Here is a 72,089-nt window from a genome sequence, read left to right on the forward strand (position 1 = left end):
CAAAAAACCAATTACCCTCATAGCATCATTTGTCGGGAGCGTTGTAGCCTCTACCCATTTCGACTCGTAATCTACAGCTACGGGTATGTATTTGTTGCTATATGAGCTGACAAAAGGCCCCATGAAATCGATTTCCCACATGTCAAACACTTCTACCTCTTGAATTGGGTTCATAGGCATCTCATGTCGGCAGGAAATATTCCCAGTTCGTTGGCATTCGTCATAACCTTTCACCCATAAGTGTGCATCTTTGAACACTGTCGGCCAGTAGAAGCCCGATTCCAGCACTTTCGCGGCGGTCCTTACTCTTCCGAAGTGGCCACCATATGGTGATGTATGACAAGCCTGCAAAACAGAAGATTGGTCTATCTCGGGGATACATCTCCGGATCATGTTATCAACACAAATCCTGAACAGGTAAGGCTCATCCCAATAATACATGTGACATTCACGAAAGAACTTTTTCTTTTGAACAGAGGAAAGATCACAGGGGACAATACCGCTTGCCAGGTAGTTTGCAATGTCTGCATACCATGGCGCTTCCTCCAATGTCACTGCTAGCAATTGTTCATCTGGGAATGTCTTAATTATATCTTCTACCTCGACTTTCTTTTCAGCTCCCTCCAACCTTGAAAGGTGGACTGCCACTTGGTTCTCTGCCCTTTTTCTATGGCGGATCTCCAAATCAAATTCTTGTAGCAAAAGAACCTAACGGATAAAGCGTGGCTTTGACTCATTCTTTGCTATCAGGTACCTTAGTGTTGCATGGTCAGTATAAACAATCACTTTTGAACCAATCAAGTAAGACCTGAATTTGTCGAATGCAAACACGACAACCAACATATCTTTCTCAGTCACGGTATAATTGAGTTATGCACCGCTTAGCGTTCTGCTTGCATAGTAAATTGGGTGCACCAGTTTGTCCTTCCGTTGCCCCAGGACTGCTCCTATAGCATAGTCACTCGCATCACACATGAGCTCAAATGGTTGCTCCCATTGGGTGCGACGATGATTGGTGCAGTCACCAGTCTCCTTTTCAGCTCCTTAAATGCTAACCTACAGTCATCAGAGAACACAAAAGAATGATCCTTTTCAAGGAGTTTACATAAGGAGTTAGCAATTTTAGAGAAATCCTTTATAAATCGCCTGTAGAACCCGGCGTGCCCAAGGAAACTTCTTACTGCCTTAACTGAAGTGGGTGGTGGCAACTTCTCAATCACCTCAACCTTAGCATGGTCAACTTCAATACCCTTACTGGACACTCGATGCCCCAGCACTATGCCTTCTTGTACCAACGAATGTCACTTCTCCCAGTTCAGCACTAAATTTGTCTCCACACACTTTTTCAACACTCTTCTTAAATTGTGCAGACAGTCTTCAAACGAATACCCTACCACAGAGAAATCATCCATAAAGACTTTCATAATATCTTCAACCATGTCAGTGAAAATGGCTAACATACACCTCTGAAAGGTGGGCGGTGCATTGCATAGGCCAAGCGGCATTCTCCGAAAGGCAAAGATGCCATACAGGCAAGTGAATGATGTCTTTTCTCTATCCTCAGGGGCTATGAAAATTTGATTGTACCTCGAATACCCATCCAAAAAGTAGAAGTGAGACCTTCCTGCCAGTCTATCCAATATTTGGTCAATGAATGGTAAAGAAAAATGGTCTTTTCGGGTTGCTGTGTTCAGTTTTCTATAATTCATACAAATTCGCCAACCCGTAACTGTACGAGTTGAGATCAACTCATTATTCTCATTGGGCAATACAGTCATTCCACCCTTCTTTGGCACACACTGAACTGGGCTAACCCAGTTACTGTCAGAGATTGGGAAGATGATTCTCGCATCTAACCACTTGATCACTTCTTTCTTCACCACTTCTTTCATGTTGGGGTTTAGCCTTTTTCCAGATCATGAATGTTTGGAATCCATATTATGCAAGGAGACATTGCTTTTGCTAATTCGAATCCAGCCAATTGCAGTCTTGCATTCCATTAACACCTGCAAAAGTTGTTTTGCCTGCACATCTAACAAACTGGATGAGATAATAACATGTAAAGTGGATTTAGGTCCCAAGAAAGCGTAACTGAGGTGAGAAGGTAACGGTTTTAGTTCCAACTATGGTGGTTCTTCAATTGACGGCTTAGTTGGAGGTGTTTTTCTTTTTTCTAAGTGTAAGGGCTCGAACTCGAGCTCTCTTTTCCAGTACCCTCGCCCTTCAAGGGCCAAAACCCACTCTGCCAAGTTTTCACCATTCATCTCTTCTAAGTTCATGAGGCATGCTGCTAGAGGGTCTTATGCATTCAGCGTCTTATCTTCCTCCTCCAAGATCACATCCACAGCTTCTATCATAGAGCAGTTAACAAACTCACTGGGTCACCGCATAGATTTCTGCACATTAAATGTTATCTCTTCATCGTTAAATCTCATTTTTAGCTCTCCAATTTCACAATCAATTAGGGCTCTCCCAGTGGCCAAGAATGGCCTTCCCAAAATTATGGGAATCTCCTCGTCAACCCGGCAATCTAAAATGACAAAATCTACTGGGAAAACAAACTTCCCTACCTGTACTAATACATCATCAAGGATACCAAAGGGCCTCTTCACTGTCCGGTCAGCCAGCTGTAACAGCATAGACGTGGGTCTAACTCTTCCAATGCCTAACCTTTTGTAGATAGTCAAGGGCATCAAGTTTATTCTTGCCCCCAAATCACAGAGTGCCTTAGCAAACGCATAGTTGCCTATTGTGCATGGGATTGTGAAACTCCCTGGATCAAATAACTTCTCAGCTATGGGTTTTGTCACAACAACACTACATGTCTGAGTTAGTGTAACTGTGGCCAAGTCTTGAAAATCGAACTTACGAGACATCAAGTCCTTCATCATTTTTGCATAACCAGGCATTTCCTTTAAGGCATCAATCAATGTAATGTTTACCTGAATTTGCTTCAACATCTCTAAGAATTTCTTATATTGCTCATCTTTTTTATATTTGGCCAATCTTTGGGGGAAAGGTGCTGGAGGCTGCTTCTTTAAAGTGGTTTGATTTTGAACCTGCTCTGGCACTGTTTCTGCTACCTTCTCTTGCTCTGACTCAGTTTCCTTCGCGACTTCTTTTTCTTTGTTTGTTTTGGTTGGCGCATATTGTACCGTCACCTCTCTCAACCCTGTTGAGTCATCTATCTCGACGGGGACAGGCACAAGTGTTTTAGTAGGCCGGCTTTCGCGAGCCATCTCTTGCTCCAGATCTCTACCATTTCGTAGACTCAATGCCATGCGCTGTTTTGGGCCCTGTTCTTTTGGATTGACTTGTGTATCTGTAGGTAACGTCCCTTGGGGACGATTGTTTAGGGCCATAGAAATCTGTCCTAATTGAATCTCAATACCCTTTATCGTTGATTCATGCGAGTCTACCCTCTGTTGCATTTTTCCTGTGGATCCAATCAATTGTTGCAGCATTCTGTTGTTGCTGTCCAACATTCCCTCAAGTTTAGTAAACCCATCATCTAGTCTTATAATCTGTTGTTGTTGAGGTTGTTGATAAGTCAGCTTCTGATTTTGCTGGATGTAGCCCTGTTGCCTTGGGTAAGGCGCAACTTGACCCATTGGTCGCATAGCTCCAGGATTGTTGTTGTTATTGTATTGCTGCTGCGCTGGTCTATATTGTTGATTATGTTGACCCCAATTCAGACCACCTTGCCTCTGTCCCTCATAGTTGGCTACATAATTCATATCTTCATAATATTGCTGGTTGTCACCTTCCGCACTCCACGAGCAAACATATGGTTGGTTAATGCATGGTGTACATAAGCCTCTATTAGTTGTGTCAACTATGTGAACCTGTTGCTTCTGGCTTGATTCATCAATCTTCTTGGTGAGGATACTCATTTGTGTCATTAGAGTGGCCACATTCTCAGCTATGGAGTTGTTTGGGTCCAACGCCACCGAGTGAACTACCAGAGTGATCGTGGAGGCTCTGGTCATCCATCCTGAGTTTTGTGCCATCTTATCAAGTAGGATCTTGCATTCTGCGAATGTTTTACTCAGAAATGCTCCACCTGCTGAAGCATCAACATTGACCTTTAAGATGTCAGCCAGTCCCATATAGATTCTTTGCCCCAACATCTGATCTGGAATACCATGATGTGGACACTTAACCAGCATGCTCTTGAACCTCTCCCATGTTTCTTGTAGTGATTTTGCTGGTTTCTGCCTGTAGCTCAATATATCATCAATCTGTTGGGCAGTTTTATTTAGTGGGTAGAATTTGTTCAAAAATTGCTTGACTAATTCCTCCTAAGTAGTGATGGAATTTATGGGGAGTGAATTACGCCAAGTCTGAGCTTCTCCTGTCAGCGAGAATGGGAACAACAAAAGATTTATTGCGTCCGGTATTACGTTAAGTTGCCTTTGCGTTAAACATATTGACAGAAAATTCTTCAGGTGCTGCTGAGGATCTTCAATGTGTGACCCTGAGAACTGTCCTTTGTTCTGCAAAAAATGTAGCATGTTATTTGTGATTTGGAATTATTCTGCTTGTATCTGAGGGACTGCAATTATGATTGTCAGATTGTCGGTGGTGGGTTGTGCCCAATCATATAATGTTATTTCTGGTACAAGAGGGACCACACCCCGAATGTTTGGTTCATTCTCATTGTTTCTGTTGTTTATTGGATTTTCTATTCCGTCAGCCATGTTTGGTTCAATTTGTTCTCTCTAGTTTCGTTGTTGTTTGCTTCTCTTGTTTGCATGATTTAGTGCCTTGAAAATTTTCTCAGGATCTGATATCGCTTCAAGCAATTCACCAGTTCTTGAGTAATTCCTAGGCATGCACCTATAACACCCAAGATTACAAACGTTAAAATTTCAATGTATTTGGTTTAGAATGGAGAAAATTGACTACACTAAGAATTCTAGCACTTCTTTTAGTTGTAATTAATACCGTTAATTTTCCGGCAACCGCGCCAAAATTTGATCACGCCCAACTATGCCTTATAAAAAGGACTAAGCGGTCGTTGCAAATATAATCCGGTTTACAAGTCCGGAGTCGAATCCCACAAGGAATTAACCTATCAAACACAGCTACTAGACTCGCACAAATTCACACAATCAATCTTCAGAAATATTTAAGTAGCAGATTGGGTTTTATTAACTAAATATTACGTAATGAAAATGTAATAACTAACAGCTAACTATGAACAAGTTGTAAACAAGAATTGGAATGATCTAAGATTGTGATTTCCCCTATTGTTGGAATCTTTTTCGCTACGTTTTCTATAAATTTGCTTAAGTCTTCTCTATCGACCATGAGCTCTCTAACTGTCGTAACTCTCTCCCGAGTAATTACCATAATTTACTAGGTATATTCTCCCGAATTACGCTAGCTGGTATTAAGTATAGCTCACTCAGATCACATCAAGGTTTCGTTATCCCTAAACCCACTTTTAAACCTCTGTATTGATCCCTCATATACACTTAGGAGTGATGTTGTTCAACAACTACCTAAATATGCACTCTCTCCCGAGTAATACATACTAAATAGGCATAGCTAATTGAGGGCCCTTCAATCAACCACAAGAATAATATAGTTGAACAAATAGAGAAAATACTACGGCAAATCTATATTAACGTAACAAGAAAATCATCCTTCAATAGGTTCCATCAACACCCTAGATTAGGAAGTTAGCTACTCATACTCATAGTAACAATATCCCAAATATTTTGCATAATTAAAATATAGAGTAAAGATGAAAAGATGTAGAAATGATAATTCTAACTCCCAAGAGTTGATTCCACCAGCTCTGCTTGCCTCTGGCTGCCCAAGTCCCTTCTTGGCTGCTGAAAAAACGTTCTTCCAAGTGGTGTTTTAAGTCTATTTATATGTGTAGAAGAAACCCTAAACGGGTGGGTCGAGTCCTAGTCAATCCCGGAACGAATTAAGTCTTCAAAATTCGGATTGGACCTGGCGTCGCCAGCCTAACACCTGAAATTAGGCTGGCCTCGCCAGGCTAAAGCCTGGTCCAGCATGGCCTTTGACTAGCCTCGCCAGGTCTCTCCATTTCACTGTTCTCGAGCACACTTTCAACGTTTAAGTATCCCTTTTTGCTCTACTTTTATCTCCAATTCACCTACACATAAAATAGACTTCATTATGCGCAAATAAAGCGCAATTTATCATTAAAGCATGTAAATGCAAGGCACATAATGTATGAAACTATGGAATTATAGCCACACATCAGTTACATAACAAGTTGTAAAGGCAATAAAATTATGGGTCAATTTTTGCACTTGTCATCAGTAACAAAAGAAAACATAATACCGATGTAGGAATTTGTTTTATTTAATTTGAACACACAACTATAAAAAGTATATTTACAAAAAAAAAATGAACTATAAAAAGTGCCGATTTTTTCTTTCAAGAGCTAAAGGTGCCAAGTACAAAGTCTATGATATTAAATGATTGCTATCTTACAATCTTAATCAAAGATGTTAATTAAAGAGAGAATTAAATTATATTTTAAGTTAACTAAAAAATTAAGGATCTCAACCATTAATCATACTAAACTTCCATTATAAGCCGTAAGCAGGTTAGATTTAAGTCCCATCCATCTGGTGGCCAGCCAATAACCAGGTTGGATTTAAGTCATTTGTTTTGGCAAAAGAATTATTTTAATTATAGAGGAACTATTAGTTAAATAACTCTATTCATTTTATTTTTTTTGAGTTAAACATTATATTCTATTTATACTCAAAAATATGTACAGTTGAGTCCAAGGATTAGCTTTGACAGGCTACTCCAGATATACATCACAATTTGCTTCTATTAATTTCTGTGTCTAGCTATCCTACATTATACTTTTCATATAGACACTTGTTTCATAACATGTACATCAAGGATTCCTACTGTATTTTCTAATTGTCTATGGAACCCAATTCAGCTGCTGCAATACTTCTTTCCACTTGACTGTGTCATTTTCTCTGATATGTATGTGCATTATTTTCTCCCTACATATTTGAGAATTATCAAATTTAGCTTGTTCAAATCTGATCTTGTTTCTCTCCCTCCAAATCAATGCAATAATCATGGCAAACACACAACTAGTAATCATATTTGTTTCTTCTCTGCTCTTGGCTTTCTTGCATGCCCATTTCAATTATGTTTTCCAATCACAATGCTCCTATTATATCCCAACCATGAACATAGTCTGGACCACAGCTGTTATGTGATGATGCACTCAAAAAATAAGTGGTTAAAGGATTCCAGGCTATGCCCACAAAATGCACAGGCTGTAGGAATTTGGATGCCAATCTTCAATAGCCTTTCCACTGTAACTAGTCTTTGTTGTGCCGGAAGCCATAAAGTGAATTTGTATATGGGATGTATGTTGGTATGTAACATCAAACTTTTCCATTCAACTCTGGGATATGTTGGTATCAGTTTCAAGTACATCTGCTTTATCTGGAACTTTGTATCAGTGAGCATTGACTTTAATCTGATATGGATGTCACCTTTAAGTTGTTGGTGCTCCATAATCAAACCTCTGCCATCTAGTATCTTCCTCACCACCCAAGATGCAGTCTTAGGTGTAGCCATTTTTTCTAGGTCTATATTCTTTATATAAAAGCTATGCACCCATATTATCCATAAGCAATCCTTCTTTCTTGTTATATCCCACAAATATTTTATGATTGATGCTTTGTTCCACAGTTTAATGCACAGTATATTGAGTCCTCCAGCAGTTGTTGGCCTACATACTTTCTCCCATGCCACTAGTGCTCTCTTAGAGATAGTAGTAGTACCAGTCCATAGGAAAGTTCTGCATATTGCCTTAATTAATTTCATAACCTTCTTTGGAAGAACAAAAATCTGTGCCCACTAGGTTTGAATGCCAAAAATAATAGCCTTGATCAGTTGACATCTGCTAGCATAAGATAAAAGCTTAGCTGACCAGCATGTGACCCTTGCAGTTATCTTCTCAATAAGAGGTAGATATTGGTGATCTGATAACTTTTTAGAATCTAAGGGGATCCCCAAATATTTGAAAGGAAGCTTTCCTTCAGTAAAACCCAATGTTGCGAGAATTTTCTGTTTCACAGTTGATGAGATTCCAGCCATATATATAGCACTTTTATCCAAATTTGCCTGCAAGCCAGAAACAACTGAGAATATATGAAAGGCCGCATTAAGGATTCTGATAGACTCAATATAAGCTCTGCAATACATCAGGAGATCATCAGCAAAATAAATATGCGTATTATTTAACTTCATGCATCTAGGATGAAAGTTAAAATCTCCATTCTTATGTAATTGTCCCAGTTCTTTTCCCAGATACTCCATTGCAATGACAAATAAGAATGGAGACATTAGATCTCCTTGTCTAATCCCTTTTTTTTCCTTTTAAAGGCTTGGTTAGTCCTCCAGTTAGCACCAAGGAACATGACACTGTAGTAACACATACCATTATCCATTGCACAAACTTGAAGGGAAAACCAAGGTTAATAAGCATTTTTTGAGAAAACCCCATTCCAAGGTATCATAGGCTTTCCTCAAATCCACCTTCATCACACATATAGGAGAGATATCTTTTCTGGAGTATCCTTTAAACAACTCATGACTTAGTAGTATGTTATCAATAATACACCTTCCTTTAGTTAATGCTGACTAGGAGTGTCCAATTAAATCATCAAGAACAATTTGATTATTCTAGTAATGGCTTTAGATATAATCTTATACAATGTGATACAACATGCAATAGGCCTATAGTCCTTGACTGTTGAAGGTGCTTGAACTTTAGGTACTAAGGTGATGGCTGTAGTATTGATCATTCCACGCATGCTACTTGTAGTAAAGAAGTTCTTCACAGCTGCAAAGATGCCCTCCTTCACTATATTCAAGTTTATAGTAAAGAATTTCACAGAAAATCCATCAACACATGGTGTTTTGTCTCTAGGCATCTCCCACACTGCAACAATGATTTCCTCATTAGTAATTTTCTGGATTAATTCTCTATGTTGTGACACAGTTAAGCATGATCCTTCTTTGATTATAGCTGTATTTGCACAAGGCATTTCAGTAGCACAATCTCCCATCAATGACTTAAATACTCTGATGAATTCATGCTCAACCAGTTTTGGATCAGTTATCTTAATTCTTATGTCAGTGTATATGGAGTTTATACTATTCTGGCTGGATCTAATCTTCCATTGAGCATGAAAATATTATGTATTGGCATCACAACATTCAATCCAGCAGGCCCTGGACTTCTGCCTCATCACTTGTTCCTCAACATTGCTCCATTTTTTAATGTCAGCTAGTGTGTCTTTCTCTAAATCAAATAGGTTTTGGGCTAAATGATCCTGATGAATCTGGTCATGAATAATAACCAGTCTCTCTCTCTCTCTTTCCTGCTCAAGTTTTTATTTGTATGAAGCCATATAAGCATTAAATTCTTGCAGTTGCATCTTCATAGCCTTCAGCTTGCACCGGACCTGTTGTACATCATAATTCTGATTCCAAACATGCTGAATAATATTTTGAAATTGTGGAAGTTCCATGACATTTGTATATAATCTAAATATTTAGGATGTAATAATTCTGCCCACCACACTTGATTAGGATATGGGAGTGATCAAAGACTAAAGGATTCAAGAAATATGTCTCCACATGACCATATCGATGTATACACTGATAGTTCCCCAAATCCCAATCTATCTTGTTATATACTCTTAAACCAGTGCCTTGTTTGTTTGTCCAAGTGAAATGCCATCCTTTAGCCCTAAGAGGAGTAAGCTGTAGAAAATCAATCACACCTTTGAATCCCAGTGTTTCATCAATCATTACAAGGGACCCTATTCTATCCTCAGAAGATATAACATTGTTAAAATCCCCACTAAGCAGCCATGGCCCCTGAGCCTGCATATTTATCTGTTTAATATCCCTCCATAAAGTCTCCCTTTGATGGTCATCATTCTGGGCATAGATGATACTGAGATATGTGGTAATTTGAGTTCTGGTATCCTCTACTAGACAATGGATGAATTGATCTGTAGTGTGAATAATCTGAATTTGTATATGTGCTCTCCACATAATCTAAATTCGACCATTTACAGCATAAGAATAATTACAGTAAACATTCCACCCATGAGCAGTCTTTTTTTGTATTTTCTTAGCCTTATGTTCTTTAAATCTGGTTTTAATACACCCCATTATATCTACTTTATTTTGAGCCAGAAAGATCTTTACCTCCTTCTTCTTATGGTCCTAGTTCAGGCCCCTAATTTTCCAAGTGGCAATGATCATTTAGGGTGGTGGTTTGGATAGCATGTTAGGCCTGGATCCTCCTGTTTCCCTCCTCTCTCATCATATCTTAGCTCAGCAGTTGCCTTCCCTTTATCATTGCAAGCTAGTCTTTCACTCACATGATTGCAACATATGTTATTCTGCAGGTTGACCCCTTCCTTGGTCTGACATGGCATAAAAGTATTTTTCTTTACAAGCTCTATACTCTTCCTAACCATCTTAGTGCAATCAGGCTCATGAGCAGGGTCTGCTTGCATGGCTTCCTTCCTCTGCGGTTCTGCCTCTATTTCAGCATTCACTTCTGGATTTTTTACCATCCATGTTTGCTTTACAGCCCCAGCTGGCTTCTTTGTTCTTCTTCTTTTTCTTCTTGGCTTTCCCATTTCCTTGTTATCCTTCTCTTCATTGTAGCTTTTGTTATGCCAGCAGTCAAAAGAATCATGACCAAATTTCAGACAGTCATTACAGAAAATAGGCCTCCAATCATATTCAATAGTCTGCACCATTGGGCCAAAAGGTGATTCTATTTCTATCTGGTCTGGAAGAGGATGTGTAGCATCCACCTTCACAAGAACCCTATCATAGGATATCTTTTCATAACGAGCAGTGAATTTATCAGTGTATAGAAGCTTGCCCACCATACTGGCCATTTTGCTTAGATCCTCAGTCGACTAATATCCTATTGGTAGCCCAGGGAACCTTACCCAGACTGGCACTATGTTTTGTATGTCTTTGTTGAATGAGAAATCAATTTCGGATAGCCCTAGCACCATTGGTTTGTTCCTGTATGTATGTGGCCCTGGCTGGAGCACTTGGTCCCTATCAGCTATGTTGTGAAATTTGAAGATACAATATCCCTCATAATGAATTAGTATATGCGGTTTAGTAACAAAATTTCACACATTTATAACAAAGTTCTCCATAGTTTTTTCATAAGGATTTTCTCCTATTATGTACCCAATTAGGGAGGTTTTCCAATAATCTGCCTGAGATTGTGATCCCCCTCGTTCAATTTAACAATTCGCTTACCATCTCTATCAATTGGAGGAACAAAAGACAAGGGTTTACCCATTTGTGAGCTGTGATTCCCTCGTATAATGTAAGCTGCTGTAGGAGTTGGCTTTCCTGATCCACTCGCTTCAGAGTACTGTAATCGTCGAGCTGTTTGTATCGTTGTTCCTTCCACTTTGACAGGTTGAAGTTGCACATCACCTTCAGAACTATTAGTTTCATGAATTTCCTCTATCGAATGGTATTTCTGTGGTAGAAAGCTCCCAAATGTGAGTGGTGGTAATTCCTTTTGTATGCCATTTGCTGGAGTGATTAACTTCCCCGATTATATAGTAGTGTCATGCACAGTTTTCCGGCGACGAGCCATCGTTTTCCGGTGACAATCGCATTCCTTGCTATTGTGCGCCGAGAGCAATGGTTATCCTCTTTACGTCTAACTCTATTCATATTAATCTCAATTATTTTCACTTTGGCGAAATAATCATAGTAGATGTTGAACAACAAATATTTCTCAGGCAGTCATGTTGTTTAGTGTAAATATTCATTAGATTGTTTGAACATCCCGAAAGATGTTATCAAATTATTTAGTGTAAATATCTATTGGATTGTTTAAACATCGCGAGAGATTTAAAAATTTACCCTTTCTTTTACTTTCATGAGGTTACAAAATTGACTTTTTTTTTAGCTTTTGCGCACTTGTGAGAAAGTTAATTTAAACATTAATAAAAAAATGTCATTGACATATTAATCTTTGTCTTTCTCAGATTTACTCATAGAAATTGCAAAAAAAAAAAAATTAAAAGTTTGTTTAGAACATTTATTAGTAAGAATGACTTTAGAAAAAATTAATCCGTTCTTGGGTTTGAAAAAATTAATTATTTTGGACCAAATGAAAAATGCTGAAAGATCAAATAAAAAGGATCGGAAGGAGTACTTTTTGTTTAAATAAAAATCATTGTATTCACGAACCTTCTAACAGACACACACTTTAGTCATATCATCTACGTCGTTGCCACATAAACATAATCTAAATCTGAACGCTACATGCGTCAATTTAGATATTTTCATATTACGAAAATTAAATAACTTTTTTTATTACTTGATTTTGCCAGTTTTATTATTTGGATGACAACATTTGGAAGATTCCAAGAGAATGAACTTCCATTATTAAAAAGATAAGCACTCACCAGAAAGAATATGATTAATCAATTTATAAATTTATTAGATTGACAAGCAGGGGGAGAACTAATGTGTTGGTTATGAATTTGACCGAACTAATTAATTTCTGTATAAATCTCATACTTGTTTAAAGAAATTCTTTGCATATGTATACATTATTAATACATAACTTAGTCACTTAGAATACAGAATGCACAAGTAGGGGTTTCATTATTCGACCTGGATCGATTTTTTCCTAAAAAGAAACCAATTCAATTAAGTCTATTTTTAAAATATTGGAATCAAACTAAACCAATAAGTCAAGTTCTTATTGGTTCAATTTCATCGGTTTTGTCATATTTCGGTTTATTCAAATTTTTGTCAATTTTTTCTTAAATATAAAATATACACAGCCAAATGCATACCTGACAACTATATTCCAATATAACACGATCGAATCAATTACTCTTTGTGAAAAAATATATCATTTACCAAGATATTTTGATGATAATTGAATTATATGTGATAAGTTTAAAGATTCAACTAAATACAAGTTATTTTTAATATGAAAGTAGTTTTATGGACTTAACAAAATAAAAAATATCAATCAAACTAGAATGTAAACACAATAAACTAGATTACTAAATTTGCAAAGATACAGACTATAAATCAAGAATGCAAATAATTAATATGTATCATAAAATTTATAAAAGAATATACATATATGTGTATTAAGTTTTAAGTAGATATTTTTATAATCAGTTTGGTTTGATTTTTTCTAACTATTTTTTGCTTAAAATTAAAATCAGATCAAACAGTTTGATTCAAACTTAGTCCATTTTCAAAACCAAGCAAAATCAAAATATTATCGATTTCGATTTGGTTCATATTTTCACCCCTAGACATAAGCGTCAAATGCTCATAAATTTATTCATTGGATATTGACAGTTTTGTTTTTTCACCAATGATTGACAGTTAAATAAGTTAAAAATTCTCTCCTCCATTTCGGGAACTGCTAATGGCGTCGGTGTTCAATGTGTTCGTGTATGGCAGTCTATTAGCTGACGACGTCGTTCGTGCACTTCTCAAACGCGTCCCTCCATCTAATCCTGCTATTCTCCACAATTAGTCAGTCCTCTTTCCTATTTTCTATTTTGAATAGATAAAATTCTGTTACTTATTAGCCATCGATCTTGTTTTACACTTTTACCTTTTTGATTTGTGGTTCCATTTGCACGAAGAAGACGAAGCTTGAATATGTGTTTTGTTTATGGGTATTGCCGATGGGCACTATATTTTAAGAAAATTAAAAGGAACATAGTAGAAAATTTTGGAATCTAATTCTTGGACTAAGCTGAAATTTTGGGAGGTTATGGATTCTAATTTCGACGTGTTCTGACTCAGAGGTGGAAGCAGGAAATTTAATGAGTTTAACATTTAAGTTCTTTAACACTACATCAAATACACATTTGGGATTATGAGTTTAATTTATTTTAATTTTTAAAAAAATTATTAAATTTTCACATATAACATCTATTAAGTGTAGAGAATGCCAAGTTCAGTTGAACGGCCTCTAATATTTCAGTCATAAATCAGTGATACTATTAGCCCGAGGGCTTTGGTCTAGCAGTAAGAGCTAGCACGTGAAGTGTGGATTAGGTCGCACGCCAAAGGTTTGAATCATGCTGCAGCCAAAAGTCCAGTAGATGGGTAGAGGAGTGGACTCATTATCCACGAGTTTAGATCCGTGCTATTATATGAAATTTCATGCAACTGATACCTTCAGCATAGTGTTCTTCAAACTAGTTGAACTCGGCTGTATGAATCTAAATATTCATCCACTCCATTTGGATATGTGTAATTCTAGTTTTCTATAATATATTTTAAGACAAATTAAGAGTTCTCTATGTTTTCCATTGACATACGAAACTCTACAAACTGAAAAGACTCCTAATTAAAAAGATTCCTGGCAAATACCAGATCTAATGTGTATCAACAGGACTAAGCAGGAAACTAAAGAGATGCTTGGTAATGGGATTTGTTTTGGTTTTGGTTGTACGCATTCTCAAGTTGTAGTTACCTGTTGATAATTCTCAAATCCCAATAGTAGGATTCTAACAAATGCTCGGCAATGGGGTTTCCTTTGCTGTTTTGCTTGTATCCAATGCCAATTTGTGTTTACTTGTTCTGTTCATTGTTTCTCTAAGTGACGGGGGATAATCTTTTTTATTATCTTGTTAGCGGTAACCAGTAACCACTGATTCTATTATTTTGGTGTAGCCACAGGTTTAGCATTAAAGGGCGTGTTTATCCTGCCATTCTACCCGTAGAAAACAAGAAAGTTGCTGGGAAGGTTTGTTGAACCTCTCAACATTTTCTTTCTATAGAGCTTCCGTTTTTTTTTGTTGGTGTATTGTTGTAGAGCATTGGCAGAAAGGTATTTTGAACCGTCCGACTTTGTACTTTAGAGCATTTAGAACGCCTGTTCTCTGTATTATGTAATCCTTACGAGCTGTTTTAGACATGCTTAATGAATCACCAAAATTATTTTCATTACAAGCACCATAGCTGCAAATATTAGTACTAGAAGTGATAACAAACTACTAATGCAGTTCTTTGTCATTGAGATCTTATGAAAAATTGGACCTATACCTCGGATCTTCTAAATATGCTTGTTCTAATAAAATTGCAGGTTCTTTTGGATATCACAGTTCCTGAATTAAATATCCTGGACATGTTTGAGGACGTTGAGTATGAAAGGACGACTGTTGATGTTTCACTGATGGTATTGATACACTAAAGTTCTTAAAAATTGTTGCATTACGAATATTCTTTTCATGGCTCAAGCATGATATTGAGCATGAGTGAGATCAGTCTGAGAGTTTAGATGTTCCTGTTTATTGGATCTACTGAACTATTAGTTTCAACTTTGCAATTGTATTCGGTTTGTAGAGTATGTCTTCACTTTGCAGGATAGTTTCAAGACATTGCAGGCTGAAACATATGTTTGGGTTGACAAGAGAGATCCAAATTTATACGGAGAATGGGACTTTGAGGTAAACGTGAGATCTTATATATCTACGCCTCTCTTAACTGCTTGTTGGGCAAAGATACGAAGAGGGGGTATACTTTTTTCTCCAGTCCTATCTTTCCTTTCCTTCATTTTGACTGGACAGTGCATTTATAAAATGTAGTTTGTTGCAAGGGTTATATTTATTTTTTGGTTGCCTGATTGTAAGCTCCAAGTAGGTAGTTGTATTTGATCTGAGATTTACAAGCATATAATCAACATGTCTCAGCAAACCTATAAGTATTATAGTCATTTAATTGTTTGAAGACTAATGAATCCCCTGATTTGAGGTCTCCATTAATCCCAAACTTGAAAGGAAGGACCAAATCGGTATCTTCAAGAGAGATTTTGAATGAATATTTGTTATCATAAATGTCCGATAACCTTGTTTACACTATGGATTCCTTGTTTTCCTCTTCATGTTTGAATGCACGTTTCCAGTTTTCAACTTGTCCTCATGTTTGATCCGTGTATGAAATCAAACGTATACATGCAGACTTGTTACTCATAGGTATTTTGTCCTTCTTTCCCCCACCCCCAAGTGGTTCTGATAGAGTTTTGTTGTGGCAGCACACTACTGCTTATCAACCTATAGAGTCTATTTTACTGTAGAAACAAAACTCACAACTTGATCATATAAAGTTTAGGACTTGTTTAGGTCTTTTATCAGTGTGAGACCCTTTTTCATGAAGGTTCCTCTATTTTGCTTTTTGATTCATTCTACTCAACAAACTTGTTTCCTCGTAAAGCTAAGACTGGTGAAGCTCCGGTGCGTTGGAAAAAACCAAAATGGAATCAGCATGAAGGAAACTTGGGGAAAAGATGCTAAAGCATTGCTTTTCAACAGAGAATGCTGAGCAAATTTGTGTTTTTAGAATTTAGGGTATGATAAAATCTGAAGAATCTTGAGAAATTTAAAGGTTGAATATCAAGTCTTTGAAAAGTTTTTCTGTTAAACACCAAAGTCATAGGATGTCGAAGCTAAAGTTGTGTTCCAACTTAAATTGATATTTGGTCTTCACATATAACAATTAACTCCATATCTTGTAGTCAATTAACTTTTTAACACCCCTGATGCATGGTCTTCATTATGCTTCTTTAAATTATTTGCACCCAAAAATTCTTGAAAATGCAAATTTGCTTAACCCTTGCTAGATACAACAATGCAAATTAGTTAGAGCATCACCTTATGATTTCCTACTTTCTTTTCTGCATTGTGCCAGAGTTTCAGCATCTTATCTCCCGAAGAGCCTTGATTGGCTATTTCCAAAAAATTGAAATATAAACAGAGCTTTCATTTGAAGTTAAAAATAGCCATAATTTTCTCCATCAAATGGAGCAACTTCGTTGTTGATCGTTGTGGAGTATGCCATCGTTTGAATGGGGATCTTTTAGTTTCACTTTAGTGAATGGAAATTGAGGATTGACACTAGGATTGAGGTGTAGTTGCTGTATTTTAGTGAATGGAAAGATTGGGAGCTTGAACAGTATTAGGGGCCCATAGCTTTGGCTATTTGTTCAAGAGTCCTGGTTAGAAGTGGAGGAGGTGCTTAATATTTATAAGCAAGAGCACCTCTACTAGAAGTAGTTTCCGTCAAGTCGATGTTGCTTCCTTTCTTAACTGAAGTTAGCAAGTCCTTAATTTTTGTGTTGGCTTATGGAAATGTTTTGTAGGAATGGAAACAGTTGCACAAGGGAGACTTCTTGAAAATGACGATGGGGTTCAGTGAAGAACTGGAGCTACCAGAATCAAAAACCAGAGTGGCAACTTATGAATCCTTCTATGCACAGGAAGAGAACAAGTCCAAGCCTTGATGTAGTTGATGAGTAAGTGTATACCAATAAAAGAATAAAGAAGCCTTGATGTAGAAAGTATGGATATTCAGTCTGCAATGCAGAAGTCTTCTCAATCTATTTGTAGATAGACTTATGTAAACTTCATATAATATTTGTAGATACTAGATAGTAGGAGTATTCAAAAGGGGTAACATATTTTTCACTTGTGCTCTAACTAAAGCAGGCATATGATTGAACAACAGCATTTCCTGTCAATTACACAAACAGCTTCCTGTACACCAGATCCTCTGCCTGTTTACTCTTCCCCCCCCCCCCCCACACACACACACACATATAAAGTCCCTTATTCAGATTTTGACGCTAACTCTTAGTCTGCAAGTACTGTCTGGGGTCATTTGGTTAAAGAGATAATGATAGCCATCCCGGGATAACAACAACTACTACGCCTCAATCCGGAAGAAAACATTCCTTATGATATGTCAGGTTTCTGATATTAAAAAAAGAGCTGTTTGGAACACTTTGGTCTCTTTCAAAGGAGAATCCAGTACCCCAAAATTCTGAGAAGAAAGTACAAGCTTCAGTATCTAAAAACATTTATTTAGTTCACGGGGATAGGAAAGTTATCTTGGGTTCAGTATGGTTTAAGATTATAGGATATCATCATCACATTTTATCCATATTTAATAATATTAGCATAATCTGGATTTCCAATAGAAAAGGTAGTGTGAAATATAATTCACTGTACTCTCGTTTCCCTCGATGGGTGTACATGGACCGGGTTGGTTCGTTTTTTATCAAAACCAAACCAAACCAACTATATCGGTTTGGATTGGTTCGATTTTGTTGTATTTTTCGGATTTTTTGTTACTTAAATATTATTTTAATCTTACTATGTTAAATTTTTGATAGGTAAATATATGTTTAGTAAAAATATAAAAAATTGTTAAACATATTATCTATTAAAAGATTTTTATGGGAGAATTTTCTTAGTAACACATAATATTATTTTTTTAGTCGTCTGGCAATAATGTTTTGTTGATGTGCACTTTCAAGGTTAACCAAATTTAGTAATTAAAAATAAAAATCAATATGATACCTAAATAATAATAGTCACTTCACATTAGAAAAAAGATATAAGAATTTAATAGATTTTACCATATGATATGAATATAGAAGAACAAAGAGATTGACGCATTTTGGTAACACTTGATGAGAAAGTGATCATACAACCCATTATTTAAGGTTAATAAATATGGAGCACTTCATATACTATTAAATATTATATTCCGCAAGAGAATCCCAATATTTCTATATATTTTTTAAAGAAAATTTTATATAAAATCTTAAAAGTATATACAAAAATTATATATTTATATGTCGGTTTGGTTCGAGTTTTTATACTCAATACCAAACCTAATTGGATTTTTTAATCGGTTTGGTTTGACTTTTTAGTTTGGTGTGGTTTTTCGGTTCGGTTTGTACACCTCTATCCCTCACTTTTCATTCCCTGTATTTATAAATCTCCTCTTCACTATTTTAAGTATTTTAGATTTCTTTATTCTTTCATAGGTATAGATGTGCTCCACGCATACAGGGGCGGAACTTGAGAAATACCCATATGTTCGGATAAACCCAATAATTTTTGCTTAAATCATATATTATATTAAAACATTTATTAAATATGTACTTCATAACGAGATATGAATTCGGTGCCAAATTTATAACGCATAAAATTCAAATTCAGACTTTGCCGCTACACGCATAAGTCAATAATTAGCTAGGCTACTACAATACATCAATACATTTCGATCTGTCCTAGAAAAGTACACGAGTTCTTTGGTGTCGAAATTAATATAAAAGCAGCACTATATATTCAATGTGACATGTTATAAAGTAATTATAAACTTTATATTTATATTAGTCGGTTTGGAAAGCATTATTGAAAACAAATATGGAAACTATAAAAGGCATTCTGATACATTAAACTCCTCCCGTTATATGCGGAGTCCGAGAAAGAGTCGAACGACAAAGTTACGTTGTTCGTAACCTTACCCTCCAAGATGCTGCTGAGACCACTAACACCAACTTTATAAGTTATGCAAAGAATATTGTTAGAACTTTAATTTCTATTGAAAAATTTGCCTATCACAATACACCAAGTTGCCACCTTTGTCACAGAGCCCTTGTTCTCCAACTGAATCAACGACCTTCCCATAACTATATCTCAATGGCATCTTCCCCAATAATCTATGAAACTCACCAATACACTCTCCTCTTCTCTTCCTGTGCTCCCTTTTTCTACTACTCAACCCCACATCCCTTTCCTCCATTTCTCCACCTTCATTTCTTGCATCTCCCCAATCCCTCACTTTCTTCGCTCCCACTAAAATCGGCCCCTTTTTTACCTCTCCCGCTACCACAAAATTCATTAAAATATCCTCGCAATTATTCTTTTCTTCTACTTTTGCCCTCAACTTTTCGTATTCTTTACTGCACGTGTAATGGTGGAGATATTGTGCTTTTAAAATCATGAATTTTGTTAACACGATGGAGTATTTGCTACTTTCCATTGTGTAGATCCATGATTTTTGGGTTAAGTCGTAGTTGTGGGACCTGACGAAAAACCCGATTAGTCGATCCGGGTCGGATTTCCAGATTTGGAAGGCGAAGTTTATTGATTCCGAGTCGGGTTCGATGTCGTCGTCGCAGATGAGTACGGCGCGCGTGGTGATGGTTTTTTGAGGGTGGAAGCGGAGGTTGAGACTGGCGGAGGGCTGCCGGAGGACGGAGATTGGGGCGGCGGTGGAGATGGACGAGAGGTTTTGGGAGAGAGATGTTAGGGTTTGTGAAGGAGTTGAGGGGTTGCTCCAGAGGATGATGACGGCGGCGACGGAGGACGCGGCGGCGTAAGTGGCGGCGATTGAAGTGAGAAGTGGGATACGGTGCTCGGAGTAGCCGTTGATTAGTACCGTCATTTGATCGGTTTGTAATGTTCGTGGGTCCGCCGGTGGACGGTTGCACGGGTCAGAGTAGTGGGGTCCAATTCGGAGTGAAAAGACATAAAGGGGCATGGATAAGATTATAATTACATGGAAGGGATAGATGGGCTTTTGATTCTTCATTTTACAGAGGTTGTGCTAATATCATCTGTTTAGTTATGGCAGTTAATGGTGGAATCTGGTGGCGATATTGTGAGTTAGGACAGATTTAAGGACAATTTGATACTATATTGCTTCCGCCAAGTGCACATGTAGTGGACTAGTGGTAATCTTGTTATTTTCGAAGAATTGAAGGGGCATTGTTTCATATGAAGAGTGAAGTGATGGGCTTCCTAAATTGTGTTGTTAAATGGGAGAGAATTAAAAAAATAGCCAGATTTACCGGTAGTAATTGAAAAATAGCCACAATTTCAAAAGTAATCGAAATTTAGTCACTTTTTATGTAAAGATAAATCTGAACTAAAATACTGTTTAAAATTCGGAAAATATTTTAGCATAATATATTGGAGCATAATATACTGGAGTTCCAGTATAATATACTGGAACTCCAGCATATTATACTGGAGTTCTAGTATAATATAACTGTCCAGCATAATATGCCGGAAGTTCATACACAAGTGCTCAAATCTCCAGTATATTATGTTGGAACTTTCCGCGTGTTGGAGTTCCAGCATAATATGCTGGAAGTTCATACACAGGTGCATCAATCTCCAGTATATTATGCTGGACCGGTCCGTGTTGCAGCAAAATAGTGACTATTTTTCAATGACTTTGCAAACGCTAACTATTTTTGAATTACCAGTCCAAAAATCGATTAGCCCGTGCTGTTTTTACTTGTTAAATGGGTAATATTCACAATGATGTACAGCGAATTTGGCACAAGTACGACAGACTCAATTTTTGGCCAAGTTCTCCTGGTTGAAAAGCTCCTTCTTTTCAAAATTGAAATATTTGGCAAAGCTTTTAGAAGAAAAAAAAATATTTTTGAGTAGAAACAGAAAAAAATAGTTTCTCCAAAAAACTATTATTTTTATAAGTATTTTCGAGAAAAATACACGTAGAAATATTTTTTAAAAGCTTGGCCAAATACTAATTGATGCTTAGAAGTATTTTTCAAATTAATTAATCAAACACAAATTGCTTTTCATTAAAAAATAAATTTGAACAAAAAAACACTTCTCAAAATAAGCTCATTTTTTCAGCTTGAACAAACAGGCTTGGAAACTTTATAGCGAATATGTAAGCGTAGGTAATAGTTAATTCTCTTATAAAATAATTTCTCAAACACAATAAAAGCAACATTCAAAGTGTAATAATAAAGGTAAAGTATTACGATTTTACAGAAAAAATCAGTGAACTATTGAGAGCATCTTTTTGCACTTTTCTTTTCTTATTTTAGGAAATAGTACGAAGCATTTATGAAACTTTATTTAATTACAAAAGAAAAGGTTTGACGTCAAAATTAGAAAAGCATTTTGGCGTGCTTTTAACCAATTGAGATTAATTCTTAGTAGTTTAATTGGTTGGCGAGATGAACTTTCACCTTGGCATGAGTTCTCCGCTTTATAATCATCTCCTCAATTTTTCCTTCCCTTCCCTCCTATATATAACAAAAAATTAAAAAGAAAATCGAGAGAGAACTTTCTATAAATTTCTTGTTGGGAGAAACAAGTTTGTTTATAGTATAACCAATATACATTACAGGTAGATTCAGATTGGATTGGTTTTTCTCCAAAAGGAAACCAAATCAAGTAAGTAGGTTCTTCAAATATTGAAATCAAACCAAACCAATTAAGTAAGTTTTTTATCGATTCGATTTTTATCGGTTTTGGTCGTTTTTCGATTTTTCGGTTATTTATCGATTTTTTTTTAAATATGAGACATACACTACCAAACACATATTCCGGAGACTACAGTTTCAATGTAACACTATCAAACCAGTTGATCTTTGAGAAATCTATCATTTACCAAGATATATTGATGATAATTGAAACAAATAGTGATGAATAATTTAATTACTCAATTAAAAATCGATTATTTTTAACATGAAATAAATTCTTGTACTTACCAAAAGAAAACTACCAACCAAACTAAAATGTAAAGGCAAAGAATTAGATTATTATAATAGCAAAAAACTAGACTAAAAATATAAACGACTAATATGTACCATAAAATTTTAGAAACTTTATATAAAAATATACATATTATCACGACCCCAAATTCCCTCCGTAGGATGTCGTGATGGCATCTAGTCTCTAAAACTAGGTAAGCCTAACAATGCGGAATAATAATAAATATCTGAAATAAATAAACTACAATTCAAACAATTTCAACTCCCAAATTCCGATAGAAATAAGTCACAAGCTTCTAAGAATTTATTCTCTATGTCTCTATATATCAAGGTCTAAATAAAATATAAGGAAGCAACATAAAATGATAGAAGGGGACTTCGGAGTCTGCGGGCGCTGGCAAATATACCTCGAAGTCTCCGTACGCAGGTAACTCACTAACGTCTAGGCTAGTAAAATGTACCTGGATCTGCACAAAAAGATGTGCAGAAGCGTAGTATGAGTACACCACAACGGTACCCAGTAAGTGCCAAGCCTAACCTCGGTAGAGTAGTGACGAGGTCAGGTGAGGCCCTACTGGAATATAATAATGTAGTGATAAAATATTTAATAATATAGTGAAATAAAATGACACTGGAAATAAATCAAATAGTATGTCACATTTAATGACACCAAATAATTGCAAATAATATCTCGTGAAATCAAAACAGAATTTTCTTCAACTTTATGAAAATCACAACAATTAATCGAAGGCAACCATGGCCATAAATCAATATTAACAAGGGCACTACCGAGGTACCGCCTCGTAGTCCCAAATTATAAATAATTTCACAATATCTCATTTCCTTATATCACCGCGGGAGCCTTCACAATTTATTTAAAGAAAATATTTTTTTTCCGAAATAGCATCCCGCGTTTTAGCCACCCTTATCACACCGCATGACTTCTAGTAGTTCCCCTACTAGCCACGCGTATCAAGCCACCCTTATCTCACCGCATGCGTTTCAACACCCATACCTTATACCACCGCATGCGTATCAATATCATAATATATCACAATTTGCACCACAAGTGCTCAAATAATTTAACTTGCCAAAATAATTCAACAATAATATTTTTTCACAATAAAGAGCTCACGGCTCCCTCACAATGAGTATAAAAAAAAATATATTCAGGAGTAAATAATTTAGGAAAATAATATTTCAAAATCTTTACTGCGTTGCTTCAATATCAAGTTTAAAAATGTCACATACTTCATATTAATAATATTTAATTTAAAGAAAATCAACCTTCAAATAATGCACAGAATAAAAGAAACCAAGTTTCAACTAAACATGTAAAACAATTAGTAGGAAAAGGTCGAACAAATTTGAAGTATATATCTCATATCATTGATGAAGAATATAATAAGATAAAATAATTTAATAAATGCGCAACAACGATCTACACAATTTAAAATATAATCTTTTACATTTAGCCCGTGTACACACTCGTCACCTCGTGTACACGACTTTCAACACATTTCAATAATCACATTCATATTAATTCTAGGGAAAATTTCCCCCACACAAGGTTAGACAAGTCACTTATCTCGACTTGCTCCAATTTAACTAAGTATTATGCTTTTTTCTCGAATTTCTGACTCCGATCGATTTGTATCTAGTCATAATTAATTCGATACAGTCAACAAAAATTATAGTAATCAATTTCATAAGAAAATATTACGTTTTCATTAAAAATCGAAATTAGCTCAAAATTTGCCTGTGGGGCCCACATCTCGGAATCCGGCGAAACTTATAAAATCCGACAACCCATTCAATTACAAGTCCACCCATACTAATTTTACCAAAATCCGATAACAACTCGACCTCCAAATCTTAAATTTTCATTTCTATGAGATTTTCTAAAATTTTCCAAATTTCAATCTCAAAACACTAATTAAATGATGAAAATAATGATATATTCGTATATATTGACCAAATCCGAGTTAGAATCACTTACCCCAATATTTTTCCTTGAAAATATATCAAATATCGCTTCTGCTCAAGCTCCAAGTTGTTAAAAATGGCGAAATGGACGAAGCCTCCCTGTTTTTATAACTTACAGATCTGTCCAGGGTGACCTCGATCATGGGGTCCGATCATGGAGTCCGATCATGGGGAGTCCGATCATAGGGAGTCCGATCATGGAGTCTGATCATGGGCTACCTCGATCATGGGCTGCCTCGATTTATAAGGGACCTCGATTTGTTAGGGACCTCGATTTTGTAAGGGACCTCGATTTGTTATGGACCTCGATTTGTAAAGGAGCTCGATTTGTCATGGACCTCGATTTGTTATGGACCTCGATTTGTAAGGGACCTCAATTTTGTAAGGGACCTCGATTTGTAAGGGACCTCGATTTGTTAGGGGCCTCGATTTTGTAAGGGACCTCGATTTTGTCATGGACCTCGATTTGTTAGGGACCTCGATTTTGACAGGGAGCTCGATTTTGACAGCAGCCCGATTTTGACAGCATTTCCAGCAGAAAATTGCAGCAGCTTTTGTAGTAGCTAAGTCCCACTTTTGATTCGTTAACCATCTGAAACTCACCCGAGGCCCTCGGGACCTCAACCCAAAACACCAACAAATCCTAAAACATCATACGAACCTATTTGAAACCTCAAATCACATCAAACAATGCTAAAATCAGGAATCATGCTCCAATTCAATCTTAATGAAACTTAGAATTTCCAACTTCTACATTCGATGTCGAAACCTCTCAAATCAAGTCCGATTGACTTCAAATTTTGCACACAAGTCATAAATGACATAACGGAGCAGTAAAAATTTTCAGAACTGAATTCCGAGCCCGATATCAAAAAGTCAACTCCCCGGTCAAACTACCAAACTTTAAATTCCTATTTTAGCCACATCAAGTCTGATTTTACTACGGACTTCCAAATAAAATTTCGATCACGCTTCTAAGTCCAAAATCACCATACGGAGATGTTGGAATCATCAAAACTCTATTCCGGGGTCATTTGCACATAATTCGACATCCGGTCACTATTTGAACTTAATCTTTAAATTTTTTATCAAAATTCCATATCTCGGGCTAGGAACCTCGGAATTTGATTTCGGGCATACGCCCAAGTCCCAAATTACGATACGGACCTACTGGACCTATCGAAATACTGATCCGAGTCCGTTTGCTCAAAATATTGACCAAAGTCAACTCAATTGAGTTTTAAACATCTAATTCACTTTTTAATCCATTTTTCACCTGAAAACTTTCCGAATTTAAAGATGGTAATGATTCGAGTAATGGTAAATAGTGCTTAGATCACATAATTAATCATTAAATTTAAAGATGACATTTTGGGTCATCACACATATATATAGGTGTAATAATAAATTTAAATAGCTACTTCTATAGTCGGTTTGATTCATTTTTTTTCCGGTTATTTTTTGATTAAAATTAAAACCAAACCAAATTTGATCGGTTTTTAAAATTCAAAACCAAAACCAAACCAAACCTAAAAAGTATCGGTTTTTTTGATCGATTTAGTTCGATTTTCTGTTTGGTTCGATTTTTCGGATTTTTATGAAAACCCCTATAATAATTACAGGTTCACTCGATTTCTATAAGGTCTAGTAGGTTGCAGTTCGGACGCTAGGGTTTTACTCCAGCTTGATCCTTTAAAATTAAGGGGTGAGATTCGTCAAAATGAAAATTTCCAGGGCAAATTGGAACTAGTAGAACCCCAAAACAGGTACATGACACTTCAAGTCAAGGGATGTCATCCAAATTGCATTGTCCAAATAATTCACTACTTAAAGTATATAGCATTATTCTTTAAATAAACAATATAGAGCTTTGACGTAACTAGTAAAGTTGCTGCCCTGTGACGTGATCAGAAGGTGACATGTTCAAACTTTGGAAACAAGTTCTTGCTTCGATAAGTTTGCTTACGATAAACCCTTGTGGTACAACCCTTCCCGGATCCCCGCATGACGGGAGTTTAGTGCACCTTTTTAATATAAACAATATATACACACAATAGACAGACGCACTATTTAAACAGTATAAAATAACATATATCAATAAAAATATACTCAAAAATAATCTTATCATTATTTAATATCGTATTATAATTGTCATATCACATTATAATTTCTATTTAACTCGTTACCAAACGACCCTTTGTGCATACTGCTTGTGCCTCGAGAAAGAAGTCGAAGCTAACCGGGCCTTACAGAAGATCCCCACAAAAACCCTTATGTTAAACTCTTATTTTTTCATCAGTAGCAAAGCAGAAAAGGGCTCCGAGTCAGCTCTAATAATCTCAAAGACTCAAGCAGCAAAACATGGTACGTTCTTCCTTTTTTTCTTTTTCTTTCGGATATTTTATCAAACACATTCTGCTCCAAGCTATTTTCTCAAAAATTGAGGCCACCAAATTTAGCAATCGCTTGGTGTTTTGCGCAGTCAGTGACGCTTCATACAAACCTAGGCGATATCAAGTGCGAAATCTTCTGTGACGAAGTCCCTAGAACTGCTGAGGTTCGTTTTTTCTTTAAGAAATTGATTTTTTATATTATTTGTGTTTTAAAGTAAACTGAGGTTGAATGCTTTTGTTTTCTTTTACATTTTTTTAGAATTTTGATGAATCCATTCTGCAACCTCAAACTCAAAGAATAAATATAGACAAAAATATTTTGATTTGCTTGTTCTTTAGCTACTCCAAAAAGGGTTCAAATTAAAAGGATTTCAAATTATCTCACTGCTGTATCTGTAGAGTAACTAGTTATTCTAATTTGGCCATGTTGCAATTTTTGAAATAATATTTGGAGATTCTTCAAAAGTAAGTTTTTTTTTAAAAATCATACTGGTTCATTGTTTCAACTTCACACTTGAAATTTGGTATTTAGAATTTGAAAAACAGGTTTTAGGAGTTTTTCAAATTTTCAAGTTTTCAGTAACAAAATTTCAACTGTTTTTTCAAGTTCAAACACAACTTCTAACTTCCAAATACCTTATTTCAACTTAACTTCATATACTGCTTTTTTTTCTCTCTCCAAATCTCAACTAAATTGTGTCCAAACTCCTACTAACAATTCTTGTTTTGGGGGGGGGGGGGGGGGCGTTGATTAGCTGTTTTCTTCCATGCTTGCCTGAAATTGGTAACAAAAAGTATAGAACTTTGTTTGCAATTTGATAGGTCTAGCAAAAAATTTGACAGGTTTGTTCTTTTCCTTTTGGCGTAATATAGTGGTGGATGTTAATTTTTACCTTTACCTTTTAAGGTTCCAATTTAAGGCTTTAGGTCCGACAGAGGCCAAATAGTTTGACTAGAGCTTCCTATAATATTTTTAATTCCCCTGCCTGTTCAGGTAGTAGGAATTGCACTACCGTAGGATTGATTTAGTTAGGTTCGCCGTTGCTGGGGCTTTGGTTGCCGGCTCCCTTATCATCAGGTCATAGGCATCTCCAGTATTGGGCAGGCAGGCGTCAACCCCCATAATACATGTATATTTGGTAAATAGCAGTTGTGCCTGGTTACTGTGATCTGTTTCGGAGGAGGCACCCCTTCTCCAAAAGTCACGGGGCTATTTTGCTAAGTTCCTTAGCGAGAGTTGTTTCCCCCTCCTAGTTATTCTTTACCTTAACACACCGACAGTTTGGGAATTTGAGTAGTTTCTCTAATGTAAATGATTCTTCAGTGGTTAGCTCCAGACATGGGCTTCATCCCTTCATTATATGGGTAGTTGGATGTTTAGCAATGATGAATCATTTCTCGTGCCCATATAATAGTACATTTTTTCCATCCCTATAACATGAAAGCAATAGACTTTTTTGCGCATGAGCTTTTGGGGTTCCAAGGACATGCTTGACCTTGTTGGATGTTTATCAATGGACATGGACATTCATGTTGTGTTGTCTTTGTGCTTATTAAGGATGGATTACCATCCATCTGTATATTTTGTCTAACGCCTGACTGTTCTTCTTCCACTTTCTCCCCTGCTGAATATCTTCATGCTTAAAATATAGACAGACTTATTAAATTTGCCTTCTGATAAGCCATAATTAGCCGGCAGGTCGTCCACCTTCTGAGGATAAAAGTCTGTTTTACTAATGCAGCTTTCTAAGTTTAAGTGACCTAGATGGGTTCAGCTGCGTTTGATGCATCGGTCTTCCTTCCTAACTTGTCATTATTGCAATTATATAAGAACCGAATACAAACATAAAACAAGTTACTACTTAAGATATCCTGTTAAACTACATAAAATGATTTATCTTCCTCATCCTCAAAAGAAAAAAGAAAGATTTATCTTCCTGGTATTCAGATAAAATTGAAAGTGTCTTATCTTCCTGGAAAACTTAGTTTAGTCTATCTGGTTGGAGTAATTGAATTGCTACATCCCTTTGAAGTGAAAGATCTTCCAGATTGGCGCAAGGGATACTGTATCCGACCTTTGTAGGCTACATCTTCCTGGAATAGCCATAAAGGATATAGTTTCAGTGAATGTGACAATGTCTTATGAAATAGACAAGAAAAAGGTATAAACAGAGATGCATTCTCTAATAACCTTAAAAAAAGATGTCATATCAAATAAGCAGACAAGTTTGGGAAACATTGTCGAATTGCAAATACAAAATGCTTGTGTGTTAGTACAGGAAGGTTTGCTCTTCTGGTTCAAACATCAATGACAACATGCTGACCCCAAAAGTGGGGTCTGGGGTCTGAAGAGGGAGAGTGTACGCAGACCTTACCCCTACCTTGTGTGAGGTAGGGGATACTTAAAGTGGTAATGACCTTTCTAATTCCTTATTGAAAAAAACCCTTGTAAAATGAGGATCTTCAAGCATGCCTCATTCACATGCAAAAAATTTCTGTTTAAGTTGAATGGAAAAGAACTTTTCAAACCTTTGATTTTTCTGAATTCTGAGGTAAAAAGAGGGCAAAATAATTAGCAATGAGATCTCTTCATTCCAGCCTTCAAGGAGGGTTGTGAGGGCCAGCTTCATGGAGGTTTATATACACATACCTATTTTTGTACTATAGAGAGTTGAGCAGTGCTGTGAAAGGCGCTTGCCTCAGCGCTTAAAGTGTGAGGCGACGCAAAGCAGACATTTGTCGCCTTTTTTGCTTTGTAGCGAGGAGGCAACGAGGAGGAGATGAGACGTTGAGAACCAGTGCTTTTTTTTTTCTTTCTAAAAAAAGACAGACTTAAAAACGCAACATATAGGGTTTTTCTGTCAGACTCAGACCTTTGCGCAACTCTTCTTCTTCGGTTCTTCCTCTTTCAGTCGCAACAGCTAGGGTTCAGCTATTCAGGTACTTGCTTCTTCTATTTTCTCCTTCTTCTTTCTTCTTTCTTTTTTCTTTCTTTTCTTTCTTTTTTCCGGCAGCAACTATCTTTTTTCGGCAACTTCTTTTCTTCCTTTTGTTTTCCAACAGCAACTCTATTTTTCCGGCAACAAACTCCTCTGTTTCGGGAGTTCTTTTGCTCAGTTTTTTGCTTCCTCCATTACTTGAATTATTTTTGCAGGTTTAGTATACAACTGATTACATAATAACTCTATTATTTGTCTATAAACATTATATTCAATGGCATCATCTAATGGTAGTAAATTGAATGACATAGCTTGGAATACGAGGAGCAAAAAAATCAGCAATTCAATGTGTGTTTTGCTAAAAAACTTACCAAGGTGGAATTACTCGTCAAAAACAACATTTACTTGGTGGGTTTAAAAGTGTAGTACAATGTCCAGTTTGTCTGGTTGAGGGAAGAAATAAAAGCGTTTGTTAAAAAGAAAAATGTGGTAAAACTCAAATGAGCTACAAAGCACATGTGGCTAATCTTATTGATGAAGACAATGAAATGGGGTCTTCTCCCTAAAAAATTCAAAAAATGTCTTCAACTAGTGCCAGTGTATCATGCATGGCATGGTTCGGGGCGAAAGGTCTTCTCAATCTTTATTTCTCGTAAAAACCACACGAAAAGAGAAAAGGTGATGATGTTATAGAAAGAACCAAGAAGATTTTAAGGGATCACACTGTAAGTGATTTTGCAACATAGATCTACGATGTAGGATTCCCTTTCAATTGTGTCAATTACAAAAGTTTTGCTAAATTCATTGAGGCCGTAGGACAATATGGCTAAGGAATGAAGCCTCCTAGCCATCACGAAGTTAGAGTTACTCATCTAAAAAAGACGGTGGAGAAGTAGACAAGATTGTTGAGGAACATACAGTGCAATGAAATAAATTTGGATGTTCCATTATGATGGATAAATGGACAACACGAAATGGAAAAATGATCATCAATGTTTTGGTAAATTCTATAAGAGGTAGTGGTTTTTTTTGGATCCCACGATATTAGCAACTCTTCTATGGATTCCACCAAAATGTACAACTTGTTTGAGGAGAGCATTGAGAAAATTGGAAAGGAAAATGTTGTACAAGTTGTGATAGATAACGCTATTGAGAATGCCATAGCGTGACATGTTGAAGGGTGTGTACCCACACATTTATTGGACTGCATTATGCTGCCCAATGTATCAATTTGATGTTTGGTGACATCTTCAAGGCAAAACCCGTATAATTCATGTAACTTTAATGTAGTTGTCTTTAATATAACTTTAAGTTTCTTTATACTTATTAACTATTAAAATAGTATTTTTACAGTTTTTGCCAAGGCCATAAAGATACATTCTTACATTAGTTAGAGGCTATTGTTGCTAAACTTGATGAGAAAATTTACAAACAAAAGAAATTTGGTGAGACCGGCCATGACAAGATTTGCAATGGCTTTCTTGGCTTTGCATGATTTTTACATGCAAAAAAACAACTTGAGATGACTAGTCACTTCAACCGAATAGAAAAAAGTAGATTAGCAAAGGAACTTGCGGGAAAGAAGTTGTCTGACATATTATTTCTCCATCATTTTGGAATGACGTTGTTCAAGTATTTAAAGTTGGTGGTCCTTTGATTACCGTACTTCATCTGGCGAACGAGGAGAAAACCACTAATAAGCTATCTTTACGAAGATATGGATAGAACCAAAGAAGCTATTGAAGAGTCATTTGAGGGCGATGAGAGTAAATATGAGAAAGTTTTCGAGATAATTGATAGAAGGTGGTTAGATCAACTTGATCGACCTTTGCATGCAGCATAACATATTTTGTACCCGGGTCTGTTTTATAAGAATAATGACAATGGCATTTTAGATGCAAAAGTGTGGCTGAGATATCATGCATGTGTTGAGAAGTTGGTCCCTAATTTAACAAGGGCCAGAGCGTGCTAAGTATACACAAGGAGATGCGCTATTTGGTTATAATACGGCTGTTAGAGCCAAAGACATAAGGTCACCAGGTAAGTGAGTTGTTTTAGTTGTCTTTATAGCTTTACTTTTGAGTTATTTGATTCATTTATACTTATTAATTTTTAAAATATTTTTTCGATAGTTGAATGGTAGTTGCAATGTGGTCGGTCATCAAACTCCAAACTTGTAAAAGTTTGCTGTCAAAGTACTAAGTATAACTTGTAGCTCATTCGGATGGGAGAGAAATTAGAGCGTGTTTGAACATGTGAGAAGATTTATTATATTCTATATTACGTTAACATCTACTCCCTAAGTTTCAAAAATATTGGCACTATTTTCTTATTAGTCTGTTCCAAAAAGATTGGCATCTTTCAAATTTCTTTAATAGAAAGTATTTTTAGCCACACAAATGCTATGAAAAGTTTCAACCCACAAATTTCAAAAGTTTTATAGCCACACAAATATTATGGCTTATTTAAGACCTCCTATCTTAAAAGTCCTCTCTTCTTTATTAAAGTTTGTGCCAAGTCAAACTAAGATAATCTTTTTGCAACGGAGGAAGTAGTATCTATTAATTATTCTCTACAACTTATGTGCAGATTTATTCCAAGAGGAGGAAGAGGCTTGAGCTATCGCGTTTCAATGATCTAGTGTATATTAAATACAATAGAACAATGAAACGTCGTTACGAAGCTCGCGATACCATTGATCCAAATAATATTGAGGCAAATGAATGGTTAATTGGAGCCTCCCAAAATCATGAAGACGAAGAAGTATATGAAGAATGGTATCGCAAGCGTCATAACGACGCTTCATTGTTCTATTGTATTTAATATACACTAGATCATTGAGACGCGATAACTCAAGCCTGTTCCTTTTCTTGGAGTGAATCTGCGCATAAATTGTAGGAGTAATTAATAGATACTAATAATAATACAATATAGAATATATTTAATATAATAAATCTGCTTCTTACATGTTCAAATACGCTCCAATTTCTCTCACATCCAAATGCGCTTCAAGTTAAGTTTAGTACTTTGACGGCAAGCTTTTGCAAGTTTGGAGTTTGATGACCAAATTGCATCCACCAGTCAGCTATAGAAAAATATTTTAAAAGTTAATGGGTATAAAATAAATAAATCAAATAAATTAAATTAAAGCTATAAGGACATCTATATTAAAGTTAGTTACTTGGTGACCTTATGTCTCTGGCTTTAATAGCTGTCAATAAACCAAATAGGCCATCTGCTTGTGTGTACTTGCCAAACTCTCTCCCCTATTTGATATACCATTGCTGCATTAAGGACCAACTTCTCAATACGTTTATGGTATCCAACCTACACCTTTGAATCTAAAATGCCATCTCTATTATTCTTGTAAATCAATCCCGGGTTCAAAATATGGTCTGCTACTTGCAAAGGTCGATGAAGTTGAATCGACCACATTCTATCAATGATCTCGAAAACTTTCTCATATTTCCTCAAATCTCCCTCAAATGACACTTCAATAGTTTCTTTGGCTCTATCCATAGCTTCATAAAGATAGCCCATTGGTGGTTTTCTCTCCCCATCCACCATACGAAGCTCCCTAATCAAAGGACCACCAACTTTAAGTGCCTGAACACCGTTATTCCAAAATGATGGTAGCCATTTTCTTTTCCCGCAACTTCCTTTACATATCTATTTTCTTTCCATTCGATTGAAAGAACTAGCTTTCTCAAGATTTTCCTTTTGCAAGTAAAAACTATGCAAAGTCAAGAAAGTTGTCGCAAATCTTGTCTTGGCCGGTCTCATCAAATTTTTTTCATTTGTAAATTTCCTCATCAAATTCAACAACAATGGCCTTTGACTGATGTAAGAATATATCTTGACGGCCTTAGTGAAAACTGTAAAAGTAACAATAACAATTTTATAGTTAATATGACATGAGTATAAATAAAGTTAAAGCTCTAAAGATAACTGTATTAAAGTTACCTGAAGCATATGAGTTTTCCTTTGAATATGTCACCAAACATCAAATTGATACAATGGGTAGCACATGAAGTCCAATAAATATGTGGATATATACCCTGCATCATCTTACCCGTACTAACATTCTCACTAGCGTTATCGGTAACAACTTGTACAATATTTTTCCTTCCCAATTTTCTCAGTAGTCTTTGCAAACAAGTTGCACATTTTGGTGGAATTCGTAGAAGAGTTGCTAGCATCGTAAAATTCAAGAAAAACACTACCTCTTGGAGAATTCACCAACACATTTATGACCATTTTTCCATTTTGTGCTGTCAATTTATCCATCATAATAGAACATCCAAACTTGTCTCATTCTACTCTATGTTCCTCAACAACCTTGTCTATCTTCCTCACCTCTTTTTTAAGATGAGTTACTCTAACTTCGTGATAGCTAGGAGGTTTCATTCCTGGGCCATATTGTCCTACGACCTCAACGAATTTATCAACAATTTTGTAGTTAACACAATTGAAAAGGAGCCTTGCATCGTACGTCCATGTTGTAAATGCACTTACAACGCGATCCCTCAAAATCTTCTTGGCTTCCAAACTTGAACTGGAATCACCTTTTTCCTTTTCTTGTTGTTTTGCCGAGAAATAAAGATTGAGAGGATCTTTCGTCACCGTACGCGCCGTGGATGATCCACTAGAACTATCTGAAGATATTTTTTGAGTTGGGGGTAGAGGGTCCGATTTCATCATCTTCATCCATTTCATCATCATCTTCATCAATTAGATTCACAGATGCTTCATAGCTCATTTGAGTTCTTGTCACATGTTTATTCTCAACAACTGTTTTTACTTGCTCCCTAACATTAGTTGGACAAAGAGGACATTGTACTACATTTTTAAATCCACCAATCAAATGTTGTTTGTGACGAGTTATTCCACCATGGTAAGTTTTTTCACAAAACGCACATTTAATTGCGGATCTTGTTGAGCCTTGTATAACATATTCCAAGCTATATCATTTCTTTTACGGCAGAGTACATCGATAACCCCTTTAAGTTGTCCACACTTTTCACTTTGACACTCCATCTTAAGTCCGTTCCATTTGAACACTTCAACCACAGCTCGAATGTTTCATTTAGACACAAAATTTGTAGGCAGCTAAACACAAAAGGTACGTGAAATTCACACGCCAGACTTACGAATAAGACAAGGACACGTGGATTTAACTTAAACAAATATAAAAAATTAAAAAATAATTAAATATAAAAATGAGAACCCCACCCACCCGCCATCTTCCCCAATGACCATTCCTTGCCGGCAAAATCAATTTCCAGCCATTTTTTTCCAACTCTTCTCCAGAAAATTGGTCCTTTCTTCGTTTTCTTCTTTTTCTTCACGTTGGAGCTTTGGCCGAATTTTTTTGAAAGATCCAAATATGATTTTCTCCTTCTTTCACGAAAATTCGTAGGGAAAAATAAAGTTCGCCCTTTTTTGAGATGTAAATCTGATTTTTCTTCAGATTCAAGTCACAAAGTTTAATTTCGTTAATGTTGAGAAAAACGAAACTGCACCGGAAAAAATGAAGTTTCGCCGGAAATGTTGTTATTCAGATTTTTCTTTCTTAATGTTAATTTTGTTACTTTTAAAAGATCCACATTGTTCAAGAGAAGATGGAGGTAACAAAGTTTTTCTTTCTTGTTCATGCTACTTTTGGACAACTCGCAAGATTTTTGTTAATTTTGGGCTGAGGAGTGAGGAAATAGCGATAAGTGCAGCTTACATGATGTTTTTGTGCTTCTGTGCGCGAGTTATTTGGTGGTGTTGGGGCTACTTGTTTTTAGACTTAAAGGGGTTGCTGGACATGGTTGTTTTGGGTGTTACAGTGAAGCTTGGTAAAGCTCACATGGTGTTAATTGACAAGATGCAGTGGAATGAGAAGATGGAGAGGTGAGAGAAAGAAAGTTACTTTGTTTTTTATTTTTTCTCTATTAACATTTATTCTTTGGGACCCATAACAATAGCATTTCACGCTCTCTAAAGCGGTGGGCAACACACACTATGCCACATCATCAAATTGTGTTTAAATGACACATTTGACTTGTGGTTGGAGTGTTCAAATGGAATGAACTTAAGTTGAAGTACCTAAGTGAAAAGTGAGGACAACTTTAAGGGGCTGTCGATGTATTCTGCCTTCATTTATTAGCATCGGATGAGTCAATACTGTTTATAGGAAAAAAATATTAAGTCAATATGCAATTAATTCTACTCTATAACTGAATAAAAGAGGAAAAATTCAGGTATGAAGGAAGTCTGCCTCTGCCCAAAAACCAGTGCTGGACTCGGAAAAAACAGAGCCAAAAAAAAAAAAAAGAAGAGAAGAAGAAAAAGGAAGAAAGAAAGAAAGCTCTCTGCCAAAAGGCTCTCCGCTGCTCGAAAACAACAGAGTGGAAAAAAAAAAAAAAGAAGAGAAGAAGAGAAGAGAAGAGAAGGGAAGAAAGAAAAGAAGAAAGAAAGAAGAAGAAAGAAAGAAGAAAGAAGAAACAAGAAAGAAACTCGGAGAAGAAGAAAGAAGAGAAGCATACCCGATCGAAGAAACTTGAAGAAGAAAGAAGAAATCTGGTTTGCTTCTTTGTTGTGGGGCTGGGTCGACGAGCTTGAAGGACAACAACAACAATAACCCAGTATAATCCCACTAGTGGGGTCTGGGGATGGTAGTGTGTACGCAGACATTACCCCTATCCTGGGGTAGAGAGGCTGTTTCCGATAGACCCTCGGCTTCCTCCCTCCAAGAACTCCTCACCTTGCTCTTGGGATGACTCGAACTCACAACCTCTTGGTTGGAAGTGGAGGGTGCTCACCACTAGAGCAACCCACTCTTGTCGACGAGCTTGAAGGAGAGAGAAGAAAACAAACTCAAGCCCTAAATTTTCTTTTAATTGCTGATGTCTGTTGCTTTTTTTTTTCTTTTCAAAAAGTCGTTGCTACTGTGCGCCTCTCGCTACTTAGCGCCTCTCACTACTCAAGCAGAGGCGCTTGCCTTTTTAATTTCGCCACGCAACAGAGGAAAGTGGCGCCGCAGCCTCGCAAGCTTCATGCTATTAGCACTGAGACGAGCGCTATTTACAACCTTGCCCCATGAAGTGAAATATCATGTAGATATTGATTTTTTTACTTTGAATGTCACGAGTCCCCTCCATTAGTATTAGGTGTACATTTGAGCAATTGTATAACGGTGAGGGTAGGTATAGACGGATACTCAAACGGAGGGTAGTTTAAACTATTTCTCATAGTAGAGGGATATACTTGATCCTTTTCCGTTTCGTAATCCATATGCTTATGCTACATAGAGGGACATTATAAAGTAGTGAACATTATCTCATAAATGGAAAAAGCTAAGCTTTATGGCACATGTAGACTACTTTTTCTCCCTGGAATTCTATCTGGTACCCTGAATTTTGCAAACTCCTTCAGAGCCATGATTGCTTGCAGAATTATTAATCTTGTTTGGTTTATACTGGCAGTTCCTTCTTAATCTGGAAGCAGTAGAAATATTTGATTGAGTGGTGAAACTAATTGATATATGGTGTTTGTTTGATTGGTACGAATATAAAGTTCCCTTTGATTGCAGAACTTCTTGGCATTATGCGCAAGTGGTTATTATGATGGGACAATATTTCACAGAAATATAAAGGGTTTCATGATCCAAGGTGGTGACCCAACAGGTACAGGAAAAGGCGGGACAAGTATTTGGGGAAAAAAAGTCAATGACGAGATACGGGAGTCTCTCAAGGTACTTGTCTGCAACATTCGGTCTGATAGATGTTTGCCTATTATTCAGTGGCTTTGTTATGGAGTTATCAAACAACACAATTGCAAATAGGAACTGAGAATTGATCTTTGATTAATTGAAACTCAATATATGGAATTAGAGAATAACTAGATAGACACTAGATAGACATTAACATAACTAAGATAGGAACAGAAAGAAAGTAGGGGGAGAGACAGAGCCACAGAGAGAAATATGCGAGAGAGAGACCAGAGAAGGGAAGTTTCTAACAATATTCAGCCTAGCCCTACTATTGCTACTCTACCCTATTTTAACAAGTTCGGTTAATTGTTTACAGTACTTGGGGCCCACAACCCGGATCCCATATCATGGCCCATTGACTATTTTTATTCATAACAGGCTTCCTAAATCATCCTATTATTCAGTGGCTTCCTAAATCTATGCTGTCAAGTTTGACCTGTTCTTGATTAGAACATTGTTTTGTTGGTCCTATAGAGCTTGAGATTCTGTAATATGGGCTGTAGCATCTGGCAGACCTTTAACAAAAGTTTGTTTAGCATTGCAATTGAAAAGTGTTCTCGTTTCATGGCAACTTAATGATACTTTGTTAAGAAAATAAATAAAAACTTTCTGATTTCTTCTTACCTTATCTTGTTTTTAACATACTTTGGCACCTCGACTGCTTCTGGGGGGTCGCTTGCCTTTGATTCAGGATTCGGAATTGATGCCAAACTAGTCAACATGGATCTGATTAGACTTTTACTACACCATGTCGATGATGTTCTATGTCTAGCATGTTTGATTTATCATCTTTTACTTTTAATATTAGTGACTGCCTCTACTTAATTTTCTTATCATGTGTGCCTTGCATTCCATTCCAGCACAATGCAAGAGGGATATTGTCAATGGCCAACAGTGGCCCTAATACCAACGGGAGCCAGTTTTTCATGACATATGCCAAGCAACCACATCTTAATGGATTGTACACCATCTTCGGGAAAGTGATACATGGATTTGAGGTCCTTGATATTATGGAAAAGGTATGCCTGGATTGATGCTTGCCGATAAACTTCTGCAATGAAGAGAAATCTATCATTTTCCAGCATTTGTGCTAATTAGTGATTCTTCGCTCTTATTCAGCATTAACTTATTAAACAGAGAAATACCGACTCTATAGCATAATATTCCGTTTTTCAGTATTTATGTTACTCGATACAGGGCCCTTTTGATAAAGTGAATTTGCTTAGCTATCACCTATTTCACTTATTATCTAAATTTTGCAGACTCCAACAGGACAAGGTGATAAGCCCCTTGCCGAAATCAGGCTCAACCGGGTGACCATACATGCTAATCCACTTGCTGGCTGATGTTATTTTGAAAGCATGGTATGGCAGCATGTGTAATCTCATTGTTGGACATGTCGATCATGGTGATTACTTAGTATCATTGCTATGGTCAACCTTCATCACCGACAAATTTACTGGTAGATAGGGAGTAGTTAATACGGGATATGGTAGTAGTAATGAAGCATCCATTGCTTGTACTAGATTAGCTGCAGAAGTGTTATTTTCTTGAAAATACAATCTTGATATCTCCAAATAGCAATATCTAACTGAAGCCTTGAATTGGTTCACTAGATTTACATGTTTACTGTTTACATTACAAAGGCCTAATGTATCTCAAGTAATCATGTATCTTGGTATGAAATATGAGAACGACCAGTGCAAATCTAGTTGGATGCTAATGGTGAAATATGAAAAGATTTAAGATTTATGGAATGTAAATCAGGAATAGTTAACGTGGGTTATACTTTTGAATATTTTGTACTTCTGTTATGTGATGCAATTTGATTGGTACTTTTTCTTCTGAGTTACTCTGAGTTTTTGTAAAATTTCTTTTGCATTTAGTCCATGTCCACATCTCTTGAAGAAAACATAGAGGGTGATAGAAGTAATCAACAGGGTGGCTTGCTAATTGTACATTCACTCGTTGTCTTAGCGTTCACATTTCAGCACGTCTTTAAAATTTAACCACTATCTTGGAGTTTTAAATTTTCACAAGTGAAACTTCAGAATAGGCGTTTACAAACCGAACCGAAAACCGTACCAAATCGAAAAGTCGAACCGAAAATCATACCAAATTGAAAAGTCAAATCAAACCGATTAAAAAATCTGACTAGGTTTGGTTTGGTATTGAATAAAAAAATCCGAACCAAACCGACATATAAATATATAATTTTTTATATATAATTTTAAGACTTTATATAGAGTTTTATTTAAAAATATCTAGAAATATTTGAGATGCTCTCATGGGATATAATATTTAATAAAATTATAAAGTGCATTCATTTTTATTTACTTTAAATAAGAGATTGTATCACTTTCTTATTATGTGTTATTGAAATGCGTCAATCATTTCTTTTTTGTTCTTTCATATTCATATGTCAAGATTTATTATATATTTTTCGAATTTGAAGTGGTATTTCGATAATCTAAAATTACATAGAACATATCATTATTTAGGCGTCATATTGATTTTTATGTTTAATTATTAAATTTGGTTAACCCTGAAAGCGTAAATCAACAAAAAATTATTGGTAGACGACTAAAAAAATAAACTATTATGTGTTACTAAAACAAATTCTCCCATAAGATCACTTTAATAGATCATATATATTTTTTTTATTTTTTATTTTTAGTAAAACATATATTCACTTATCAAAATTTATCTATAACTTTAATAATGCAAGATTAAAATAATATTCATGTAACAAAAAAAACCTGAAAAATCCGAAAATTCCAACAAAATCGAACTAATCCAAACCGATATAATAGGTTTGTTTTGGTTTTGATAAAATTCGAACCAATCCGGTCCATGTACACCCCTACTTCAGAATATTGTGACTATTTCTCAAAGACAAGACCGAAAAGTGGCCATTTGGCAATATTTTCACACCATAGCCTTGGTGTGGCGCACCCAATGTGTCAAAAAGTTCCTGGCCCAATAATCACAGAAATTGGTAGAAAAAGAACAAGATGTAAAAAATTTCGTTAATCATATATAAAATTGGCAAAACTTGAATTCCCATTACAAAGTTGTGCTATTCCTCATTAAAAGACAAGATAGTCATTTTTATCTTGCTAATTATTTTCATGTAACTACACTATCACAAGTAGATATATGGAGGAGTTCATAATTGCTTGGAACACTTGCATCAAATAAGGTTCGATATCGTTTGATAAATTTTGGAGGAAAAAAAAAGAATTTCTACTGTGTTTTGGAACAAACTAAAGTGTACAAAAATCACTTCAAGTTCCATTTTAGTTATTCTATGAAACGTGGGCATACAATACAAATTGGATGTACATTCAAAAAGTAAGAAAATATTGTTTTGTTGGTGCGATTAGAAGTTCACATTGTGGACAATGTTAGCTGTAGTGGGTGACTAAGGAAACAACAAACGTTAAAGTCTAGACATATATTGGTGGAACTTCTTTTCTTAATTAAAAGGAACAAACTGGTTGTATGCCATTCAAAGGTCTTCTAAAATAATTTTTTTTTAAAAACATTGCATTTCCATATATTTTTCTTTTGGAAAATCATCAGTAGGAAAAGAGTTTTATAGAGTGCCACCCTTAGCCAAACATTTAAACTTCTTAATATTATTATAATAAATGAAATCCTTTGAACACTAGTCTTGTATTCTAGTATTCTTTGATCTTGGTTATTACACATTTTGCCATTTGCTCCCTCTTCCTTTTATCTTGTTGTTGCTATTAATTGATTATTTCTTCCTTCACTGTTCTTGAGCCGAGGGTATATCAGAAACTGACTCTCCACCTTCATAAGATAGAGGTAAGGTCTGTGTACATATTACTCATTCCAGAACCCACTCGTGAGATTCCACTAGGTTCGTTATTTGTTTGTTTTAAAATCCCTTGAACACTACACGATATTAGAACTGGTAATCTATATTATCTTGATATTGTCAAAAAAGTACTTGTTGTCAAAAGTACTTTTAGAAAAAGTATGTTTGCATAATAAAAAAAATTATGTTTGGTTAATTAATTTAAAAAATACTTTTACAATATTAGAGCACCAATTTTTGCTTGTTCAATGTTCTAAAAATACTTTTGGGCGAAGCTATGTTTTCAGCTTTCCCCCAAAACATTTTTTTTTCCTAATCGCTTTGCCAAATATCCAACTCTTTAAAATAAATTTATTTTTTTAAAATATAGGCACTTTTGGCTTCCAAAAAAATTTGTCCGAACAGACTATTAGCCCATTTAGGTGCACGAAAATGCTTTTGTACCACCTAAAAAGTTTAATGTATTCTCCAATTATCTATTAGTTTTCTTAATATTTTTACTTGGGAATATACCATACGTATCAAATATATGTGTACTCGATTTTGTTAAAAATGCAATCCCATCTTGTTTGCAAGTATTAGAAAATTAAATAAAAACATCTGGAACCTTTTTTCTTTGTTGTTGGCTTTTTTGTTATTATTTTTGGACTGATTTTCCTATTAAAATTCTTCTTCTTTCTAATTATTGCTAAAAATAAAATATAAACCCATTCAATGTTTCAAATGAATTTACTTTTATTTTATTGAAGTATAGGAGTATCTCTTTTGATAAAGATAGAATGTCGTTGACATATCTTCTGTAATTTCTAAAAGCAATTGGAGCTCCTTTTTTTTTTCTTTGGGCATTTTGTGCATGAAACTTTTTGTCCATTGTATTTTTAAAAAGTTCTAAAACAATAATGAAGCACATCATGTATTTTACATTTATTAATATTCTACATCTACGATATTCATTCATTTACTCGTGCCAAAATTTAATATGAATATTTAATTTTGGACGGAATAAGTAGGTTTAAGAATGATTTTATCTGATACAATATGCAGAATATATGCTTTTATTTAACCCATATTCTCATCACCTTTCATTTCTAAGATATCCACACCTAATAAAAGATTATGGTAAATTATTATTCCTATATTCTCCACTTTATAATATTAATTTAATACTCTAGACTGTGGTGCACGATATTTTAAAACCATTCATCTAGTGCAACTAACAAAAAGAATTTTCCTATTCTACTTTCATATTCCGGAGGAATTTGAAATTTTATTCCATAAAATATTATTATTAATAGGGAATCATGCAACAACTATAAAATTATCTCAATTTGACCTATAAGTCACGAGTTCGGGATGTGAAAGCCGCCACTAATAAATTGTCTATATCACAACCCTTAGGATGTAATCTTTCCCTGGACTTTACGTGAACGCACCGGCCGACTGCCCTTTAAAATGTTATTATGCCAAAACTATTACTCCAATTTGATTCTTGATCGACGTGGCCTATTAACTTGGAAGATTATTGTTTGGGTTAAACTTTTCAGAAAAAAATAATATTTCCGTTACATTTTTCATTTTCTCATTATTGATGAATATTTCACTTTTTCCCTTACATAAATAATCTTGATTCCAACATGTTTGAGTTTATCTATCATTTTAATGAGTTCCTCTTCCCCTCCTTCTAATTAAAAATCATTTTTTTTAAACGGTTGAACCTAACCAACTTAGTTTGTGAAACTTGTAAATCAATATACCTAACTAATATAGTAGGGGAAAAAATTGTGTAGAATTCTGACTAAACACACATTGTACATAAAAAGAAAAGCCTAGGCTTGTGCATATGTCATAGAAATACAAGTCTTTTTCAATATCTAGGACTTTGAGTCATTGATATATTGTCTTATTTGAATATTTCTTCTTATCTCAAGCCTTAAAACAGTTGGAAGAACTGTCTAATAAGCAATGTGTGTGTGTGTGTGTGTGTGTGTGTGTGTGTGTATATATATATATATATATATATATATATATATATATATATATATATATATATATATATATATATATATATATATCAAGAGGAACCAATATTAGCACTAATTTTGAAATTAAGTTGAGTTTAGATACTTGGGAACCATTTGGACATAAATGTTTTTTTCAAATCGGTGTTAGGTTATATATTTAATTGAATTTTTAAAGTCGAGTACAAAAAATTTTGAAGATGAGTTTTAAATTTTAAAAAGTATTTTTTTTCAAGTAAATAATATTTTTCTGTCACAAACGCTGTAATATTTTTTTCAAGTGAAATGCATGTCCAAACATATATTTTTTTCAACTTAACTTTAAAAACTATTTTTTCTAAATCTCATATTTTTTATGTCGACACGCCTACTTAAAGTTGTTGTCTTAAATTTTCGAACTTATAAAATTGAAATCCTGACTCCCGTCTCCGAGAGACTTAGGCCTCCCTATTCTTTTCTATAACCTTCATGGTATTAGCCCTAGAGAGCTCCAATTATATTGATCAGCCGATGGCCTGGACTAGTTCTAATTTATCAAGAGACAAATTTAAAATTATAAGTTAGTAGCTGTAAATGAATCCATACATGTTGATGGTATTAATTATTTATATTATATATATATATACTTCAGAATCAAATACATTAATGGATGATGTGTATTTTAATTTGTGATAGTAAATGTCACGACCCAAAATTCATAAAGGTCGTAATGGCGCCGGACTCCACTGTCAAGCAAGCTAACACTAAATAGTTAATTAAATCCTCATTTTAATATTTTTGAAATCGTAAAATTTACTTTAATTTATTTAGTAAAAGATGAATTTACAGAATAAATAACAATATTTTTCAATTCCAATAGCGAACATCCCATAATCATCCCAGAACCCGGTGTCACAAGTGCATGAGCCTTTTCTAGAAATTTAAAATAAAATACAATAACTGTCCGGAATACAACTTGGACAGGAAAGAAAATACAATACTATGAAGGAGACTGTCACGACCCGAAATTCCCACCTTCGGACCCTGATGGCGCCTAACATTTCACTTGCTAGGCAAACCAACGTTAAAATAATATTAGCCATTCTTAAATAATTTTTAAATTTATAATAATAAAGAAACAAATGCGGAAGCAAGGTCTGAAATATAGTGAATAATCCATAAAAATAATGGCGTCTAAATACCATCCCAGAATTAGTGTCACAAGTGCACGAGCTTCTAGAATAATAAAAATAAAGGTGTGAATAAAATAAAGCTGTCTGGAAATAAACACACAGCTAAGGTACAGTAGACGGGGACTTCAGAACTGCGAACGTCGTGCAGTTATACCTCAAGTCTCCTCTGAGTAGCTGAAATCCGAGCAAGTCTATGGTACGCTGCTGGGACCAACTCCGAAATCTGCACAAGAAGTGCAGAGTGTAGTATCAGTACAACCGACCCCATGTACTGGTAAGTGCTGAGCCTAACCTCGATGAAGTAGTGACGAGGCTAAGGCGGTTCACTTACATTAACCTGTACGCAATATTAGTAACAACATCAATAATAGAAATAAATCAGGTAACTCATTTATAATGGTTGAAGCCAATTCATCAGTTATAACCAATTATCATTTCCATAAATTCTGTTGCAGCGTGCAACCTGCTCTCACAATATATTCACATTCAATTCTGTTGCAGCGTGCAACCCGCTCTCCCAATATTTTCCTTCTAATCAAGTATGTCATATATTTATTTCAATCAAGTATATATATAGACTTTTAAATAAGTCTGTTGCGGCGTGCAATCCGATCTCCCAATATTGACTTCTCTATAAGTCTATTGCAGCGTGCAACCCGATCCTCCAATATTAACTTTTTAACAAGTCTGTTGCGGCGTGCAACCCGATCCTCCAATATTAACTTTTAAACAAGTCTGTTGCGGCGTGTAACCCGATCCTCCAATATGGACTTTTAAACAAGTCTGTTGCGGCGTGCAACCCGATCCTCCAATATGGACTTTTAAACAAGTCTGTTGCGGCGTGCAACCCGATCCTCCAATATGGACTTTTAAACAAGTCTGTTGCGGCGTGCAACCCGATCCTCCAATATATTCATTTACCAATTCTTATAGAATAAATTGCCCCAATAAATGCAATAATTAATATAAAATTTTAAAACAACAAGCATTCAATAGTTATGATTTAATTATGAAACAAGCAATGACAATTAGCAATTTATTATAAAAATCGGGGAGAAAATAGACAGTTTAATATTTAATATGCTAAATGTCAAGTAGCAATTAATACACATAAATCAAATAGCATGTAACAATTATTGCAGGAATTCAAGAATTAATATTTGTCAAGGAATAGGAAAGAAATAATTATTATAACAATTAATTCGTGTCTTAGAACAATTTATGATTTTCAAATAATTATGCAAATAATTAATTTGACGACGTATAGACACTCGTCACCTCGCCTATACGTCGTTCACATGCATTTCACATAACTAATAATTTAAGGGTTCTATTCCCTCAAGTCAAGGTTAACCACGACACTTACCTCACTTTGCAAATTTCAATAAATTACTCGACCACAGCTTTTCCTTTTAAATTTATCTCCAAAAGCTTTAAATCTATTCACAAACAATTCGATATACTCAATACAAATCGTAGGAAATAATTCCATATGAATTTACTAATTTTCCGGATAAAAATCCGAAATTCACTTTAAAAATTGACAGTGGGGCCCACATCTCAAATCTCGAAAAAACTTACAAAATCCTAAAACCCATTCCGAGACGAGTCCAACCATATAAAAATTATCAAATTCCGACATCAGATTGACCTTCAAATCTTCGTTTTACATTTTTGGAAGGTTTTGTAAAAATCTGATTTTTCTTCCATAAATTCATGGATTCATGATGTAAATGAGTATGGAATCATGAAATATAATCAATATAGGATAAAGAATATTTACCCCAATTTTTTCCCTTGAAAATCGCCCAAAAATCGCCTAAACCGAGCTCCCCAAACTCAAAAATGAGTAAAATGGCTAAACTCCCCGTTTTATGGGGTTTCTGGCATTTTCGAGCGCCACAGGTAGCGTGGGGCGCTGCCTGTGGCGCAGTTTCCAGAACACCAATAATTTCCAGCGCCAGGGCTAGCGCCCCACGCTACCCTGGGCACTGGCGGCTATGAAAAATCCTTCCCGACATAAAAATGGGCATAACTCTCTCATACGATGTCCGAATTCGATGATTCTTTTTGCTATGGTTCTAAAATTTCAATACGGATCTAATAATTCCATCAAAACTGAATTTGGAATTCATTTGCTTAATGGGATACCACTTATTCTTGAAGAAACGACGTCGAACGTTCTTGAAATGCCAAAATTAAATTCCGTTGACCATTCAAAATCCACCAGAGGTCCTCGTGATCTCAACCAAATATACCAACAAGTCCTAAAATATTATACGGATTTACTCGGGGTCTCATATCATGTCAAACAACGCTAAAATTACAATTCACACCTCGATTCGATCTTTTGAGTTTCCAAACTTTTTAATTTACAAATCTTGTGCCAAAACATGTTAAATGAATCCGGAATGACTTTAAATTTGGCACACAAGTCATAAATGACATAACAGAGCTATTCCAATTTCCAGAATTGAATTCCGACCCCGATATCAAAAAGTCAACCCCGTGGTCAAACTTGGAAATCTTTAGTCTTTAAATTACTAGTTTCCGTTAAATGGCCATAACTTGAGCTAGGGACCTCCAAATTAAATTTCGGGCATATGCCCAAGTTCCAAATCACGATACGGAGCTATCGGAACTGTCAAAACATTGATCCGAGTCCGTTTGCTCAAAATATTGACCAAAGTCAACTCAGTTGAGTTTAAAGGCACTATTTCACATTTTAATCTATTTTTTTTTCACATGAAAACTTTCCGGAAAATTTTACGGACTGCACACGCAAGTCGAGGAATGATAAAATGGTGCTCAAGGTCTTAGAACACATAATTACTTATTAAATTTAGAGATGACATTTTGGGTCATCATATTCTCCACCTCTAAAACAAACGTTCGTCCCGAACGGAGTTAGACAAAAAATACCTAAGCTGGAGAAAAGGTGTGGATATTTACTCCACATGTCCGACTCGGACTCTCAGGTAGATGACTCTATCGGCTGACCTCTCCATTGTACCCGAATTGACGGATAACTCTTAGACCTCAACTGTCGGACCTGCCGGGCTAGAAAAGCCACCGGCTCCTCCTCATAAGTCAAATCTTTGTCCAATTGGACTGAGTTGAAATCTAACACATGGGACGGATTACCATGATATTTTCGGAGTATAAACACATGGAACACCGGATGAACCACTGATAATCTAGGTGGTAATGCAAGCATGTAGGCTACTTCACCCACCCTTTCAAGAATTTCAAAGGGTCCGATATACCTAGGGCTCAACTTGCCCTGCTTTCCGAACCTCATTACACCTTTCATAGGTGAAACCCGAAGGAATATTCGTTCTCCAACCATGAATGCAATATCACGAACTTTACGGTCGGCATAACTCTTTTGCCTAGACTGAGCTGTGCGAAGTCGATCCTGAATAATCTTGACCTTATCCAAGGCATCCTGTACCAAAGCGGTACCCAACAACCGAGCCTCTCCCGGTTCAAACCAACCAACTGGTGATCGGCATCGCCTTCCATATAATGCCTCATATGGAGCCATCTGAATGCTCGACTGGTAGCTGTTATTATAAGCAAACTCCACAAGTGGCAAGAAATGATCCTAAGAACCTCCAAAGTCTATAACACAAGCGCGAAGCATATCTTCTAATATCTGAATAGTGCGCTCTGACTGTCCGTCCGTCTATGGATGAAATGTTGTACTCAACTCCACCCGCGTGCCTAACTCACGTATATAGCCCTCCAGAAATGTGAGGTAAACTGTGTACCTCCATCTGAAATAATAGACACGGGCACACCGTGAAGGCGGACAATCTCACGAATGTAAATTTCAGCTAACCTCTCTGAAGAATAGGTAACTGCCACTGGAATGAAATGGGCTGACTTGGTCAACTTGTCCACAATGACCCAAACTGCATCAAATTTTCTCTCAGTCTGTGGGAGGCCAACAACAAAATCCATTGTGATATGCTCCCACTTCCACTCAGGAATTTTTAACTTCTGAAACAAACCACCAGGTCTCTGATGCTCGTACTTAACTTGCTGACAATTTAGACACCGAGTTACATGTGCAACTATATCCTTTTTCATTCTCCTCCACCAATAATGTTGCCGCAAATCTTGATACATTTTGGTGGTACCTGGATGAATAGAATACCTGGAACCGTGTGCTTCTTCAAGAATTAATTCACGAAGCCCATCCACATTAGGCACATAAATACGACCCTGCATTCGCAGAATTCCATCTTCCCCCACATCAACTCGTTTGGCATCACCATGTCGTACCGTGTCCTTAAGGACAAGTAAGTGAGGATCATCATACTGCCTCTCTCTGATGCGCTCATATAAAGAAGACCGAGCGACTATACAAGCTAGAACCCGACTGGGTTCTGAAACATCTAACCTCACGAACTGATTAGCCAAAGTCTGAACATCTGCAGCTAATGGCCTCTCACCAACCGGAATATACGCAAGACTGCCCATACTCACAGCCTTTCTACTCAAAGCATCGGCCACTACATTGGCCTTTCCGGGGTGATACAAAATAGTGATATTATAGTCTTTCAATAACTCCAACCATCTCCTCTGCCTCAAATTAAGATCTTTTTGTTTGAACAGATACTGAAGGTTGCGATGATCAGTAAATACCTCACATGAGACACCGTAGAGGTAATGCCTCCAAATCTTCAGCGCATGAACAATGGCTGCCAATTCTAAGTCATGGACAGGATAATTCTTCTTATGAACTTTCAACTTCCGCGTCGCATATGCAATTACCTTGCCATCTTGCATTAATACTGCACCAAGCCCAATGTGATATGCGTCACAATATACCGTATACGATCCTAAACCTGTGGGTTATACCGACATTGGCGTCGTAGTCAAAGCGGTCTTGAGCTTCTGAAAGCTCAACTCACACTCCTCTGACCATCTGAATGGGACACATTTCTGGGTTAATCTAGTCTTAATAGTTGTTCATAATCAATTACAGAATTGTCAATTAACTTCATGTTAACAAAAATCTCGTTTCAAACCTTCACAATACTAATAACGAGATGCGAGGCATGAAAACCTCATAATTATTTACCCGAATTTACGAGTCACATTTAACGCCACCTGGGCGGACACCTACCTCGTAGGTTACAACTCAATATTACAACACGAATTTGGCAAGTATGCAAAGAGAATTTCATACAAATATTTTAAAATAAGCCTAGAAGGCATGACTCCTATTAGTACTATAGTACAAATTTAATTTCACAAAGGAGGATTTAAACACAAGGGTTTTTATCACAAGGATCTCGTCCTTATATAACTTCCACCGTAGCTCGTAGCCCGGTTTAAATATATCCTTTTATATTAAAATGCGAGGATCTCGTTCTCAGTTTTGAATCACAAGTAATATGCACATTGTGCCAATCGAAAATTTCCATTTTCTCCTTTTAAATAACTTTCGTTAAACAAAATCACAACACATAATGAACCCCACACCGGTAGAGCATATAATTTACAATTTGTAATTAATTATTCGGAAATACATCAAAACATACCGAAATAAGTACCAGAAATGCACCTTTAGCCTCACAGATCTTATTAGAGTCCATCATGGAATGATAGGTGTAGTTATCTCCATAAAACCTCCCAACAGAAGTAAACACATAAGTAGATTATAGAATTACGAAGCTCACTCATAATTGGAGCACAATAGGAGGACTCGTCTTTATACTCAGAACCGAATCAAGTTAAGGAAATTATTCCTTTATTTAAACCGAGGTCTTACCTATAACGACACCATCTGATGTAACGACCTCCACCATACCATAAAACAAATATAACAACGGTTGGGTCTCCACCTCTAGGACGCCTTCTACCCGCTTGTCATCTACCCTTAACTGATCGTGTGGGTGGTGTAGTAACTATAATGGGGCACGTAGCCTGAGTGCTTTGATGAAATATGCCTCTCCCAAGTTTGGGACAATTTTCTCATGATGTTCCTAGTATCGCCGTATTCATAACAACCCTTTTTCGGGTTTGGCTGCTCATATTGAGTCTGTGCCAGATAACTGGGATAACCATTGTAGGAAACTCATGTCAGTGGTGCATTGAAAGAACTTACTAGAGCACCTCGATTAATCCTATATGCGAACTGGGCTAGCCGACTGCCCGAGCCCCCGCCTTAATGATTTATACTCGCAGAGTAGAATCCACTGAATCCCCCAGAACCTCGAGACGTCTTGGTCTCCTTAGTTTCCTTTTTTCCTCACCCCGAACACGTTCTATTATCTTGGCAATTTCTACCACTAGTGGAAATGAAATATCACCCTGTAGCTCCCGATTCATACAAAATTTTACGATCATAATTGAGTCCTTTAATGATTATGTGGACTCGCTCTCTGGCTGTAGGAAGCAAAGTAGGAATATGACAGGCTAACTTATTGAACCTGATGGCATATTATGACACTGTCATGGTGACCTGACGCAATCGTTCAAACCCTATGTGCCATGCATTACGGAGAGTCCGAGAAACAAACTCTTTCAAAAGTATTTCTGAGAACTGAGCCAAGTGGGCGGTGTTGTATTGGATGGTCTGCCCTCTTCATAGGCTTGCCACAGACACCTATGGAGAATTATCTCTCCCAAGGCCAATTTCTTCTTTTCTTATGCTGACTCAACACTGTTGAGCTGACCCGTTTCTTAACATACTCTTCGATTCATCTTTGGGGTAAACTTTACCCCTATTTATATACATGATCACAAAAGTAGAGCTCCATACAGACAATTCTTAGTCCAGAATCTCGCCAACCACTGTACTTCCTCCGCATCACCCCAAAATCCGTAACCGTGACGTCCAAGCTGAGTAGACCTTCAGTAAATTTAATATTGTTTCTCTAACTCCTTTGGTACTGAAGTATAAGATTATTATGGAGGCGGACATACCGCAAGTCCCAACTTTATTCTCTACAAGATCTCAGGCCTTAAACACATGTAAATTTTGGGAGAACCTTTCAGTACCACATATATACATTTCAGGCCAAAACTGATATAACACATGACTCGCAATCGATTCATTGATAGTGGACTCCCCTACTCGGCGCGAAGTCATAGTTCACCACATCCGATGGTCCACAATATTAACCTTCACAACTTGTATAAATCAACCAGATGCCAAGGTACGTTGCACCCCCACATTATTCACTGGGTGATCTCTTTATACGTCCGTATCTTCAGTCGGAATCACATGTTGAGGCAATGTTTGAGCATCTCTGGCTCCCTCGTAGTTCATCTGCGGCATCACGAACCGTAGACGCATAACTGTTACCGAGTGCGCAATGTCATACATGAGTAGATACAAAGGAATGTGAGATATAGGTTTCAAGCAAAATCAATGCCGCACGATAAGGAATGAAAGAGTTGATATTGTTCCTAAACTTCACAGCCTCTGAGAGATAAGTACAGACGTCTCCGTACCGATCCTTCAGACTCTACTAAGCTTGCTCGTGACTCGTGAGACCTATGTAACCTAGTGCTCTGATACCAACTGTCACGACCCGAAATTCCCACCTTCGGACCGTGATGGCGCCTAACATTTCACTTGCTAGGCAAGCCAACGTTAAAATAATATTAGCCATTCTTAAAATTTTTTTAAATTTATAATAATAAAGAAACAAATGCGGAAGCAAGGTCTGAAATATAGTGAATAATCCATAAAAATAACGGCGTCTAAATACCATCCCAGAATTGGTGTCACAAGTGCACGAGCTTCTAGAATAATAAAAATAAAGGTCTGAATAAAATAAAGCTGTCTGGAAATAAACACACAGCTAAGGTACAGTAGACGGGGTCTTCAGAACTGCAAACGTCGTGTAGCTATACCTCAAGTCTCTTCTGAGTAGCTGAAATCCGAGCAAGTCTATGGTACGCTGCTGGGACCAACTCCAAAATCTGCACAAGAAGTGCAGAGTGTAGTATCAGTACAACCGACCCCATGTACTGGTAAGTGCTGAGCCTAACCTCGACGAAGTAGTGACGAGGCTAAGGCGGTTCACTTACATTAACCTGTACGCAATATTAGTAACAACATCAATAATAGAAATAAATCAGGTAACTCATTTATAATGGTTGAAGCCAACTCATCAGTTATAACCAATTATCATTTCCATAAATTCTGTTACAGCGTGCAACCCGCTCTCACAATATATTCACATTCAATTCTGTTGCAGCGTGCAACCCACTCTCCCAATATTTTTCTTTTAATCAAGTATGTTATATATTTATTTCAATCAAGTATATATATAGACTTTTAAATAAGTCTGTTGCGGCGTGCAATCCGATCCCCCAATATTGACTTCTCTATAAGTCTATTGCGGCATACAACCCGATCCTCCAATATTAACTTTTTAACAAGTCTATTGCGGCGTGCAACCCTATTCTCCAATATATTCATTTCAATCAACTCTGTTGCGGCGCGCAACCCGCTCCTCCAATATATTCATTTACCAATTCTTATAGAATAAATTGCCCTAATAAATGCAACAATTAATATGAAATTTTAAAACAACAAGCATTCAATAGTTATGATTTAATTATGAATCAAACAATGACAATTAGAAATTTATTTTGAAAATCAGGGAGAAAATAGACAGTTTAATATTTAATATGCTAAATGTCAAGTAGCAATTAATACACATAAATCAAATAGCATGTAACAATTATTGCAGGAATTCAAGAATTAATATTTGTCAAGGAATAGGAAAAAAATAATTATTATAACAATTAATTCATGTCTTAGAACAATTTATGATTTTCAAATAATTATGCAAATAATTAATTTGATGATGTATAGACACTCGTCACCTCGCCTATACGTCGTTCACATGCATTTCACATAACAAATAATTTAAGGGTTCTATTCCCTCAAGTCAAGGTTAACCACGACACTTAACTCGCTTTGCAAATTTCAATAAATTACTCGACCACAACTTTTCCTTTTAAATTTGTCTCCAAAAGCTTCACATCTATTCACAAATAATTCGATATACTCAATACAAATCGTAGGAATTAATTTCATATGAATTTACTAATTTTTCGGATAAAAACCCGAAATTCACTTTAAAAATTGACAGTGGGGCCCACATATCAAATCTCGGAAAAACTTACGAAATTCGAACACCCATTCCGAGACGAGTCCAACCATACAAAAATTATCAAATTCCGACATCGGATTGACCTTCAAATCTTCGTTTTACATTTTTGGAAGGTTTTGTAAAAATCTGATTTTTCTTTCATAAATTCATGGATTCATGATGTAAATGAGTATGGAATCATGAAATATAATCAATATAGGATAAAGAACACTTACCCTAATTTTTTTCCTTGAAAATCGCCCAAATATCGCCTAAACCGAGCTCCCCAAACTCAAAAATGAGTAAAATGGCTAAACTCCCCATTTTATGGGGTTTCTGGCGTTTTCGAGCGCCACAGGTAGCGTGGGGCGCTGCCTGTGGCGCAGTTTCCAGAACACCAATAATTCCAAGCGCCAGGGCTAGCGCCCCACGCTACCCTGGGCGCTGGCGGCTATGAAAAATCCTTCCCGACACGAAAATGGGCATAACTCTCTCATACGATGTTCGAATTCGATGATTCTTTTTGCTATGGTTCCAAAATTTCAATACGGATCTAATGCTTCCATCAAAACTGAATTTTGAATTCATTTGCTTAATGGTATATCACTTATTCTTGAAGAAACGACGTTGAATGTTCTTGAAATGCCAAAATTAAATTCCGTTGACCATTCGAAATCCACCAGAGGTCCTCGCGATCTCAACCAAATATATCAAAAAGACCTAAAATATTATACGGACTTACTCGGGGTCTCATATCACGTCAAACGACGCTGAAATTATAATTCACACCTCGATTCGATCTTTTGAGTTTCCAAACTTTTTAATTTACAAATCTTGCGCCAAAACATATTAAATGAATCCGGAATGACTTTAAATTTGGCACACAAGTCATAAATGACATAACAGAGCTATTCCAATTTCCAGAATTGAATTTCGACCCCGATATCAAAAAGTCAACCCCGTGGTCAAGCTTGAAAATCTTTAGTCTTTAAATTACTAGTTTCCGTTAAATGGCCATAACTTGAGCTAGGGACCTCCAAATTAAATTTCGGGCATATGCCCAAGTTTCAAATCACGATACGGAGCTACCGGAACTGTCAAAATATTGATCCGGGTCTGTTTACTCAAAATATTGACCAAAGTCAACTCAGTTGAGTTTAAAGGCTCTATTTCACATTTTAATCCATTTTTTTTCACATGAAAACTTTTCGAAAAATTTTACGGACTGCGCACGCAAGTCGAAGAATGATAAATGGTGCTCAAGGTCTTAGAACACATAATTACTTATTAAATTTAGAGATGATATTTTGGGTCATCACAGAGACTCTACTGGCTGCAGTGCGTCGTATAGAAAGCATCTCACCTAAGTCCCTGCCATAATCGCGCCTTTGCGCCCACAAGGTCGCTAAATATATGTGTACCTGCACAAAAATATGCAGCAAGTATAGTATGAGTACGTAAATCAACACGTACCCAGTAAGTATCCCGTCTAACCCCGAAAAAGTAGTGACGAGGGGTCGACTTCGACACTTACTATGGGCTATAAATGGGATATCAATGATATAGTTAAGTATAGATTATATGAACGGTTGCAAGCTCAATATTTTGAAATAAGTAAACAGTTCTTTCATAATTAAGAAATCTCCAAATTTATCTCCCATTATTCAACAATTTAACTCAGGCTGAGGAGGCAATATCATTATTTATAAATTTCAAGGCAAGCAATACAAGCATGCGCAAATCATGCCGAGGTCGTACGGCCTGATCCAATAAATATTTAAAATATGCACTGCCAGAGGGCCGAATAACGCGAACCATAGATGCATCTATTTAATCTGCCGAGGCGTTCGGCCCGTTCCACAAAGATAAACACATTCAAACAGTCAATCAAGACTTCATCAAGGGGGAATTATCCAAGAAAATGGCAATTGCTCTTTTAACAGTCAAGAAATGATGTTTAGCTTTTTAGAAAGTTTATTTACCAAGTTAGATATGATTTAGGCAATTAAATTAACAACAAGGTTGCGAATATTACAAGTAGAGTATGCTTTTGGGTCCTAAATTACCCGCACTTAAGTATAATAGTAGCTACGCACGGACTCTCGTCACCTCGTGTGTACGTAGCCCCCACATATAGGAGCACACATTGATTTATTTCACCTATGGTGTAAATTCCCTCTTACAAGGTTAGAAAGGAAACTTACCTTGCTCCGAAATTCCATAACCGGCTCCAAGGCCGCTCCGACAATTCAAACTGATGCTCGTCGCTCCAAAACTAGTCAAATATGACGCAACCGAATCAAAATATACTCTAATACTCATAATTAATCATTTTATAACAATTTTCAACTCCGTGCAAAAAGTTGATAAAATCACCCCCGGGCCCACGTGCCCGGATTCCGAATGTTTTCGAAGATAAACTTTACCCATAACCCCACGAACTCAAATATATAATTTATTCTCCATTTCATGCCCAAATTTGTGATCCAAATCTAAGAATACCAATTACTAGGTTTCCTACCAAAACCCCACAATTTCTATAAATTTCTATGCCTAAATCCATGTATAATCCTTGTATGTAACTCACAACTAGTAGAAATCACTTACCTCATGCTTGATGATGAAATTCCCTCTTCAAAAGCTCCAAAATATCACCCCAAGCCGTGTGAAAATGGGTGAAATGAACTCAAATCCCGCTTTTAAAACATTCTGCCCAGCCCAGGTCTGCCCTTCTTCGCGATCGCGGGAGTGCCTTCGCGATCGCGAAGGCTAAGCACACTGCCTCCGCATTTCATTCTACGCGACCGCATACAAGCCCACGCGAATGCGACGTTCTGCAACCCAACACTTTGCGATCGCACTCCTCCTCACGCGATCGCGATTAGCAAACATGTAGCATCATGTCATCCCTCATTCCTTCTTTGCGAACGCATTACCACAGCCGCATTCGCGTAGCACAACTACCCACCGCACCGCGATCGCAGGTCCATCATCGCGACTGTATAGCATATTTCACAGTCGCCCCCAAACAACTCTACGCGATCGCGGACTTTCACTCGTGATCGCGTATAAGGAAACCAGCAACAGCCATGACAACAACTTCAGCAGATCCCTCAAGTTGAATTTCAATCCGTTAACCATCCAAATTCCACCCGAGACCCTTGGGACCTCCACCAATCATACCAACACGTCCTGAAACACATTACGAACTTAGTTGAGCCTTCAAATTACATCAAACAACGCTAAAATCATGAATCGCACTCCAATTCATGCTTAATGAACTTTAGAACTTCAAACTTCTATATTCGATGCCGAAACCTATCAAATCACATCCGTTTGACCTCACATTTTGCACACAAGTCACATTTGACATTACGGACCTACTCCAACTTCCAAAATCGAATTCCGACCCCGATATCAAAAAGTCCACTTCCGGTCAAACTTCTCAAAAGCCTTCAATTTCCTAACTTTCGCCAAACAACTCCAAAATGACCTACGGACCTCTAAATCTACTTCCGGACACGCTCCCAATATCGGAATCACCATACGGAGCTATTCTCAAACTCGGAATTCCAAACGGACATCGATAACATTGAAATGCACTTCAACCCAAATTTATGAAATTCTTCCAAAATGCTAACTTTCACAATAGGTGCCGAAACGCTCCCGGGGGATCCAAAACCCGATCCGAACATACGCCCAAGTCCGAAATTATCATACTAGCCTGCTGGAACCTTCAAATCCCGATTATGAGGCCATTTACTCAAAAATCCAACCTTAATCAATTCTTCCAACTTAAAGCTTCCGAAATGAGAATTTTCTTTCCAAATCAACTCTGAACTCCCTAAATCTCAATTCCGACTACGTGTACAAGTCATAATACCTGAAATGAAGTTTCTCATGGCCTCAAAATGCTGAACGACGCGCTAGAGCTCAAAACGATCGGTCGGGTCGTTACATTCTCTCCCACTTAAACATACGTTCGTCCTCGAACGTGCTAAAAACTGCGCTGGAGTTGTCCGAAATCACTGATTAGCACCTCGTGCACCTACCCGTGCTACCACAACTCAGTTGAGCACACTGGATCGAGTAGATCTAAAGATTCCCCTTTTGTTTAGTCAAACTAACCTTAGAGCTAAATTCCAACATCCGGAATCTCCTGCTAGGCCTGTTTCCAATATACGATTACTGTATCAATCACCACACGATGTACCAAAACATGACTGCATTCCTTTGCCGAATTCACACCATGCACCGCAACATTCACATGACCATAATAACATCCTATGATCATAATAGCCGACAATCCCCGAATCTGATGCTCACCATGCACCTCATGACATATATAAGTCTTGCTCTAACTCTTGCAATACCGCCACAATTGAAGAGATGTGTAGAAATTCATAACCAACTGCCGAGTCAACAAACCATCGAATCTCCCCTCTTGACTAGAATCATCACCTCATTATGAACCAAATAATGGTATTTTCTCTTTAATATACTGCATATAATCCGAACGCACTGATCCCAGATCCAATAATCTCGTCCCTACCAGTATAAGCTGCTCAAGCAATAAGCCACCTCAGACACGATCAAAGGTCTCATGTGATGCCACAATGTGCCAACAAGCTACCAACTCGAATGTGATACATAAAGAAAATAAACTCAGGAAAGGACTACTCAACCCACGTAACTAACTAGATAACCGAAAAGGTGTTACGAACCTTCCTCAGAAAAATGGAAAATAAAACGCACGAAAATAGATATAGGGGACAATACTCAACATCACACTGTTACGGCGCGCAACCCGATCCAAACAATATGCCTGTGGTGGCGTGCCACCCGATCCACACATAAAATCTATATACGGAGATACTTACCAAGCTAGAATGCTCATTATTACAAAAATAGCCGAATATCTGACTCAAGCACGCTAAGTGCATAATACCATCCCTGGGAGGACCGACAGCGCCATACGCTACAAAACTCAAGCACAACTAAGGTGCGATATATGATTTGAATCTCGAGAGCTATTCTGCTCACATAATACCATCGCTATGTGGAACCTTAACACATATGAAATTAACAAGCCGTTTCACAACTCACACGGCACAATATAGTATTACATGAAATAGTCGTCGACAAAACGATGTCCAACTTCCGATACTCCTCCATAAGGAGCGCTATGCTGAAATGAACCCATCCGGCCTGATATAGAGCCCATATTCATATTTGGACCCATCAATGGACCTCAACTGATTTTGATCATACCACGCTTGGGTATATAATCCCTCAAGGATCCACAATGACCCTTTTTCCTATGACATGCAAGAACAACCATCGACTTCAAAACAGACTTTTAAAATTCTCAACCAACTGAATAGAGCGCCATTCAGGCATAATTTCTCAAATTAGCGATAGTACCACAATCTCCATACTTGGTCTTAATCTTTGATCAATTAAGTGACTACAAGTCATATCTTACACAATCTTTCCGTGGGACACACTCCCACGACCCTCCGCATCAGGTAACAAGTCTGCACATCCATTCCACCGGCCATACTAATGTTGTAAAGTGAATCAAGGACCCGCAAATCAATACACAAGGCCTCTTACACATGACATTGATCTTAGGTGACGCCGAAAACAATACCATCTTACTTTAAACATCTAAATACTTTTTCCTGCTCATCCGAGCTCATGACATCCTTGTCAACACCGAACCGCAATCTCGAATCCTCAACTTTCGAATCCCATGCTACTTGATGCGCTTATTCACGCCAATACGCAAGAGTACAAGAATTTCATCACAACTCCTGAACCACTAATAGGGTAAACACTTCATCATATAGAAACCTTCTACTTAACTTATTTCAAGAGAACCATTGCAACACGTGACTGAATTCTCATATCCGCAGAAAATGCCAACCTCAAGTAGTGGTCTAAACCGCCATAACTCTTCCGGGATCCATCTACACATAACATGCCATAATACTTGAATTCCTCCAAATAAAATCAATTACGGCGGCCGTCAAGCCTCGCACGTACCTCCACAAATCACATGCATAACTCAATGCATTGAAGGAACTGATCATTGCCACCATCATGATAATTCAACCATTGTTAGCCGACCCAACTTTTCCCAATTTATTCTTAACTTGACTTAGAATTAATAATAGCTTCATTCATTACATAACGAACCTAAATCCGCACTCATCCCGAGTGACTTTATTTCACGAGACCACGCTGTCCCAAATCCCACGAACTATCCCATACCCTCCTTGTGCGCATATTCACATCTTCAACTGGTACACCTATTCTGATAATTCCTCTATGAGTCCGAAGTTATTTTCCTCCATTTCTCCAATGTTACACCATAACCCGAAGATAACACAGAACATTCCAAGTCCCTTTCATAATCCACTGCAAAAGCTCAATACTTAACCCTACTACGGGCTCGAAATCCTTAGGCACCGCACTTCAATATTTTTTTTTTGAATCCACTAAGACCGTTATTAAGAGTCATTTACTCTGACTTGTTCCTAAACATGATCAACTCCAAGGCCCTGCTAGCACATGGACACTTTCTCAAGGAAACACCCGGCTGTCTGGCTTTCTATGTACATTACATCTACACGAAGCATAAACTCTGAGTCTTCCCAAAGCCTGAACATGAATAGATAAGGCCCAATATAGCACACATTCCTCAAATACTTTGCTCAAATTACTGCTGATGTTCTCTTCCCTTAGTCATAGCGACCCATCAATACATTGATAACCAGAAATCGCACTAGTTGACAACTACACAATCAAATCATAGACGGTGGGGCTCTCCACTTAGTCTGAAGCTACCATTGCATAAACCTGGAACCCACCAAGATTTCTTATCTCCTATTGACATGATCTTGCACAATCAACCTACCAAATTTCCTCGAAAACCTTATGTTAAGCATTTCATGAACATTCTGAATCACTAGCCATATTCGACCTCTTACTGGATAACCAGTAAAATTCTTCGTAGAAGCTTCATCAACACCACGGAACTGCTAACCTGCTAACATGAGATATCCCACCTGTGGAAATTCCATGCCGACATCCTCCAACAATGCTGCACCGAGTACAATTACCACGAAGCCAACAAACCATCCTGAGCCCGTGCTCATTTACCAGCTGTACAAGCCCGTTCATTCCCCATTGGCATCAACTAAACGTGCGACAATACATTCCAATCCAAAGTCATGTTGTATCCTTTTTCATATTAAGCTACCCCCTCCTGTCACACCCAATCTTCCTCAATATAGCAACCAATATTCCAAATTAAGCCTGTAGACCTAGTCACTGTCCACCATGAATCCCAATCACTCCAAACTTTAACCAAGGCGTGTAAGTATCCTACCACAGAACCCATCTGATACTCTGCCACTCTCCCATTTTGGTCAAACCCTCTCCTTTAAGCAACTACTCGACTCCTGTTTCTCACACTTGGCCTCCTAGAAGTTTAACCATCGCGAGACGCTCCCACATGTCCTTCATCATCCTTCGCTTCCCAGTTGTTGCCTTAAATCATAATCTACCTATGTAGCACTTGAACCGATAGATCGCTACCAACTTTAAACCTTTCCGAAGATCATCTTCCTTGAACCCTCAACACTCGTACCACTGATTAAGTCCTGAACCACCGCACACTGCGATCTCTGACAGCCGCTTCCCCGACACTATTTCACACTACCCTGCCTCGAAGGAAAATTGATGAAGACCATAACATCGGCGAACTTAACACATTCAATCCAGGGTGACGACACCAAATCACAGATGAAAATTCCACCATGCTCGAAATACCAAGTCTCGCTACTCCGTCAATCTAAATCTGAGCAGTCATAGTCCGATTGCCTTTTCTTCGCCGAAAATAAAATACCGGATCTCTGAATCATGCACCGAGTAAACCTCCTTTCAAGTCATTTACTTCCCCGACACATGGGCAAGCACCCTACCATCACATCAATACTGTGCGATAACAACTCATGAGCATCATATCAACCTGTGCATAGCCTCAAAGCTCTCAGAAGTACAGCTACTGAGCTGAAATGACAGAATATCCTTCCACAAGGCGACGATAATAGCCCAATCAGCTACGCAGGGAGAAACATCCCACACCACCTCTGTAGAACTATTACAATTCCTCAATTTCCGACTTATAACCAGCGCTTCACATCGCATAAGATTGAATGAGAAAGAAATGACAGCATAAGCCTCAAAGGAATCAAATCGCACGATGAGGAATCAAGAAGGGAAGTGCTCCTAATAGCCTTGTAGCCTCTCGAAGATAAGTACAGATGTCTCCGTACCGTTCCGCAAGACTCTACTAGACTCACTCATGACTCGTGAGACCTAAGTGAACCTAGTGCTTTGATACCATGTTGTCACGGTCCAAAATCCATAAAGGTCGTGATGGCGCTAGACTCCACTCTTAGGCAAGCCAACACTAAATAGTTAATTAAATTCTCATTTTAATATTTTTAAAATCATAAAATTTACTTCAATTTATCTAGTAAAAGATGAATTTACTAAATAAATAATAATGTTTTTCAATTCCAATAGCGAACATCCCATAATCATCCCAGAACCCGGTGTCACAAGTGCATGAACCTTTTCTAGAAATTTAAAATAAAATACAATAACTGTCTGGAATACAACTTGGATAGGAAAGAAAATACAATACTCTGAAGGAGACTCTGCTAGCTGCGGTGCGTCTTATAAAAATCAGCTCACCTAAGTCCCCGCCATAATCGCGCCTCTGCGCCCACAAGGCCGCTAAACATATGTGTACCTGCACAAAAATGTGCACCAAGTGTAGTATGAGTATGTAAATCAACGCGTACCCAGTAAGTATCCCGCCTAACCCCGAAGAAATAGTGACGAGGGGTCGACTTCGACATTTACTATGAGCTATAAATGGGATATCAATGATATAGTTAAGTATGGATTATATAAACGGTTGCAAGCTCAATATTTTGAAGTAAGTAAACAGTTCTTTCATAATTAAGAAATCTCCAAATTTATCTCCCATTATTTAACAATTTAACTTAGGCCGAAGAGGCAATATCATTATTTATAAATTTCAAGGCAAGCAATACAAGCATGCGCAAATCATGCCGAGGTCGTACGGCCCGATCCAACAAATATTTAAACTGTGCACTGTCAGAGGGTCGAACGGCGCGAACCATAAATGTATCTATTTAATATGCCGAGGCATTCGACTCGTTCCACAAAGATAAACACATTCAAACAGTCAATCAAGACTTCATCAAGGGTGAATTATCCAAGGAAATGGCAATTGCTCTTTTAATAGCCAAGAAATGATGTTTAACTTTTTAGAAAGTTTATTTACCAAGTTTGATATGATTTAGGAATTTAAATTGACAACAAGGTTACGAATATTACAAGTAGAGCATGCTTTTGGGTCCTAGACAACCCAGACATAAGCATAATAGTAGCTACGCGCGGACTCTCGTCACCTCGTACGTACGTAGCCCCCACAAATAGGAGAACATATTGATTTATTTCACCTATGGGGTAAATTCCCTCTTACAAGGTTAGAAAAGAGACTTACCTTGCTCCGAAATTCCATAACCGGCTCCAAGGCCGCTCCGACAATTCAAACTGATGCTCGTCGCTCCAAAACTAAAAAATATGACGCAACCGAATCAAAATATACTCTAATACTCATAATTAATTATTTTATAATAATTTTCAACTCCGTTCGAAAAGTTGATAAAATCACCCCCGGGCCCACGTGCCCGGATTCAGAAAATATTCGAAGATAAACTTAACCATAACCCTACGAACTCAAATATATAATTTATTCTCCATTTTATGCCCAAATTCGTGATCAAAATCCAAGAATACCAATTCCTAGGTTTCCTACGAAACCCCCACAATTTTTACAAATTTCCATGCCTAAATCCATGTATAAAACTTGTATGTAACTCACAACTAGTAGAAATCACTTACCTCATGCTTGATGATGAAATCCCCTCTTCAAAAGCTCCAAAAAATCACCCAAGCCATGTGAAAATGGGTGAAATGAACTCAAACCCCGCTTTTAAAATATTCTGCCCAGCCTAGGTCCGCCCTTCTTCGCGATCACTGGAGTGCCTTCGCGATCGCGAAGGCTAAGCACACTGCCTCCGTATTTTTCCTCTACGCGACCGCACACAAGCCCACGCGAACGCGACGTTCTGTAACCCAACACTTCGCGATCGCACTCCTCCTCACGCAATCCCGATGAGAAAACACGTAGCATCATGTCATCCCTCATTTCTTCTTTGCGAACGCATTACCACAGCCGCATTCGCGTAGCACAACTACCCACCGCATCGCGATCGCAGGTCTATTATCGCGACTGCATAGCATATTTCACAGTCGCCCCAAACAACTCTACGCGATCGCGGGTTTCCACTCGCGATCGCGTATAAGGAAACCAGCAACCGTCATGACAACAACTTCAGCAGATCCCTCAAGTCGAATTTCAATCCGTTAACCATCCAAATTCCACCCGAGACCCTCGGGACCTCCACCAATCATATCAACACGTCCCAAAATAAATTACGAACTTAGTCAAACTTTCAAATCACATCAAACAACGCTAAAACCATGAATCACACTCCAATTCAAGCTTAATGAACTTTAGAACTTCAAACTTCTATATTCGATGCCGAAACTTATCAAATCACGTCCGATTGACCTTAAAGTTTGCACACAAGTCACATTTGACATTACGGACCTACTCCAACATCTGGAATCGGATTCCGACATATATCAAAAAGTCCACTTCCGGTCAAACTTCTCAAAAATCTTCAATTTCCTAACTTTCGCCAAACGACTCCAAAATGACCTACGGACCTCCAAATCCACTTCCGGACGCGCTCCCAATACCGGAATCACCATACAGAGCTATTCTCATACTCAAAATTCCAAACGGACATCGATAATATTGAAATGCACTTCAACCCAAATTTATGGAATTCTTCCAAAATGCTAACTTTCACAATAGGTGCGGAAATGCTCCCGGGGCATCCAAAACTCGATCCGAACATACGCCCAAGTCCAAAATCATCATACGAACATGCTGGAACCTTCAAATCGCGATTCCGAGGCCGTTTACTCAAAAATTCAACCTTAGTCAATTCTTCCAACTTAAAGCTTCCGAAATGAGAATTTTCTTTTCAAATCAACTCTGAACTCCCTAAATCTCAATTCCGACTACGCGTACAAGTCATAATACCTGAAGTGAAGTTGCTCATGGCCTCAAACTGCTGAACGACGCGCTAGAGCTCAAAACGACCGGTCGGGTCGTTACACTAAATTATCAATATTATCATGTTTGTGATAGAGTTACCAATTTTGACATATTTTATTGTATAAATTTATCTGTAATTACTTGTTAATAATTATACCTGATTATGAAATATTTTTACACTGAACATGAAACATAAACTCAGAAAAATATTGGAGAGATCAGAATTTGAGTGCTAAGAAGGTGGCCAACCAGAAAGCACTTAAATTGCACTCTTAATTTGTCTTTTTCTGCTTTTCATAATATATTACTATTAAGAAAAAAAGCTAATCTTAACACTAATTAAAAACAAATTTAATGCGCAGCCGGTTTTTCGCCTTTTGGTCTTCATTGAGAAAACTGAACATCATCGCATAGTTACGTACAATACCTAATAAAACACAATCAGGTTAAAAAAGTATAACTTAAAGTTTTATATAATTAGAGTGATTGAAAGTGCATATATATATATATAGCTTAAAGTTCAATATAATGATGTCATAAAAGTAATACACAATTAGGTGATTTATGAGATAATCACAGATAAATTTCTAATATAACTTTGTTTTTTATCCTCTTTTGTAGGCTCATCTTGTTGATTGACATTAAATCATGTCACTTGTCACGATATATTTATACTCAACAACAATTACAACGTCTTTCCCAATTTTTTTGCATATCTTGCTAATCTGACATGGGCATTAACTAATGACGTGGTTAAAGTGGAAACCAGTATGTTAATTATATATTAAATTACATTGATAATATATTATTTTCTTACTCCATATTGTATATATAACATTAAGCGTACACGTATATATAAACAATGTTCACATATATAATGTGTGAATACAAAGATAACAAACTTTAACAACTCGAATAGCCAATTTGACCCTTACACGTTATTAATTATATAGTAAGGTTAATAGTGGCGTACAGGTGTGTTGCCTCTTAAGACTTTAGTTTCGTCTCGCAAAATCTATTCTATGGTTTCATATACTATACTCGCCTAATCTCTTATATTTCATTGGTTTAGTGAAGTTTATTTTAATATTTTTTGGCCTTTCTAGTGGAGTTCAACTCAGCATTTTGCTAAGCAAATTAGGTCTCTAAAAAATAGTTGGTTTCTTTGCTTTCTATATTGGTGATTCTTTTATATATTGTTCAACATCCAACCCACAAACTACAGATTGCATGTATATTATAATATAAAGATAAATTAATTGATAAGCGAAGGCTCGTATAGAATGTTGAGGGTGCAAATCAATATTTTATAATACCAATATTGAACAAAAATAGAAGCAATCTAAACAGTGAAAACTAAGTTATGAGAGAGAATACAACTATTATATTATTTATATTATCGCCAAAGATTGTGGTGAGATGAATATGATCTCTCCATTTTTTGTCAAAGATCTCGAGTTCAAACCTTAAAAATGAAAAAAATTATGATAAAGAGGGCTTCCCCTTCCCCCTTCATGAGTATTATGTGACTCGAATCTAAATTAGTCAGTGCCAATACAGGTACCGAACACCGGGCGAAAATAAAAAAACAAAAAGAAAAAGAATACCACCATCATACCGCATGACACTTACGAGTTACATGGAACTATTTAGTTGTGGCATATATTTAACAAGAAATTTAGTATCGATACATTGAATTTCTGTTCTTAGATATATATAATAATAACAACAACCAATCCAACATTACTATTTACTATTTTAGGCTACACGTTGCCTTAAAAAATCAGCAGTTAAGAATTATTTAGTTAGATGGGTAATTACTACTTTGATTTAGTAATTTTATTATCACTCATGATCAATAATAATGACTACAAATGATTGCTTTTATCATTCAATCATTTGTTTTGATACAATTTTGGATTTTCAATACGAACTTCAATAAATTTGAATATGCTGAAACTTTCTATTTCGTCAGAGTCCCGAGCTTGTAATCCTTTAAATGTGGATTCAATTGAATGAATATGTCAAACCAAACAAAATTGTATTATTTGAAGTTTTATCAAACTAAATAAAATTTCCTTTAATCTTGAAATCTATCCTAATTAATTAAAATGTTGTTTAGGTTTAATATGTATTTAACGAAAATGATAATTAGTAAATACAAAGTTTAGTAGGTCAAGTTACATTTCATTACATTTTAATAAGGAAATCTTTAACAATGAGGCTGCGAAATTGACGAGAATAAAAAATGGAATTGGAACTGCTAAAGAAATGGATGTGTAATGTTCCTTTGTATGGATACTCTAATTTAATATGAAGTGGAAATCTACCTTTTTTTTAATTTATCTACAAGCCCCTTTTTCCTTTAAAATGGGATATTTCCTTCAAACAAGTCTATGTTCATTGTATTTAACTAGGTTACTACATTAAGAGATTTACCTATATAATAGAGGTGAAGCTACAATATTAGCTACTAGGTTAGACGAACCCAATAACTTTTTGTTAGATTCTGTATTTGTTAGATCTTATATATTTGTATCAGAAAATTCATTAAATATATATAAATATATAGTTGTGAGCACAATACTTAAAGCAACTATATATTGATTCAGTGGCAAGTTAAATTTTATATCCTGGCTCCGCCTGCCTATATTATCTTATAAGTGACATGATTATGTAAATATTTTTATCTCCATCAATGCATAAAACTTAATCCCATGTGCATTTATGTAAAGATTAAAGTTATATGTACACTGTCAATGCATATATAGAACTTAAAAACTATATATACCTATATATATTGCTTGCTAGCACATAAACCAATTGAGTAGAAAGGTGAAACTTATAAGTCCTCCTCCATTAATATTATCAGAAGGGAGGAAAAACACACACACACACACACAAAGAGAGAAACAAGTAGTGTAAAAAGAAAAGAAATGGAATGGAGGAAGTGTTATTTGGATGTAATATTAGTTCCATTAGGGTTTATGATATGTATGGGATATCATATTTGGTTATGGCATAAGGTTAAGACACAACCTTTTCAAACTATTATTGGAACCAATGCTAATGGCAGACGTTTATGGGTTTCTGCCATTATGAAGGTAAGTTAGTACTGATTCTTTCTTCAATTCTTTTGTCTGTTTTTTTTTCTTTCTTTCCAATATCTTTAATTAAATTGGTTGTGTAGATTTGGTATTTTAGTGTTTTATAAGCAGGGGCGGATATACCGTAGAGGTGTCACGCGACACCGCTTCGTTGGAAAATTTTACTAAATATATATATTAATATTGTACATAAACGGATAAGTAGGAAAAAATGACATCACTTGACATAAGTCGTGTCTTGGTGGTTGGTTATGTGCTTGATTTTGCTCTATCAGGTTCAAACCCCAATTAGCAAATGTTTCTTTTGTAAATATTTGAGAGAGCATGCTCAAGACTTTTTCTAACTTCAGACTAAACATAACCAATAGACTAAGGCTATTTCTTGTCTAACATTACGATAATCAAAGTTATATTTCAATTTTTTTTATAAATTTCGATATCGCTTACAAAGATTTCTACGTACGCCCTTGTTTATAAGGTTTGGTCCCTTATGTCCAGAAGCTTTGCTGAAGATGTATCAAAATTATAAAGATGAAATTAGGATTTAAAAAAGTTAAGTGAGTTCGGAATGAGTGCTCTTACGTCTTGTTTTTCATATGCATATAGAGTTTTAAGCCAAAACCAATGAATTTGGTTGAACCAACAAAATCTGTCTTAAATCCGCTTCTTTCAAAACGGAATAGTCAAGTTTGTTTGATTTTTGCTTATCTAAAAGATCATAGTTAAGATTTTTAGCATGTTTTTGTCTTCTTCTTCTTTTGATCTTTCGAATTTTTTCTCTCGGGCATCCTGAATTTTTATTTTCTTTGTTTAGAGCTTTTCTTTCGTTTGGGTAGAGAGGGATGCATGCATGGCGAGTCAAGCGTTTTAACAAGGGAATTCAGAAAAATATTAAAATTTCACACTCTAGTCATTAATAACCTCAACTACTAACTAGAATGTAAAAAATATGAAGTAGAACGAACTAAGTACTGTATGATCATCATAGAGTTTATAGCATACTCTATGATGATATTACATATGATATTTATACCCGGATATCTATCAATTTTTGAGCCACCAATATGGCAAATAGATTTTTAATCCTATTTTCACCATATAAATTTTCGACGAAATAAATTCAATTTAACTCTCTTCTAACCATATATAGTTCCTCCCTTGTCATTTGGAGTGGACCATAGCTTCATTAGTGGCCATTTTGCATATTTGCATTTGAATGCAATAGGGAGACAACATTTGTTTCTCAAATGGTTATGTGTCCTTTCAAAATCATTTTCCACCTACTTTTAGAAAAGTTGAATATATAAAAAGGTTACGTACTATCTTTTGTTCAGATTGTCTAATGAATTTCTTAAATGGAAGTGAGAGAGAAAAGAAAAAAAAAGGGAAAGGAAAGAAAATTAAATTTTCTGCTTATATTTTTATTTCTCTTTTTTGGGGGGAAAGAGGGTTTAATTTGGTGGGGTTGTTACATGATAAAACCATAACGTCTCTCTAATACTATAAATAGATGAAACTCTATAGTACTCTTTTGTGTATTTTAGCAATTTTAAGATAAACACAACCACATGCATGCATAAAGAGTAGTTTACACAGTAAGCAGCCTTTTTCTCATGACTAACCCAATTTCCCCTTTTGTTCTCTCTTAACAAAAGAAGAACTAATGTCGTGTTGTAGCAAGTAACATATTTTATTTTCTAGTTAGGTCACATTTACATGTTGTAACAACTAACATAACTTATTCTCTAATTATTAATTGAACTATTAATTGAACGTACTTTTATGGACGAATAACTTTTTAAAAAAAAATTATAATCCATCCACCAGGCTTTAACCTCCTGCGGTGGTGGGGCGTTTGGCCTGGACCCTACCTTATAACGTTGACATGTGTAGCAAGTAACATGACTTATTCTCTAAGTATTAATTGAATGTACTTAATCTAATATTGTAAAAATTGTTTTATTCTGTTAATGTATCGGAATTTAATAGTATTATCTTATAGTAAGTAACATGATTATGTAATTTACGCCATCAATGCATATAACATAAAATTCTGGTTTTGCAGGACAATGACAAGAAAAACATATTGGCAGTTCAAACATTCAGAAACACAATAATGGGATCAACTCTAATGGCAACAACATCAATCCTTCTTTGCTCTGGCCTAGCTGCAGTAATAAGCAGCACGTACAGTGTCAAAAAACCCTTAAACGACGCCGTTTATGGCGGTCACGGAGAATTTATGGTGGCACTAAAATATGTGACACTTTTGCTAATTTTCCTCTTCTCATTCATTTGTTATTCCATCTCAATTAGGTTCATAAACCAAGTGAATTTCCTAATCAATTGTCCAGAAGATATTTTTGGAATAGTGAGCATTGAATACATCTCTGAATTACTTGAAAAGAGTTTCATTTTGAACACAGTGGGGAATAGGTTGTTCTATGCAGCATTAACACTTGTACTTTGGATATTTGGACCTGTTTTGGTTTTCTTGTGTTCTATTAGTTTGGTCACTGTGCTTTACAATCTTGATATTGTGATTTCTCAAGATGAAAAGGGCAAAATGGTACATCATCATCATGAAAATGGTATTAATGGTGCTTCTGATTTTGTTGTATCTGTCTAATTGAAATGGGATACTTGATTATGGACTATTATCAATAAGAATGTTGTTTATTAAATTTTTATGTACTTGGAATTCACACTTCCTTTGTGTATCTTTCTTTTCTAGTACTAGAAATTGGCCTTTTCTATTTGGTTTCTCATTCCGTGTTCGGTATCTGCATTATCGCCCGATAATCGAGTGTCACGTTGTAAGGTCCATAGGAGAAGCACTCCCTATCAGAATTTTTCATTCTTAAGCACCCCCTATGGAGGGATCCTATCCATCCGACCACAACCGTTGGCGGTCTAGAAATTGCAAATGTAGCCTAATTCTAATCTTCTTGAGCTGAGGATAATGTTGCCAAATGTTAGAAATTTAAGTTCTATCAATGTGTGATTAAGCTATTCATAATATCCAACATAAATTAGTTACTGTATAAAAGTAACGAATAACGATAAATCACTCGAGTTGACTCTTACCATGCATGTCTGATGTATCTATATATCTTACTATATTTCTTCGATTTGACTTCCATTTTTGTTGTGGGAATTATCACTCTAGCACTTCTTCTCGCAACTTTTAGTCGTGCTGATATCCTATGTAATTCTATTTAGTTCACATACACTTCTAGTTTGGCTTTAACAACCACTTGGCATACTTTAAGCCATTTTTTAGCACATGACCTAACATAATTTGGGCTAATGAACACGATAATGTAGTTTAGTGGTCAATAAAGTGAGTTGAGAACTATAAGATTTTAAGTTTAAATTCCAGCGGAGGTAAAAATACTAGGTAATTTCTTCTTATCTATCTAAGATTTGATAGATAGAACTTCTGATACTAGTGGGAGGTAGTAAATTTTTTGTGTGATTAATTGAGATACACGAGAGCGGACCCAAAACACAATAGCTAAAAAACATTGGGCCTACAATCACTCACACTCACATACTCTAATCTCTCTAGTTTGACCTTAACAAGTACTTAATACTTTATAATAAAATTTTAGCTATATATCGGCTAAAAGAGCAAGAAACAAGCATGGCAGAGGTCGTGGAAACTGTTTAGAACATCACTTTCCTTCCCACCATTACAACCAATATATATGTAATAGATTTAGAGCCTGTTTGGCCAGTTGTGAGTCCAATACCACCACCAATTAATCAACTTGAATAATTTGAATAAGAAATTCAAAACTTTTTTCTAACAAGTGTACATATTAAAACTAGTTTGTCCAATCAAAGTTAAACGAAAATTGAGAAAAATCATATTTTTGAATGTTCACTTTAGATAGTTTTATATGCTTTTTTGCCCCTCAACATGCAAAAACAGATATGGCTTGCTTTTTTTAATTGTGGTGTGCCATATAAAAGTCAATCCAAATAAATTATTATAACAAAAGTAAGAAATAAACAAAGAGAATAA

At 36.4% G+C, this 72,089-nt stretch overlaps 5 protein-coding genes across 5 annotated transcripts; 3 read left to right on the forward strand and 2 right to left on the reverse strand.

The window, feature by feature from the left end:
• Positions 1–1,916: 1,916 nt before the first annotated feature.
• On the reverse strand, positions 1,917–7,599 carry LOC142169544 (uncharacterized). The gene is made up of 5 exons (XM_075231415.1): positions 7,454–7,599; positions 4,767–4,839; positions 2,727–4,241; positions 2,571–2,627; positions 1,917–2,024 (listed from the first exon to the last, which is right to left on the reverse strand). Exons 1-5 carry the CDS (start codon positions 7,597–7,599, stop codon positions 1,917–1,919), a joined length of 1,899 nt encoding a protein of 632 aa, XP_075087516.1.
• A 5,762-nt stretch (positions 7,600–13,361) lies between these two features.
• Positions 13,362–17,617, forward strand: LOC107778443 (AIG2-like protein D). Its single transcript, XM_016598700.2, has 5 exons — positions 13,362–13,602; positions 14,755–14,827; positions 15,167–15,259; positions 15,447–15,530; positions 17,219–17,617. Exons 1-5 carry the CDS (start codon positions 13,493–13,495, stop codon positions 17,357–17,359), a joined length of 501 nt encoding a protein of 166 aa, XP_016454186.1. The 5' UTR covers positions 13,362–13,492; the 3' UTR covers positions 17,360–17,617.
• Positions 17,618–19,211: 1,594 nt separating this feature from the next.
• LOC107778444 (glycosyltransferase family protein 64 C3-like) lies at positions 19,212–20,809 on the reverse strand. Its single transcript, XM_016598701.2, has one exon. It carries the CDS (start codon positions 20,461–20,463, stop codon positions 19,468–19,470), a length of 996 nt encoding a protein of 331 aa, XP_016454187.1. The 5' UTR covers positions 20,464–20,809; the 3' UTR covers positions 19,212–19,467.
• Positions 20,810–26,591: 5,782 nt separating this feature from the next.
• On the forward strand, positions 26,592–39,066 carry LOC107826677 (peptidyl-prolyl cis-trans isomerase CYP18-1). The gene is made up of 5 exons (XM_016653687.2): positions 26,592–26,761; positions 26,880–26,954; positions 37,309–37,470; positions 38,349–38,507; positions 38,751–39,066. Exons 1-5 carry the CDS (start codon positions 26,759–26,761, stop codon positions 38,832–38,834), a joined length of 483 nt encoding a protein of 160 aa, XP_016509173.1. The 5' UTR covers positions 26,592–26,758; the 3' UTR covers positions 38,835–39,066.
• A 28,692-nt stretch (positions 39,067–67,758) lies between these two features.
• Positions 67,759–70,749, forward strand: LOC107771776 (uncharacterized). The gene is made up of 2 exons (XM_016591221.2): positions 67,759–68,056; positions 70,125–70,749. The coding sequence occupies exons 1-2, from the start codon at positions 67,889–67,891 to the stop codon at positions 70,686–70,688; spliced, it is 732 nt and encodes a 243-aa protein (XP_016446707.1). The 5' UTR covers positions 67,759–67,888; the 3' UTR covers positions 70,689–70,749.
• Positions 70,750–72,089: the final 1,340 nt, after the last annotated feature.

The sequence above is a fragment of the Nicotiana tabacum genome, chromosome 15 (genome assembly GCF_000715075.1).
Source record: "Nicotiana tabacum cultivar K326 chromosome 15, ASM71507v2, whole genome shotgun sequence".
NCBI lineage: Eukaryota > Viridiplantae > Streptophyta > Magnoliopsida > Solanales > Solanaceae > Nicotiana > Nicotiana tabacum.

Excerpts from the sequence above, each read along its gene's own strand:
- LOC142169544 (XM_075231415.1), bottom strand. The coding sequence starts at position 7,599 with ATGGCTACACCTAAGACTGCATCTTGGGTGGTGAGGAAGATACTAGAT. Across the intron at positions 2,628-2,726 it reads GCAACTATGCGTTTGCTAAG|CTGGCTGACCGGACAGTGAA; the intron begins GCACTCTGTGAT and ends ATGCTGTTACAG. Across the intron at positions 2,025-2,570 it reads TTGATGATGTATTAGTACAG|GCAAAACAACTTTTGCAGGT; the intron begins GTAGGGAAGTTT and ends TTAGATGTGCAG.
- LOC107778443 (XM_016598700.2), top strand. The coding sequence starts at position 13,493 with ATGGCGTCGGTGTTCAATGTGTTCGTGTATGGCAGTCTATTAGCTGAC. Across the intron at positions 14,828-15,166 it reads ACAAGAAAGTTGCTGGGAAG|GTTCTTTTGGATATCACAGT; the intron begins GTTTGTTGAACC and ends ATAAAATTGCAG. Across the intron at positions 15,531-17,218 it reads ACGGAGAATGGGACTTTGAG|GAATGGAAACAGTTGCACAA; the intron begins GTAAACGTGAGA and ends AATGTTTTGTAG.
- LOC107778444 (XM_016598701.2), bottom strand. The coding sequence starts at position 20,463 with ATGAAGAATCAAAAGCCCATCTATCCCTTCCATGTAATTATAATCTTA.
- LOC107826677 (XM_016653687.2), top strand. Across the intron at positions 26,955-37,308 it reads AAGTCCCTAGAACTGCTGAG|AACTTCTTGGCATTATGCGC; the intron begins GTTCGTTTTTTC and ends CTTTGATTGCAG. Across the intron at positions 37,471-38,348 it reads AGATACGGGAGTCTCTCAAG|CACAATGCAAGAGGGATATT; the intron begins GTACTTGTCTGC and ends ATTCCATTCCAG.
- LOC107771776 (XM_016591221.2), top strand. The coding sequence starts at position 67,889 with ATGGAATGGAGGAAGTGTTATTTGGATGTAATATTAGTTCCATTAGGG. Across the intron at positions 68,057-70,124 it reads GGGTTTCTGCCATTATGAAG|GACAATGACAAGAAAAACAT; the intron begins GTAAGTTAGTAC and ends CTGGTTTTGCAG.